Source organism: Oncorhynchus mykiss, chromosome 1, assembly GCF_057628025.1.
Source record: "Oncorhynchus mykiss isolate SJ-2025 chromosome 1, ASM5762802v1, whole genome shotgun sequence".
In the NCBI taxonomy this organism is placed as follows: Eukaryota; Metazoa; Chordata; class Actinopteri; order Salmoniformes; family Salmonidae; genus Oncorhynchus; species Oncorhynchus mykiss.
The window spans coordinates 3,162,029-3,234,117 of NC_143022.1; positions in this window are offsets into that span (position 1 = coordinate 3,162,029).

Genomic DNA, 72,089 nt, shown 5'->3' on the forward strand with positions numbered 1-72,089 from the left:
CCACCACACCGGTTGTAATGCTCCGGGTGTCGTGGGTGTGGAGTCAAATGCAGGAGACAGAGAGTTCAAGGCTGCGTGTCTTTTAATCGCACCAATGCACCACAGGGTGCTCACAAAAACGTTACGTTCCCAAAACACAGGGAAAACAAAATGTACAATGGGAAACAATCCCGACCGGACACTAACACGTGCCTATACCACAGAGCCGAAGGTTTACATAGAAATAATCCCGCACAACAACCAGGCGGGCCGGCTGTCTAATAAAGACAAACTAATCAAACATTCACAGGTGCTACCACTCAACATATAAGGAGGGGAAGGAAAAACAATCAGTGGCAGCTAATAGGCCGGTGACGACGACCGCTGAGCGCCACCTGCCCGGGAAAGGGAAACACCCTCGGTCGGACTCGTGACAGTACCCCCCCCCCTGACGCGTGGCTCCCGCAGCGCGCCGACACCGGCCTCGAGGTCGCCCCGGAGGACGAGGCGCAGGGCGATCCGGATGGAGGCGATGGAAATCCCTCAACATGGAGGGATCCAAGATGTCCCCCACCGGTACCCAGCACCTCTCCTCCGGACCGTACCCCTCCCAGTCCACGAGGTACTGCAGGCCCCTCACCCGGCGTCTTGAGTCCAGAATGGCCCGGATCGTGTACGCCGGGGACCCCTCGATGTCCAGCGGGGGGGGAGGGACCTCCGGTACCTCACTGTCCTGCAGGGGACCAGCTACCACCGGCCTGAGGAGAGACACATGAAACGAGGGGTTAATACGATAATAGGAAGGGAGTTGTAATCGATAACACACCTCGTTTATCCTCCTCAGGACTTTAAAGGGCCCTACACACTGCGGACCCAGCTTCCGGCAGGGCAAGCGGAGAGGTAGGTTTCGGGTCGAGAGCCAGACCCTGTCCCCCGGTACAAACACGGGGGCCTCACTGCGGTGGCGGTCAGCACTCCTCTTCTGCCGTCCACTCGCTTGTCGTAGAGATTCCTGGACGGCCCTCCAGTTCTCCTTGGAGCGCTGTACCCATTCCTCCACCGCAGGAGCCTCGGTCTGGCTCGGATGCCATGGTGCCAGGACCGGCTGGTACCCCAACACACACTGAAAGGGGGACAAGTTAGTAGAGAAGTGGCGTAGTGAGTTCTGAGCCATTTCAGCCCAGGGAATGTATCGTGCCCACTCCCCTGGCCGATCCTGGCAATACGACCGCAGAAACCTACCCACCTCCTGGTTCACTCTCTCCACCTGCCCATTACTCTCGGGGTGATAACCGGAGGTCAGGCTGACAGAGACCCCCAAACGTTCCATGAACGCTCTCCATACCCGGGACGTGAATTGGGGGCCCCGATCAGAAACGATGTCCTCCGGCACCCCGTAGTGCCGGAAGACATGGGTGAATAACGCCTCCGCAGTCTGTAGGGCTGTAGGGATACCGGGCAACGGGAGGAGACGGCAGGACTTAGAGAACCGATCCACAATTACCAGAACCGTGGTGTTCCCCTGAGACGGCGGGAGATCGGTTAGGAAATCTATGGACAGATGTGACCATGGCCGCTGTGGAACAGGGAGGGGTTGTAGCTTCCCTCTAGGAAGGTGCCTAGGAGCCTTACTCTGAGCGCACACTGAACAGGAGGAGACATAACCCTTAACGTCCTTAGCCAACGTAGGCCACCAATACCTCCCCTGAAGGCTCCCCACTGTCCTCGTCACCCCAGGGTGACCCGAGGAGGGTAGGACGTGAGCCCACCGAATCAGTTTGTCCTGAACACCAAGCGGCACGTACCTTCGCCCCACTGGACACTGAGGAGGCGCGGGTTCAGCCCGTAACGCCCGCTCGATGTCCGAGTCCACCTCCCATACCACTGGGGCTACCAGCTTCGAGGCAGGAAGGATGGGAGTAGGTTCGGTGGACCCATCCTCCGTGTCATAAAGGCGGGACAGTGCGTCAGCCTTCACGTTCTGGGAGCCCGGTCTATAAGACAAAGTAAATCGGAACCGGGTGAAGAACATGGCCCACCTTGCCTGACGTGGGTTAAGTCTCCTAGCTGCCCGAATATACTCCAGATTCTGGTGGTCGGTCCAGATGAGAAAGGGGTGTTTAGCCCCCTCAAGCCAGTGTCTCCACACCTTCAGAGCTCTAACCACCGCTAGCAACTCCCGGTCCCCCACATCATAGTTACGCTCCGCTGGGCTGAGCTTCCTTGAGAAGAAAGCGCAGGGTCGGAGTTTTGGTGGCGTACCCGAGCGCTGTGACAGCACGGCACCCACCCCAGCCTCGGACGCGTCCACCTCCACTATGAATGCTAGAGAGGGGTCCGGATGCGCCAACACGGGCGCATCAGTAAACAGCGCCTTCAACTTGTTGAATGCTCCGTCCGCCTCTGCTGACCACTGCAAACGCACCGGGCCCCCCTTCAGCAGTGAGGTGATGGGAGCCGCTACCTGGCCAAAACCCCGGATAAACCTCCGGTAGTAGTTGGCAAAACCCAGAAAACGCTGCACCTCCTTTACCGTGGTCGGAGTCGGCCAATTACGCACGGCCCTAATGCGGTCACCCTCCATCACTACCCCCGAGGTGGAAATGCGATATCCCAGAAAAGAGACGGCTCGTTTAGAGAACACGCATTTCTCAGCCTTGACGTATAGGTCATGCTCCAGCAGTCTACCAAGCACCTTGCGCACCAGAGACACATGCGCGGTGTGAGTGGCCGAGTAGATCAGAATGTCATCGATATAAACCACCACTCCCTGCCCGCACAGGTCCCTGAGAATCTCGTCTACAAAGGATTGGAAAACGGCTGGAGCATTCTTTAACCCATACGGCATGACGAGGTACTCATAGTGGCCTGATGTAGTACTAAATGCGGTTTTCCACTCGTCTCCCTTCCGAATACGCACCAAACTATACGCGCTCCTGAGATCCAGTTTTGTGAAGAACTGCGCTCCGTGGAACGATTCCACCGCCGTAGCGATGAGAGGTAGAGGGTAACTATACCCCACTGTGATGGCGTTTAGACCTCTATAATCGATACACGGACGCAAGCCTCCCTCCTTTTTCCTCACAAAAAAGAAACTTGAGGAGACGGGTGAAATGGAGGACCGAATGTACCCCTGTCCCAGCGCCTCCGTGACATATGTCTCCATTGCCAACGTCTCCTCCTGGGACAGCGGGTACACGTGACTCTTGGGAAGCGCAGCGTCTACCTGGAGATCTATCGTACAATCCCTTCCCGGTCGATAAGGTGGTAATTTAGTCGCTTTCACTTTACTGAAAGCGATTGCCAAATCGGCATACTCGGGGGGAATGCACACCGTGGAACCCTGGTCTGGACTCTCCACCGACGTAGCACCGATGGAAACTCCCAAACACCTTCCAGAACACTCCTCTGACCACCCCTGGAGAACCCCCTGTTTCCACGAAATTTTAGGATTATGCCGGGCCAGCCAGGGAGTCCCCAGCACCACTGGAAACGCAGGCGAGTCAATAATAAAGAAACTGATACGCTCCCTATGATTCCCCTGCGTCACCATGTCCAGTGGGACCGTGGTCTCCCTGACCATCCCTGACCCTAATGGCCGGCTATCTATGGAGTGCACGGGGAAAGGAGAATCTATCGGCACCAGCGGAACCCCTAATTTAAGGGCGAGTCCGCGATCCATAAAGTTCCCAGCTGCGCCTGAATCGACGAGCGCCCTATGCTGGGAAGAGGGAAAAAAGCGAAGGAAAAAAGTTAAGACAAACATGTGGCCAACAGGGGGTTCTGGGTGAGTTTGATGCTGACTCACCTGGGGTGACCGAGAAGCGTTCCGCCTGCCATCTCTACTCCCAGACGGACCCCCCCAGCACCGATCAGACGTGTGTCCTCTCCGACCACAGTTGGTGCAGGGAAGGCCTCCTCCTCCGGTACCCCTCGGCGCAGCCCCTCCCAACTCCATCGGAATGGGAGCGGAGGGGCTGGGTGGTGGAACGCACAGGACCCTCTCTGAACGCCCGCGGGCAGCCAGCAGATTATCCAGTCGAATGGACATGTCAATCAGCTGATCCAGTGACAGAGTGGTGTCCCGACACGCTAACTCCCGGCGGACATCCTCTCGGAGACTACACCTGTAGTGGTCCATGAGGGCCCTGTCATTCCACCCAGATCCGGCTGCCAAGGTCCGGAACTCCAGCGCGTAATCCTGGGCGCTCCTCCTCTCCTGCCTGAGGTGAAATAGTCGTTCTCCCGCCGCTCGGCCGTCTAGAGGGTGATCAAACACGGCGCGGAAGCGACGGGAAAACTCTGGGTAGTGCTCCCGCGCTGAGTCTGGACCATTCCAGACCGCGTTCGCCCATTCCAGGGCACGACCCGTGAGGCAGGAGATGAGGCCACTCACCCTCTCCTCTCCTGAGGGAGTGGGTCTGATGGTGGCCAGGTATAGCTCCAGCTGGAGCAGAAACCCCTGGCAACCCGCCGCCGCTCCATCATAAGCCCTCGGTAGCGTCAGACGGAGGGTGCTGGAGTCGGGAGATGGGGAGTCCGGAACCGTGGGTGCCGAAGGTGGAGAGAGGAGCCCACTCCTCTCCCATCTGTCCATTCTCTCCATCACTTGATCCATCGCGGATCCGATCCGATGAAGGACGGTGGTGTGGTGGAGAACCCGTTCCTCCATCGATGGGAGAGGGTTGGCTGCTGCTCCTGCTGACTCCATCAATTTGATAGGTGCGGGATTCTGTAATGCTCCGGGTGTCGTGGGTGTGGAGTCAAATGCAGGAGACAGAGAGTTCAAGGCTGCGCGTCTTTTAATCGCACCAATGCACCACAGGGTGCTCACAAAAACGTTACGTTCCCAAAACACAGGGAAAACAAAATGTACAATGGGAAACAATCCCGACCGGACACTAACACGTGCCTATACCACAGAGCCGAAGGTTTACATAGAAATAATCCCGCACAACAACCAGGCGGGCCGGCTGTCTAATAAAGACAAACTAATCAAACATTCACAGGTGCTACCACTCAACATACAAGGAGGGGAAGGAAAAACAATCAGTGGCAGCTAATAGGCCGGTGACGACGACCGCCGAGCGCCACCTGCACGGGAAAGGGAAACACCCTCGGTCGGACTCGTGACACCGGTAATGTTACCAGGCGAGCCAAAACTCCACCCATGCAAAACATGCTTATTAAAAAGTCCTGTGTAGATTGTATTTTCAACCAGTAACCATTACATTTCACATTTCACAGTGTTCAGTTCTTCAGCTATTGTATAATATGATACAAAACACAGGGGGAATAATTTTGACGGCACTGTGCCTTTGTAAAAATCTTTTAAGGACAATATAGGAAAGACAATTGGTGTGAAAATGTTTACCCCTTACATTTCAGAGAGCCTTTAAAAACATATACTTTATTTGGGTTGGTTTGCCACCCACAGATTTGGAAAATGGGGTAGGTGCCGGTCAAGCCAATTACAATCCACTGCCAAATAGTGTTCACCCCCTGCCCCACAATGGGCTAAACAAGTCTTACAAATCTTCATGGGAATGAAAGTGTATACCTCACATGGTTCTAGGCAGTGGTGGAAAAATGGTGGAAAAATGGTGGAAAAATAACCCAATTGTCGTCCTTGAGTAAAAGTAAAGATACCGTAATAATAAAAATGACTCACCCAGTAAAATACTGAGTCAGTAGGGATGACCAGGGATATTCTCTGTTTAGTGAGTCCTCCAGATCAGAGGCAGTAGGGATGACCAGGGATGTTCTCTGTTTAGTGAGTCCTCCAGATCAGAGGCAGTAGGGATGACCAGGGATGTTCTCTGTTTTTATGAGTCCTCCAGATCAGAGGCAGTAGAGATGACCAGGGATGTTCTCTTGATAAGTGCGTGAATTGGACCATTTTCTTGTCCTGCCAAGCATTGAGAATGTAACGAGTACTTTTGGGTGTCAGGGAAAATGTATGGAGTAAAAAGTACATTATTTTCTTTAGGAATGTAGTGAAGTAAAAGTACAGATACCCAAAAAACTACTTAAAGTATATTTACTTATTAACTGTTTTGAGTTTGAGTTTCCTAAAATATTATATTATATTTTTACAGTGCACATTAATCAACGGTTTACACCACTTTACACCACCACCATAGGCTCAAATGGAAGAAACCAATACAATGTAAAATACTAAGTTGAAATGTATTTAAGTCACAAGCAGAGTTGTAAGATCCCACGGTAAGATAACCAACGAGGAATACCAAAGGACGATGGTTCTTAATTATGAATTCAGCTTTTAAAACAATGACAATAAACAGTATTAGACACAGATAGATTTAGGCCATAGGTTAAGAATGAACCCCCCCCCACTGTGTCTTTAGTAGTGGTATAGAGTGTTGTATGAGTCCCCCCCCCCCCCACTGTGTCTTTAGTAGTGGTATAGAGTGTTGTATGAGTCCACCCCCCCCCCACTGTGTCTTTAGTAGTGGTATAGAGTGTTGTATGAGTCCACCCCCCCCCACTGTGTCTTTAGTAGTGTTATAGAGTGTTGTATGAGACCCCCCCCCACTGTGTCTTTAGTAGTGTTATAGAGTGTTGTATGAGTCCGCCCCCCCCCCCCCCCCCACTGTGTCTTTAGTAGTGTTATAGAGTGTTGTATGAGTCCCCCCCCCCCCCACTGTGTCTTTAGTAGTGTTATAGAGTGTTGTATGAGTCCCCCCCCACTGTGTCTTTAGTAGTGTTATAGAGTGTTGTATGAGTCCCCCCCCCCACTGTGTCTTTAGTAGTGTTATAGAGTGTTGTATGAGTCCCCCCCCCCCCCACTGTGTCTTTAGTAGTGTTATAGAGTGTTGTATGAGTCCCCCCCCCCCCCCCCACTGTGTCTTTAGTAGTGTTATAGAGTGTTGTATGAGTCCCCCCCCACTGTGTCTTTAGTAGTGTTATAGAGTGTTGTATGAGTCCCCCCCCCACTGTGTCTTTAGTAGTGTTATAGAGTGTTGTATGAGTCCCCCCCCACTGTGTCTTTAGTAGTGTTATAGAGTGTTGTATGAGTCCCCCCCCCACTGTGTCTTTAGTAGTGTTATAGAGTGTTGTATGAGTCCCCCCCCCCACTGTGTCTTTAGTAGTGTTATAGAGTGTTGTATGAGTCCCCCCCCCCACTGTGTCTTTAGTAGTGTTATATAGTGTTGTATGAGTCCCCCCCCCCCACTGTGTCTTTAGTAGTGTTATAGAGTGTTGTATGAGTCCCCCCCCCCCACTGTGTCTTTAGTAGTGTTATAGAGTGTTTTATGAGTCCCCCCCCCCCCCACTGTGTCTTTAGTAGTGTTATAGAGTGTTGTATGAGTCCCCCCCCCCACTGTGTCTTTAGTAGTGTTATAGAGTGTTGTATGAGTCCCCCCCCCCACCCCCCCACTGTGTATTTAGTAGTGTTATAGAGTGTTGTATGAGTCCCCCCCCCACTGTGTCTTTAGTAGTGTTATAGAGTGTTGTATGAGTCCCCCCCCACTGTGTCTTTAGTAGTGTTATAGAGTGTTGTATGAGTCCCCCCCCACTGTGTCTTTAGTAGTGTTATAGAGTGTTGTATGAGTCCCCCCCCCACTGTGTCTTTAGTAGTGTTATAGAGTGTTGTATGAGTCCCCCCCCCCCACTGTGTCTTTAGTAGTGGTATATAGTGTTGTATGAGTCCCCCCCCCCCCCACTGTGTCTTTAGTAGTGTTATAGAGTGTTGTATGAGTCCCCCCCCCCCACTGTGTCTTTAGTAGTGTTATAGAGTGTTTTATGAGTCCCCCCCCCCCACTGTGTCTTTAGTAGTGTTATAGAGTGTTGTATGAGTCCCCCCCCCCCACTGTGTCTTTAGTAGTGTTATAGAGTGTTGTATGAGTCCCCCCCCCCACCCCCCCACTGTGTATTTAGTAGTGTTATAGAGTGTTGTATGAGTCCCCCCCCACTGTGTCTTTAGTAGTGTTATAGAGTGTTGTATGAGTCCCCCCCACTGTGTCTTTAGTAGTGTTATAGAGTGTTGTATGAGTCCCCCCCCCCCCCCCCCCCACTGTGTCTTTAGTAGTGTTATAGAGTGTTGTATGAGTCCCCCCCCCCCACTGTGTCTTTAGTAGTGTTATAGAGTGTTGTATGAGTCCCCCCCCCCCACTGTGTCTTTAGTAGTGTTATAGAGTGTTGTATGAGTCCCCCCCCCCACCCCCCCACTGTGTCTTTAGTAGTGTTATAGAGTGTTGTATGAGTCCCCCCCCACTGTGTCTTTAGTAGTGTTATAGAGTGTTGTATGAGTCCCCCCCACTGTGTCTTTAGTAGTGTTATAGAGTGTTGTATGAGACCCCCCCCCACTGTGTCTTTAGTAGTGTTATAGAGTGTTGTATGAGTCCGCCCCCCCCCCCCCCCCCACTGTGTCTTTAGTAGTGTTATAGAGTGTTGTATGAGTCCCCCCCCTAACACATGTAATTGTTTTAAAGACATGCATCAACACCCTAACACATGTAATTGTTTTAAAGACATGCTCCGGTATTTTGGCGACTAGCAAGTCTTTTTTTTTAAACCTCCCACTTTGTGCTGGATGTGTCAATGTGTAAATGTTTTACCTCAATTAGCCACGAAATCCCTAGTTTGAAAGAGAGTGTTTTTTGGAAGCTGTGTGGTACTGTTTCCCCTACAATTACCCCTATGTGGGCCAGCCCCCTAGCAGTTCGAGTTTCAGCCAATGAGCTTCAGCCCCTCATCGTTTGAGTGACAGCTATTAAGAGCGAATGAGAGAGCAATGATGTGGTGCACATATCTGCAGGTATGTTACCTAGTAGGCAATTTTCGATGATCGCTTTTGGCTCGTGAACTTTACTTTCAGAACTACTGGCTAAAAAATATACAAAAGTACCAGAGAATATCTTTGAGCTAGTAATAACATGGACAATCAAGCTATTTGATTCTATATATTAAGACACCTGGGGGTATCAGAAATAAATTAATTTGCCATTGAATTTGCACAAAGAACACACAAAGAAATGTCAAATCAGGTAGCCCAAATTCTAATATGAAGGACTATGGTTCTCTTTCAAATGCTCGTTTTGATGAATCACCAATACTCTCAGAGTAACCAATCAAAGCGTCTGTTGGAGACACACAGGTAGAGTGGCGAGAATAAGGTGAGCATCATCTTCTTCTTATAAGGAGCCACTCTCCCACTCTCTGGTCGTTCATGCTTCTCTTCCTTAGCAAGAGCGTTACTCAATAAGCTCTCCTGGATCACTGTTTTCCTGCTTAACTGCTCACAGGAGAACCGTGAAGGATATCACTGCTCACAGGAGAACCGTGAAGGATATCACTGCTCACAGGAGAACCGTGAAAGATATCACTGCTCACAGGAGAACCGTGAAGGATATCACTGCTCACAGGAGAACCGTGAAAGAAATCACTGCTCACAGGAGAACCGTGAAGGATATCACTGCTCACAGGAGAACCGTGAAAGATATCACTGCTCACAGGAGAACCGTGAAAGATATCACTGCTCACAGGAGAACCGTGAAGGATATCACTGCTCACAGGAGAACCATGAAAGATATCACTGCTCACAGGAGAACCGTGAAGGATATCACTGCTCACAGGAGAACCGTGAAGGATATCACTGCTCACAGGAGAACCGTGAAAGAAATCACTGCTCACAGGAGAACCGTGAAGGATATCATTGCTCACAGGAGAACCGTGAAGGATATCACTGCTCACAGGAGAACCGTGAAGGATATCACTGCTAAGCGTCTTCAGAACCTGTCGAGAGGTTGAATACATGACTGAAAAGTGTTTGCTTCGTGTAGAAACACCTCACTAACAGGATTCTTACTAGTGGCCCCCCAAAGTCTGGACATGAACAATATGGAGTATTCCGGGTTTGGCAACCCTCACATAGTGGAGCCGTCATTGGCTAACCACCTCAACCCCTCGCGCCATGTTACTAACGACACGGAAACCAACGACACAGAGTGCTTTACTGCCTCCATTTTTCAGAAAACGTCCAAAGCATTGGTCCATTCAATCAATGTGACCTCTTTATTGTTCATTCTTAATCTTTAAAATTATTATAGGCCAATCTCAAAGCTGTCACCCGTGGTGAAAATACTTGAAACTCTTGTGATTGAACAGCTAAATACTATATATACTAACTATATACTAACTATATAACTCTATTTTATCAATGTACCAATTGGGCTTCAGGAAGAAGCATACCACAATTACAGCAGCCATGAAGGTTTTCAATAATATCACTGAAGCCATTGACAAAAAACACCACTGTGTCTCACTTTGTATTGATCTCTCTAATGCTTTTGACAGCGTTGATCATGCTATACTAAGGCAGAGATTGTCGAGAGTAGGTCTTTCGGAGCATGCAGTTGCATGGTTTGCAACCATGCAAGATTACTTATATCTATCTGTCTGATAGAACTCAGTGCACTCAATTTGATGGGATCATGTCTGTTAAATTGTCTATCTGTAATGGTGTGCCCCAAGGCTCTGTACTTGGGCCCCTCTTATTCACTATTTATATAAATAATTTAGACAAAAATGTGCAGAATGCGCAACTTCACTTTTATGCTGATGATACTGTTATTTACTGTTGTGCCTCGTCTCTTACAAAAGCTTTCCAGAACTTGCAAACTGCTTTTTATACTGTTCAACATACCTTGTGTCAATTGAAGCTTATCCTCAATACCGACAAAACTAAACTAATGGTGTTTTCTAATGCAAGAAATAGACCTCTGAACCTTTCACCTATTACTACCTGTCAGGGCAAGGAGATTGAGGTTGTAACCTCATATAAATATCTTGGGATTTTAATTGATGACGGCCTCTCTTTTAAATTGCATATTCAACAATTTACGAAAAAATGTAAGCTGAAGTTGGGATTTTACTTCAGGAATGAGGCCTGTTTTTCTTTAGAAGCCAGAAAGAGGCTAGTATCAGCTACATTTATGACTATACTAGACTATGAGGATATTTTATATATGAATGCTTCCGCTCAGTGTTAAAATCAATTGACACCCTTTACCATGGCACTTTGAGATTTATTTTAAACTGCACTTTTTACGCACCACTGCACTTCGTATACCAGGTTTGGCTGGCCTTCTCTAGTCATTCGTAGGCTCAGTCACTGGTATACTGTTATTTACAAAGTCATTTTGGGTTTACTACCTTTTTATTTGGGCATTTTTATTGTTCAGAAATGTGGCGGGTCGTCTCTTCGTTCGCTGGACTTTATCCTGCTAACTGTTCCAAATGTCCGATCTGAATTTGGTAAAAGGGCTTTTATGTCCTCTGCACCATCGTCTTGGAACACCTTACAATATACTTTTAAACTGGAAGAACTTGTCTCGATTGGTGTTTTTAAATCACTGATGAAGTATTTTGAGGCAGATTCCCTGACCTGTCAATGTTTTTAATTTGCTGTTTTTGATTTTGTTATACTCTTGTGAATTCTATGGTTTTTACTAGATTACTTGTAGTTTTGCATGTTGTCTGTCTGTAATTGTGTAATAACTTGGTGCTGCCTAACTTGGCCAGGACGCTCTTGAAAAAGAGATTTCAAATCTCAATGAGCCCTTCCTGGTTAAATAAAGTTTAAATAAAATAAATAAAAAATTTGTTGGCTTATCAGGCTGAGCTACTGGAGGAGGAGCAACTGGAATTGGACTCTTGACCCAGATGCTTGGCAGGAGACCTGTGTGATTACACACCTGTGACCTCCGTTCCTCCCGTAGTGCCATACAAGGCTGTAGTCGTACCATGAGCCTAATGGTGGTCCTCCAATACCTCCAATGGTCATCAGTCCTCCAGTAACACCAACGGTCATCAGTCCTCCAGTAACCCAAACAGCCATCAGTCCTCCAATACCTCCAACGGTCATCAGTCCTCCAGTAACCCCAACGGTCATCCGTCCTACAGTACTCCCAACAGCCATCAGTCCTCCAGTAACTCCAAAAGCCATCAGTCCTCCAGTACTCCCAACAGCCATCAGTCCTCCAGTAACCCCAATAGCCATCAGTCCTCCATAAACTCCAACGGCCATCAGTCCTCCAGTACTCCCAACAGCCATCAGTCCTCCTGTAACCCCAACGGCCATCAGACATCCAGTACTCCCAACAGCCATCAGTCCTCCAGTAGACCCAACGGTCATCAGTCTTCCAATACCTCCAACGGTCATCAGTCCACCAGCAACCCCAACGGTCATCAGTTCTCCAGTAACCCCAACGGCCATCAGTCCTCCAGTACTCCCAACAGCCATCAGTCCTCCAGTAACCCCAACTGCCATCAGTCCTCCAGTACTCTCAACAGCCATCAGTCCTCCAGTAGTCCCAACAGCCATCAGTCCTCCAGTACTCCCAACAGCCATCAGTCCTCCAGTAGACCCAACGGTCATCAGTCCTCCAATACCTTCAACGGTCATCAGTCATCCAGTAACCCCAATGGTCATCCGTCCTCCAGTAACCCCAACGGTAATCAGTCCTCCAGTACTCCCAACAGCCATCAGTCCTCCAGTAACCCCAACAGCCATCAGTCCTCCAGTACTCCCAACAGCCATCAGTCCTCCAGTAACCCCAACGGTTATCAGTCCTCCATAAACCCCAACGGCCATCAGTCCTCCAGTACTCTCAACAGCCATCAGTCCTCCAGTAGTCCCAACAGCCATCAGACCTCCAGTACTCCCAACAGCCATAAGTCCTCCAGTAGACACAACGGTCATCAGTCCTCCAATAACGCCAACGGTCATCAGTCCTCCAGTAACCCCAACGATCATCATTCATCCAGTAGTCCCAACAGCCATAAGTCCTCCAATACCTCCAACGGTCATCAGTCCTCCAGTAACCCCAACGATCATCATTCCTCCAGTAGTCCCAACAGCCATCAGTCCTCCAATACCTCCAACGGCTATCAGTCCTCCAGTACTCTCAACAGCCATCAGACCTCCAGTACTCCTAACAGCCATCAGTCCTCCATAAACTCCAACGGCCATCAGTCCTCCAGTAACCCAACGGCCATCAGTCCTCCATAAATCCCAACGGCCATCAGTCCTCCAGTACTCTCATCAGCCATCAGTCCTCCAGTAGTCCCAACAGCCATCAGACCTCCAGTACTCCCAACAGCCATCAGTCCTCCAGTAGACCCAACGGTCATCAGTTTCCAATACCTCCAACGGTCATCAGTCGTCCAGTAACCCCAACAGCCATCAGTCCTCCAGTACTCCCAACAGCCATCAGTCTTCCAGTAGACCCAACGGTCATCAGTCTTCCAATACCTCCAACGGTCATCAGTCCTCCAGCAACCCCAACGGTCATCAGTCCTCCAGTAACCCCAACAGCCATCAGTCCTCCAGTACTCCCAACAGCCATCAGTCCTCCAGTAACCCCAACTGCCATCAGTCCTCCATAAATCCCAACGGCCATCAGTCCTCCAGTACTCTCAACAGCCATCAGTCCTCCAGTAGTCCCAACAGCCATCAGACCTCCAGTATTCCCAACAGCCATCAGTCCTCCAGTAGACCCAACGGTCATCAGTCCTCCAGTACTCCCAACAGCCATCGGTACTCCAGTAACCCCAACGGTCATCAGTCCTCCATAAACCCCAACGGCCATCAGTCCTCTAGTACTCTCAACAGCCATCAGACCTCCAGTACTCCCAACAGCCATCAGTCCTCCAGTAGACCCAACGGTCATCAGTTTCCAATACCTCCAACGGTCATCAGTCCTCCAGAGTAACCCCAACAGCAGTCAGTCCTCCAGTACTCCCAACAGCCATCAGTCCTCCAGTAGACCCAACGGTCATTAGTCTTCCAATACCTCCAACGGTCATCAGTCCTCCAGTAACCCCAACAGCCATCAGTCCTCCAGTACTCCCAACAGCCATCAGTCCTCCAGTAACCCCAACGGTCATCAGTCCTCCATAAACTCCAACGGCCATCAGTCCTCCAGTAACCCCAACAGTCATCAGACCTCCATAAACTCCAAAGCCATCAGTCCTCCAGAACTCCGAACAGCCATCAGTCCTCCAGTAACCCCAACGGCCATCAGTCCTCCATAAATCCCAACAGCCATCAGTCCTCCAGTAACCCCAACAGCCATCAGTCCTCCAGTACTCCCAACAGCCATCAGTCCTCCAGTAGACCCAACGGTCATCAGTCTTCCATTACCTCCAACGGTCATCAGTCCTCCAGCAACCCCAACGGTCATCAGTCCTCCAGTAACCCCAACAGCCATCAGTCCTCCAGTACTCCCAACAGCCATCAGTCCTCCAGTAACCCCAACGGCCATCAGTCCTCCATAAAACCCAACGGCCATCAGTCCTCCAGGACTCTCAACAGCCATCAGACCTCCAGTTGTCCCAACAGCCATCAGACCTCCAGTACTCCAAACAGCCATCAGTCCTCCAGTAACCCCAACGGCCATCAGTCCTCCATAAACCACAACGACCATCAGTCCTCCAGTACTCCCAACAGACATCAGTCCTCCAGCAGTCTCAACAGCCATCATTTCTCTAGTACTCCCAACAGCCATCAGTCCTCCAGTACTCCCAACAGCCATCAGTCCTCCAGTATTCCCAACAGCCATCAGTCCTCCAGTATTCCCAACAGCCATCAGTACTCCAGTAGTCTCAACAGCCATCAGTCCTCCAGTAGTCCCAACAGTCATCAGTCCTCCAGTACTCCCAACAGCCATCAGTCCTCCAGTAACCCCAACGGCCATCATTCCTCCATAAACCCCAACAGCCATCAGTCCTCCAGTAGTCTCAACAGCCATTAGTCCTCCAGTACTCCCAACAGCAATCAGTCCTCCAGTACTCCCAACAGCCATCAGTCCTCCAGTACTCCCAACAGCCATCAGTACTCCAGCAGTCTTAACAGCCATCAGTCCTCCAGTAACCCCAACGGTCATCAGTCCTCCATAAACCCCAACGGCCATCAGTCCTCCAGTACTCCCAACAGCCATCAGTCCTCTAGTACTCCCAACAGCCATCAGCCCTCCAGTACTCCCAACAGCCTTCAGTCCTCCAGTAACCCCAACGGCCATCAGTCCTCCATAAACCCCAACAGCCATCAGTCCTCCATAAACACCAACAGCCATCAGTCCTCCAGTAGTCTCAACAGCCATCAGTCCTCCAGTACTCCCAACAGCAATCAGTCCTCCAGTACTCCCAACAGCCATCAGTCCTCCAATACCTCCAACGGTCATCAGTCCTCCAGTAACCCCAACGGTCATCAGTCCTCCAGTAATCCCAACAGCCATCAGTCCTCCAGTGCTCCCAACAGCCATCAGTCCTCCAGTAACCCCAACAGCCATCAGTCCTCCATAAACCCCAACGGCCATCAGTCCTCCAGTACTCCCAACAGCCATCAGTCCTCCAGCAGTCTCAACAGCCATCATTCCTCCAGTACTCCCAACAGCCATCATTCCTCCATAAACCCCAACAGCCATCAGTCCTCCAGTAGTCTCAACAGCCATTAGTCCTCCAGTACTCCCAACAGCAATCAGTCCTCCAGTACTCCCAACAGCCTTCAGTCCTCCAGTACTCCCAACAGCCATCAGTACTCCAGCAGTCTTAACAGCCATCAGTCCTCCAGTAACCCCAACGGTCATCAGTCCTCCATAAACCCCAACGGCCATCAGTCCTCCAGTACTCCCAACAGCCATCAGTCCTCTAGTACTCCCAACAGCCATCAGCCCTCCAGTACTCCCAACAGCCTTCAGTCCTCCAGTAACCCCAACGGCCATCAGTCCTCCATAAACCCCAACAGCCATCAGTCCTCCATTAACACCAACAGCCATCAGTCCTCCAGTAGTCTCAACAGCCATCAGTCCTCCAGTACTCCCAACAGCAATCAGTCCTCCAGTACTCCCAACAGCCATCAGTCCTCCAATACCTCCAACGGTCATCAGTCCTCCAGTAACCCCAACGGTCATCAGTCCTCCAGTAATCCCAACAGCCATCAGTCCTCCAGTGCTCCCAACAGCCATCAGTCCTCCAGTAACCCCAACAGCCATCAGTCCTCCATAAACCCCAACGGCCATCAGTCCTCCAGTACTCCCAACAGCCATCAGTCCTCCAGCAGTCTCAACAGCCATCATTCCTCCAGTACTCCCAACAGCCATCATTCCTCCATAAACCCCAACAGCCATCAGTCCTCCAGTAGTCTCAACAGCCATTAGTCCTCCAGTACTCCCAACAGCAATCAGTCCTCCAGTACTCCCAACAGCCTTCAGTCCTCCAGTACTCCCAACAGCCATCAGTACTCCAGCAGTCTTAACAGCCATCAGTCCTCCAGTAACCCCAACGGTCATCAGTCCTCCATAAACCCCAACGGCCATCAGTCCTCCAGTACTCCCAACAGCCATCAGTCCTCTAGTACTCCCAACAGCCATCAGCCCTCCAGTACTCCCAACAGCCTTCAGTCCTCCAGTAACCCCAACGGCCATCAGTCCTCCATAAACCCCAACAGCCATCAGTCCTCCATTAACACCAACAGCCATCAGTCCTCCAGTAGTCTCAACAGCCATCAGTCCTCCAGTACTCCCAACAGCAATCAGTCCTCCAGTACTCCCAACAGCCATCAGTCCTCCAATACCTCCAACGGTCATCAGTCCTCCAGTAACCCCAACGGTCATCAGTCCTCCAGTAATCCCAACAGCCATCAGTCCTCCAGTGCTCCCAACAGCCATCAGTCCTCCAGTAACCCCAACAGCCATCAGTCCTCCATAAACCCCAACGGCCATCAGTCCTCCAGTACTCCCAACAGCCATCAGTCCTCCAGCAGTCTCAACAGCCATCATTCCTCCAGTACTCCCAACAGCCATCATTCCTCCATAAACCCCAACAGCCATCAGTCCTCCAGTAGTCTCAACAGCCATTAGTCCTCCAGTCCTCCCAACAGCAATCAGTCCTCCAGTACTCCCAACAGCCATCAGTCCTCCAGTACTCCCAACAGCCATCAGTACTCCAGCAGTCTTAACAGCCATCAGTCCTCCAGTAACCCCAACGGTCATCAGTCCTCCATAAACCCCAACGGCCATCAGTCCTCCAGTACTCCCAACAGCCATCAGTCCTCTAGTACTCCCAACAGCCATCAGCCCTCCAGTACTCCCAACAGCCTTCAGTCCTCCAGTAACCCCAACGGCCATCAGTCCTCCATAAACCCCAACAGCCATCAGTCCTCCATAAACACCAACAGCCATCAGTCCTCCAGTAGTCTCAACAGCCATCAGTCCTCCAGTACTCCCAACAGCAATCAGTCCTCCAGTACTCCCAACAGCCATCAGTCCTCCAATACCTCCAACGGTCATCAGTCCTCCAGTAACCCCAACGGTCATCAGTCCTCCAGTAATCCCAACAGCCATCAGTCCTCCAGTGCTCCCAACAGCCATCAGTCCTCCAGTAACCACAACAGCCATCAGTCCTCCATAAACCCCAACGGCCATCAGTCCTCCAGTACTCCCAACAGCCATCAGTCCTCCAGCAGTCTCAACAGCCATCATTCCTCCAGTACTCCCAACAGCCATCAGTCCTCCAGTACTCCCAACAGCCATCAGTCCTCCAATACCTCCAACGGTCATCAGTCCACCAGTAACCCCAACGGTCATCAGTCCTCCAGTAATCCCAACAGCCATCAGTCCTCCAGTGCTCCCAACAGCCATCAGTCCTCCAGTAACCACAACAGCCATCAGTCCTCCATAAACCCCAACGGCCATCAGTCCTCCAGTACTCCCAACAGCCATCAGTCCTCCAGCAGTCTCAACAGCCATCATTCCTCCATAAACCCCAACAGCCATCAGTCCTCCATAAACACCAACAGCCATCAGTCCTCCAGTAGTCTCAACAGCCATCAGTCCTCCAGTACTCCCAACAGCAATCAGTCCTCCAGTACTCCCAACAGCCATCAGTCCTCCAATACCTCCAACGGTCATCAGTCCTCCAGTAACCCCAACGGTCATCAGTCCTCCAGTAATCCCAACAGCCATCAGTCCTCCAGTGCTCCCAACGGTCATCAGTCCTCCAGTACTCCCAACAGCCATCGGTACTCCAGTAACCCCAACGGTCATCAGTCCTCCATAAACCCCAACGGCCATCAGTCCTCTAGTACTCTCAACAGCCATCAGACCTCCAGTACTCCCAACAGCCATCAGTCCTCCAGTAGACCCAACGGTCATCAGTTTCCAATACCTCCAACGGTCATCAGTCCTCCAGAGTAACCCCAACAGCAGTCAGTCCTCCAGTACTCCCAACAGCCATCAGTCCTCCAGTAGACCCAACGGTCATTAGTCTTCCAATACCTCCAACGGTCATCAGTCCTCCAGTAACCCCAACAGCCATCAGTCCTCCAGTACTCCCAACAGCCATCAGTCCTCCAGTAACCCCAACGGTCATCAGTCCTCCATAAACTCCAACGGCCATCAGTCCTCCAGTAACCCCAACAGTCATCAGACCTCCATAAACTCCAAAGCCATCAGTCCTCCAGAACTCCGAACAGCCATCAGTCCTCCAGTAACCCCAACGGCCATCAGTCCTCCATAAATCCCAACAGCCATCAGTCCTCCAGTAACCCCAACAGCCATCAGTCCTCCAGTACTCCCAACAGCCATCAGTCCTCCAGTAGACCCAACGGTCATCAGTCTTCCATTACCTCCAACGGTCATCAGTCCTCCAGCAACCCCAACGGTCATCAGTCCTCCAGTAACCCCAACAGCCATCAGTCCTCCAGTACTCCCAACAGCCATCAGTCCTCCAGTAACCCCAACGGCCATCAGTCCTCCATAAAACCCAACGGCCATCAGTCCTCCAGGACTCTCAACAGCCATCAGACCTCCAGTTGTCCCAACAGCCATCAGACCTCCAGTACTCCAAACAGCCATCAGTCCTCCAGTAACCCCAACGGCCATCAGTCCTCCATAAACCACAACGACCATCAGTCCTCCAGTACTCCCAACAGACATCAGTCCTCCAGCAGTCTCAACAGCCATAATTTCTCTAGTACTCCCAACAGCCATCAGTCCTCCAGTACTCCCAACAGCCATCAGTCCTCCAGTATTCCCAACAGCCATCAGTCCTCCAGTATTCCCAACAGCCATCAGTACTCCAGTAGTCTCAACAGCCATCAGTCCTCCAGTAGTCCCAACAGTCATCAGTCCTCCAGTACTCCCAACAGCCATCAGTCCTCCAGTAACCCCAACGGCCATCATTCCTCCATAAACCCCAACAGCCATCAGTCCTCCAGTAGTCTCAACAGCCATTAGTCCTCCAGTACTCCCAACAGCAATCAGTCCTCCAGTACTCCCAACAACCATCAGTCCTCCAGTACTCCCAACAGCCATCAGTACTCCAGCAGTCTTAACAGCCATCAGTCCTCCAGTAACCCCAACGGTCATCAGTCCTCCATAAACCCCAACGGCCATCAGTCCTCCAGTACTCCCAACAGCCATCAGTCCTCTAGTACTCCCAACAGCCATCAGCCCTCCATAAACCCCAACAGCCATCAGTCCTCCATAAACACCAACAGCCATCAGTCCTCCAGTAGTCTCAACAGCCATCAGTCCTCCAGTACTCCCAACAGCAATCAGTCCTCCAGTACTCCCAACAGCCATCAGTCCTCCAATACCACCAACGGTCATCAGTCCAACAGTAACCCCAACGGTCATCAGTCCTCCAGTAATCCCAACAGCCATCAGTCCTCCAGTGCTCCCAACAGCCATCAGTCCTCCAGTAACCCCAACAGCCATCAGTCCTCCATAAACCCCAACGGCCATCAGTCCTCCAGTACTCCCAACAGCCATCAGTCCTCCAGCAGTCTCAACAGCCATCATTCCTCCAGTACTCCCAACAGCCATCATTCCTCCATAAACCCCAACAGCCATCAGTCCTCCAGTAGTCTCAACAGCCATTAGTCCTCCAGTACTCCCAACAGCAATCAGTCCTCCAGTACTCCCAACAGCCTTCAGTCCTCCAGTACTCCCAACAGCCATCAGTACTCCAGCAGTCTTAACAGCCATCAGTCCTCCAGTAACCCCAACGGTCATCAGTCCTCCATAAACCCCAACGGCCATCAGTCCTCCAGTACTCCCAACAGCCATCAGTCCTCTAGTACTCCCAACAGCCATCAGCCCTCCAGTACTCCCAACAGCCTTCAGTCCTCCAGTAACCCCAACGGCCATCAGTCCTCCATAAACCCCAACAGCCATCAGTCCTCCATTAACACCAACAGCCATCAGTCCTCCAGTAGTCTCAACAGCCATCAGTCCTCCAGTACTCCCAACAGCAATCAGTCCTCCAGTACTCCCAACAGCCATCAGTCCTCCAATACCTCCAACGGTCATCAGTCCTCCAGTAACCCCAACGGTCATCAGTCCTCCAGTAATCCCAACAGCCATCAGTCCTCCAGTGCTCCCAACAGCCATCAGTCCTCCAGTAACCCCAACAGCCATCAGTCCTCCATAAACCCCAACGGCCATCAGTCCTCCAGTACTCCCAACAGCCATCAGTCCTCCAGCAGTCTCAACAGCCATCATTCCTCCAGTACTCCCAACAGCCATCATTCCTCCATAAACCCCAACAGCCATCAGTCCTCCAGTAGTCTCAACAGCCATTAGTCCTCCAGTCCTCCCAACAGCAATCAGTCCTCCAGTACTCCCAACAGCCATCAGTCCTCCAGCACTCCCAACAGCCATCAGTACTCCAGCAGTCTTAACAGCCATCAGTCCTCCAGTAACCCCAACGGTCATCAGTCCTCCATAAACCCCAACGGCCATCAGTCCTCCAGTACTCCCAACAGCTATCAGTCCTCTAGTACTCCCAACAGCCATCAGCCCTCCAGTACTCCCAACAGCCTTCAGTCCTCCAGTAACCCCAACGGCCATCAGTCCTCCATAAACCCCAACAGCCATCAGTCCTCCATAAACACCAACAGCCATCAGTCCTCCAGTAGTCTCAACAGCCATCAGTCCTCCAGTACTCCCAACAGCAATCAGTCCTCCAGTACTCCCAACAGCCATCAGTCCTCCAATACCTCCAACGGTCATCAGTCCTCCAGTAACCCCAACGGTCATCAGTCCTCCAGTAATCCCAACAGCCATCAGTCCTCCAGTGCTCCCAACAGCCATCAGTCCTCCAGTAACCCCAACAGCCATCAGTCCTCCATAAACCCCAACGGCCATCAGTCCTCCAGTACTCCCAACAGCCATCAGTCCTCCAGCAGTCTCAACAGCCATCATTCCTCCAGTACTCCCAACAGCCATCAGTCCTCCAGTACTCCCAACAGCCATCAGTCCTCCAATACCTCCAACGGTCATCAGTCCTCCAGTAACCCCAACGGTCATCAGTCCTCCAGTAATCCCAACAGCCATCAGTCCTCCAGTGCTCCCAACAGCCATCAGTCCTCCAGTAACCACAACAGCCATCAGTCCTCCATAAACCCCAACGGCCATCAGTCCTCCAGTACTCCCAACAGCCATCAGTCCTCCAGCAGTCTCAACAGCCATCATTCCTCCAGTACTCCCAACAGCCATCAGTCCTCCAGTACTCCCAACAGCCATCAGTCCTCCAGTATTCCCAACAGCCATCAGTCCTCCAGTACTCTCAACAGCCATCAGTCCTCCAGTAGTCCCAACAGCCATCAGACCTCCAGTACTCCCAACAGCAATCAGTCCTCCATTACTGTAGAACTGATGTCTGTTGGGGATGGAGGGCCTTCTATCTGAGGTTTCTACTTGAGTTGTAGAAATAAGTGTGTGCGTTTCAGTTTATATTCGGTGTGACAGACATCCAGAATGGATGAGGAAGAAGGAGCCATTCCAGTTGTTGACATGGATGCAGCTTTCCTGGAAGTTTGACAGTTTACCCTTTTCAGTGACTTCAGAAAGTGTTCATACCCTTTGACTTATTCCACATTTAGTAGTGTAGTATAGTGAGTGTATGAGAAACTCCCTATCATTCGATAGAATAAACTAAACCATGGCCATAGACTTGTTCATTGTTTGTCTGTTTCAAAATAGTGAGCCACCTGATCTCACGAGCATACGTGAACGTTCCCTGCAGCGGTAAACGATTCACGCAATGACATGAATACTTTGTATTTCCTGCATGCTTTATGTAAACCGCTATACATTCACCAGTCTATGATATAAACCGTTGAAACTTAACAAACCCCATCCCCATCTCCATGATGCATCACATGACCACATCCGGAGGAGAGAAGCTAGCGAGGATCACGATATATCTAGGCCAAGCAATCAACACACTGCTGCCTGCACTCACAACTGGAAACTTCCCCTGATGCCAAGTTTTTTCCCCTGATGCCAAGTGTGTGTGTGTGTGTGTGTGTATGTGTGTGTGTGTGTGTGTGTGTGTGTGTGTGTGTGTGTGTGTGTGTGTGTGTGTGTGTGTGTGTGTGTGTGTGTGTGTGTGTGTGTGTGTGGTGTGTGTGTGTGTGTGTGTGTGTGTGTGTGTGTGTGTGTCTGTGTGTGTGTGTGTGTGTGTGTGTGTGTGTGTGTGTGTGTGTGTGTGTGTGTGCCCGCGCCTGCGTGTGTCTTTCTGACCTTATAGGCTTGAACGAGCTGAATGCATTTGAACAATCATCTCTGATATACACACTGGACGATGTGCCTGCCATCTGCGATAATATCCATTCCTCAGTATTTACTGCCTTTTCAGGAACTGTCTACGTCAAGAGCAACACATGTGGGCAAACTATAAATCCTTTTGTTAAGCAGAGATACAGTAGGAAGTATATCTAGATAGTACATATATACATTCTACAGCGCATTCGGATAGTGATCAGACCCCTTGACTTTTCCCCCCATTTTGTTACGTTACAGCCTGATTCTAAAAATGGATTCAATTGTTTTTTTTCCCCCTCATCAAACTGCACACAATACCCCATAATGACATCACAATACCCCATAATGACATCACAATACCCCATAATGACAAAGCAAAAACAGTTTTTCCAACATTTTTGATAACAGAAATATCACATTTACATGGGAATTCAGACCTTTAACTCAGTACTTTATTGAAGGACCTTTGGCAGCGATTACAGCATTGAGTCTTCTAAGGGTATGACGCTACAAGCTCGGCACATCTGTATTTGTGGAGATTCTCCCATTCTTCTCTGCAGATCCTTTCAAGCTCTGTCAGGTTGGATGGGGTCAATAGCTGCACAGCTATTTTCAGGTCTCTCCAGAGATGTTAGATTGGGTTCAAGTCCAGGCTACGGCTGGGCCAGTAAAAGACATTCAGAGACTTGTCCTGCATTGTCTTGGCTGTGTGCTTAGGGTCGTTGTCCTGTTGGAAGGTGAACCTTCGCCCCAGTCTGAGGTCCAGGGAGCTCTGGAGCAGGTTTTCATCAAGGATCTCTCTGTACTTTGCTCCGTTCATCTTTGCCCCGATCCTGACTAGTCTCCCAGTACCTGCCGCTGAAAAACATCCCCACAGCATGATGCTGCCACCACCATGCTTCACTGTAGGGGTGGTGCCACCACCATGCTTCACTGTAGGGATGCTGCCACCACCATGCTTCACTCTAGGGATGGTGCCTCCACCTTGCTTCAGTGTAGGGATGGTGCCACCACCATGCTGCACTGTAGGGATGCTGCCACCACCATGCTTCACTGTAGGGATGGTGCCACCACCATGCTTCACTGTAGGGATGGTGCCACCACCATGCTTCACTGTAGGGATGCTGCCACCACCATGCTTCACTCTAGGCATGGTGCCACCACCATGCTTCACTGTAGGGATGGTGCCACCACCATGCTGCACTGTAGGGATGCTGCCACCACCATGCTTCACTGTAGGGATGGTGCCACCACCATGCTTCACTGTAGGGATGGTGCCACCACCATGCTTCACTGTAGGGATGCTGCCACCACCATGCTTCACTGTAGGGATGATGCCAGGTGTCCTGGCTTCCTGGCACCATCCTTATTCAGGCCAAAGTATTCAATCTTGGTTTCATCAGGACAGTAGTCACATACTGTCCTAATAGGAGAACATACTTGGTGAAGTGACATGCTGCAGTCACCTATAAGCTCTACAGTTGACTCATCAGGTCAATAAGGCAGTAGCGTAGCCTAGAGGTTAGAGCGTTGGACTAGTAACCGACAGGTTGCAAAATCTAATCCCTGAGCTGACAAGTTAAAAATCTGTCCTTCTGTCCCTGAACAAAGCAGTTAACCCACTGTTCCTAGGCCGTCATTGTAAATAAGAATTTGTTCTTAACTGACTTGCCTGGTTAAATAAAGGTAAAAAAAAAAAATAGAGGAGTCTCAGGTGTTTGGCAGTCTAAGCTCTACTGTTGACTTGTCAGGTCAATGGATGTATTTAAAGCCGTGTTTCAAGTGACAGGCTGAACTCCTGATTGGTCTTTTGTAGGATAGAGGACTGAAAAAGTGTCAGAAGTTGTAATGTTGCCGCCCGGCAAGTTCACACTCCCCCATTGACCTGACAAGTGTCATGTGTAAACGTTCTATGTAAAGAGAACCAACCTCTGCTGAGAGGGAGATGGAGATGGTAGTTCTTGCTTCAACCACTAGGGGTCAGTATAGTCTCAGTGTTAATGTGTGTCCATCACAGCCTGACGGACCACGGGAAGCAGAGACATGTTAAACATGTTATTTTGCTGCTATTCGGACATACCTGCAAAGTTACTGTAACTAATATCAGACTATACTTACAGTAACTAATATCAGACTATAGCTACTGTAACTAATATCAGACTATACTTCAACTAATATCAGACTATGGTTACTGTAACTAATATCAGACTATAGCTACTGTAACTAATATCAGACTATACTTACTTTAACTAATATCAGACTATAGCTACTGTAACTAATATCAGACTATACTTACTTTAACTAATATCAGACTATAGTTACTGTAACTAATATCAGACTATAGTTACTGTAACTAATATCAGACTATACTTCAACTAATATCAGACTATGGTTACTGTAACTAATATCAGACTATACTTACTTTAACTAATATCAGACTATAGTTACTGTAACTAATATCAGACTATAGTTACTGTAACTAATATCAGACTATACTTCAACTAATATCAGACTATGGTTACTGTAACTAATATCAGACTATAGTTACTGTAACTAATATCAGACTATACTTCAACTAATATCAGACTATGGTTACTGTAACTAATATCAGACTATAGTTACTGTAACTAATATCAGACTATAGTTACTGTAACTAATATCAGACTATAGTTACTATAACTACCATCAAACTATTTACTGTACTGTAAAGCCCAGTTAGTTTAGTATAGTCCTCTGGGGCAGTTAGTTTAGTTTAGTCCTCTGGGGCAGTTAGTTTAGTCCTCTGGGGCAGTTAGTTTAGTTTAATCCTCTGGGGCAGTTAGTTTAGTTTAGCCTTCTGGGGCAGTTAGTTTAGTTTAGCCCTCTGGGGCAGTTAGTTTAGTTTAGCCCTCTGGGGCAGTTAGTTTAGTTTAATCCTCTGGGGCAGTTAGTTTAATCCTCTGGGGCAGTTAGTTTAGTTCAGCCCTCTGGGGCAGTTAGTTTAGCCCTCTGGGGCAGTTAGTTTAGTTTAATCCTCTGGGGCAGTTAGTTTAGTTTAGCCTTCTGGGGCAGTTAGTTTAGTTTAGCCCTCTGGGGCAGTTAGTTTAGTTTAGCCCTCTGGGGCAGTTAGTTTAGTCCTCTGGGGCAGTTAGTTTAGCCCTCTGGGGCAGTTAGTTTAGTTTAGCCCTCTGGGGCAGTTAGTTTAGTTTAGCCCTCTGGGGCAGTTAGTTTAGTTTAATCCTCTGGGGCAGTTAGTTTAGTTCATCCCTCTGGGGCGGTTAGTTTAGTTTAGTCCTCTGGGGCAGTTAGTTTAGTTTAATCCTCTGGGGCAGTTAGTTTAATCCTCTGGGGCAGTTAGTTTAGTTCAGCCCTCTGGGGCAGTTAGTTTAGTTTAATCCTCTGGGGCAGTTAGTTTAGTCGTCTGGGGCAGTTAGTTTAGTTTAGTCCTCTGGGGCAGATAGTTTAGTTTAGTCCTCTGAGGCAGTTAGTTTAGTCCTCTGGGGCAGTTAGGTTAGTTTAGTCCTCTGGTGCAGTTAGTTTAGTTTAGCCCTCTGGGGCAGTTAGATTAGTTTAGTCCTCTGGGGCAGTTAGTTTAGTCCTCTGGGGCAGCTAGTTTAGTCCTCAGGGGCAGTTGGGTTAGTTTAGTCTTCTGGGGCAGTTAGTTTAGTTTAGCCCTCTGGGGCAGTTAGTTTAGTTTAGCCCTCTGGGGCAGTTAGTTTAAGTTAATCCTCTCGGGCAGTTAGTTTAGTTTAGCCCTCTGGGGCAGTTAGTTTAATCCTCTGGGGCATTTAATTTAATCTTGTGGGTAGTTAGTTTAGTCATCTGGGGCAGTTAGTTTAGTCATCTGGGCAGTTAGTTTAGTTTAGCTTTCTGGGGCAGTTAGTTTAATCCTTTGGGGCAGTTAGTTGAATCTTCTGGAGCAGTTTGTTTAGCCTTCTGGGGCAGTTAGTTGAGCCTTCTGGAGCAGTTAGTTGAGCCTTCTGGGGCAGTTAGTTTACTTCAGTCCTCTGGGGCAGTTAGTTTTGCCTTCTGGGCAGTTAGTTTAGCCTTCTGGGGCAGTTAGCTTAGTTTAGTCCTCTTGTGAAGTTATTTAGTTTAGTCCTCTGGGGCAGTTAGTTTAATCCTCTGGGGCAGTTAGTTTAGTTTAGCTCTCTGGGGCAGTTAGTTGAGCCTTCTGGGGCAGTTAGTTGAGCCTTCTGGGGCAGTTAGTTGAGCCTTCTGGGGCAGTTAGTTTAGTCCTCTTGGGCAGTCAGTTTAGTCCTCTGGGGCAGTTAGTTTAATCGTCTGGGGCAGTTAGTTTAGGTCTCTGGAGCAGTTAGTTGAGCCTTCTCAAGCAGTTAGTTTAGCTCTCTGTGGCTGTTAGTTGAGCCTTCTGGGGCAGTTAGTTTAGTCCTCTGGGGCAGTTAGTTTAGTCCTCTGGGGCAGTTAGTTTAGTTCTCTCAGGCAGTTAGTTTAGCTTTCTAGGGCAGTTAGTTTAACCCTCTGGGGCAGTTAGTTTAGTCCTCTGGGGCAGTTAGTTTAGTTCTCTCGGGTAGTTAGTTTAGCTCTCTGGGGCAGTTAGTTTAGCTCTCTGGGGCAGTTAGTTTAGTCCTCTGAGGCAGTTAGTTTAGTTTTCTCAGGCACTTAGTTTAGCCTTCTGGGGCAGTTAGTTTAACCCTCTGGGGCAGTTAGTTTAGTCCTCTGGGGCAGTTAGTTTGGTTCTCTCGTGCATTTAGTTTAACCCTCTGGGGCAGTTAGTTTAGTTCTCTCGGGCAGTTAGCTTAACCATCTGGGGCAGTTATTTTAGCACTCTGGGGCGGTTAGTTTAGTCCTCTGGGGCAGTTAGTTTAGCCCTCTGTGGCAGTTAGTTTAGTCCTCTGGGGCAGTTAGTTTAGCCCTCTGTGGCAGTTAGTTTAGTCCTCTGGGGCAGTTAGAGTAGTCCTCTGTGGCAGTTAGTTTAGTCCTCTGGGGCAGTTAGTTTTGTCCTCTGGGGCAGTTAGTTTAGTCCTCTGTGGCAGTTAGTTTAGTCCTCTGGGGCAGTTAGTTTTGTCCTCTGGGGCAGTTAGTTTAGTCCTCTGTGGCAGTTAGTTTAGTCCTCTGGGGCAGTTAGTTTAACCCTCTGGGGCAGTTAGTCTAGTCCTCTGTGGTAGTTAGTTTAGTCCTCTGTGGCGGTTAGTTGAGCCTTCTGGGGCAGTTAACTTAGGTCTCTGGTGCAGTTAGTTTAGTCCTCTGGGGCAGTTAGTTTACCCCTCTGGGGAGATGAGAGCACTGACCCTCTTTCTGTCTCAGATGGTTAGACAAACCTGTCCCCGGTGTTGAGCTGTCTCCAGGGTGTGAGTGTATGTGTGCAGCAGGGGCGGCTACATTCTGCTATAAATACAAATAACAGGTTTGATGGATCGGGTCAATGTATATATAATTGATATTTTTCAGAGGTTGCGTTAATGCAGGATTCTGTGGCGTTTTTTTGCGCAGAAAAAAATGAAAGATAAAACACAGAAAAAATATCTTGTGTTAAAAAAGGTTCAGATGAAGGCCATTGACAGCACAGTTCCAGTTGTATGAAAGCACTCCAGCCTGAGGCCATAGAACTACGCATTCTACTTAATCTACGCAGACGATACCATTCTGTTTACTTCCGGCCCTTATTCGGACACTGTGTTAACTAACCTCCAGACGAACTTCAATGCCATACAACTCTCCTTCCGTGGCCTCCAACTGCTCTTAAATGGAAGTAAATCTAAATGCATGCTCTTCAACCGATCGCTGCCTGCACCCGCCCGCCCGTCCAGCATCACTACTCTGGACGGTTCTGATTTAGAATATGTGGACAACTACAAATACCCAGGTGTCTGGTTAGACTGTAAACTCTCCTTCCAAACTCACATTAAGCATCTCCAATCCCAAATGAAATCTAGAATCGGCTTCCTATTTCGCAACAAAGCCTCCTTCACTCATGCTGCCAAACATACCCTTGTAAAACTGACTATCCTACTGATCCTTGATTTCGACGATGTAATTTATAAAATAGCCTCCAACACTCTACTCAACAAATTGGATGCAGTCTATCACAGTGCCGTCCGTTTTGTCACCAAAGCCCCATATACTTCCCACCACTGCGACCTGTACACGCTCTCGTTGACTGGCCTTCGCTTCATACCCGTCGCCAAACCCACTGGCTCTAGGTCATCTACAAGTCTCTGTTAGTTAAAGCCCCGCCTTATCTCAGCTCACTGGTTAGCATAGCAGCACCCACTCGTAGCAGGCACTCCAGCAGGTGTATCTCACTGGTCACCCCCAAAGCCAATTCCTCGTTTGGCCGCCTCTCCTTCCAGTTCTCTGCTGCCAATGACTGGAACGAACTGCAAAAATCACTGAAGCTGGAGATTCATATCTCCCTCACTAACGTTAAGCACCAGCTGTCAGAGCAGCTCACAGATCACTGCACCTGTACATAGCCCATCTGTAAACAGCGCATCCAACTACTTCATCCCCATATTGTATTTATTTATTTATCTTGCTCCTTTGCACCCCAGTATCTCTACTTGCACAGTCATCTTCTGCACATCTACCATTCCAATGTTTAATTGCTATATTGTAATTACTTTACCACCATGGTCTATTTATTGCCTTACCTCCCTTATCTTACCTCATTTGCACTCACTGTAAATATACTTTTTCTTTATTTTATTCTACTGTGTTATTGACTGTATGTTTGTTTATTCCATGTGTAACTCTATGTTGTTGTATGTGTCGAACTGCTTTGCTTTATCTTGGCCAGGTCACAGTTGTAAATGAGAACTTGTTCTCAACTGGCCTAAATGTTACGCTTAACGGCAGGTATTACAAACATACCTGCTACTGAACCACATCTCTGATCATAAGCCATTAAGAATGATTAATGCTTTTCATTTGTTATGTGGCTTCAGCTAGTAAAGCACAGCAGCCTGACTCCATGATGATTCACAGAAAGGTAAAGCACAGCAGCCTGACTCCATGATGATTCACAGAAAGGTAATATGTTGTTCTCGTGTGTTACCTTGTCTTGGTCTGCAGTCTAGAGTTAACAAGCACGTTCCTAACCACACTCTCTAATCAGGTGACATTTATCTGGCTAATGTTAGCATGTATTTCTCGCTGTAAGACAACAACGTAATACCTCTAGAATTATCTGGAGTTATCTAGAATTATCTAGAGTTATCTGGAGTTATCTAGAATTATCTAGTGTTATCTGGAGTTATCTAGAATCATCTAGTGTTATCTGGAGTTATCTAGAATTATCTAGAGTTATCTGGAGTTATCTAGAATTATCTAGTGTTATCTGGAGTTATCTAGAATTATCTAGAGTTTATCTAGAGTTTATCTAGAGTTATCTAGAATTATTAATGTTAGCATGTATTTATCGCTGTAAGACCACAACGTAATACGTCTAGAATTATCTAGAGTTATCTGGAGTTATCTAGAATTATCTAGAGTTATCTGGAGTTATCTGGAGTTATCTAGAGTTATCTGGAGATATCTAGAATTATCTAGTTTATCTAGAGTTTATATAGAGTTATCTAGAATTATTAATGTTAGCATGTATTTCTCGCTGTAAGACAACAACGTAATACGTCTAGAATTATCTAGAGTTATCTGGAGTTATCTAGAATTATCTAGAGTTATCTGGAGTTATCTAGAATTATCTAGAGTTTATCTAGAATTTATCTAGAATTATCTAGAGTTATCTGGAGTTATCTGGAGTTATCTAGAGTTATCTGGAGATATCTAGAATTATCTAGAGTTTATCTAGAGTTTATCTAGAGTTATCTGGAGTTATCTCGAATTATCTAGAGTTTATCTAGAGTTATCTAGAATTATCTGGAGTTATCTAGAATTATCTAGAGTTATCTGGAGTTATCTAGAATTATCTAGTGTTATCTGGAGTTATCTAGAATTATCTAGAGTTTATCTAGAGTTTATCTAGAGTTATCTAGAATTATTAATGTTAGCGTGTATTTCTCGCTGTAAGACAACAACGTAATACGTCTAGAATTATCTAGAGTTATCTGGAGTTATCTAGAATTATCTAGAGTTTATCTAGAATTTATCTAGAATTATCTAGAGTTCATCAAGAATTTATCTAGAATTATCTAGAGTTATCTAGAGTTATCTGGAGTTATCTGGAGTTATCTGGAGTTATCTAGAGTTATCTGGAGATATCTAGAATTATCTAGAGTTTATCTAGAGTTTATCTAGAATTATCTAGAGTTTATCAAGAATTTATCTAGAATTATCTAGAGTTATCTAGAGTTATCTGGAGTTATCTGGAGTTATCTGGAGTTATCTAGAGTTATCTGGAGATATCTAGAATTATCTAGAGTTTATCTAGAGTTTATCTAGAGTTATCTGGAGTTATCTCGAATTATCTAGAGTTTATCTAGAATTTATCTAGAATTATCTAGAGTTATCTGGAGTTATCTGGAGTTATCTAGAGTTATCTGGAGATATCTAGAATTATCTAGAGTTTATCTAGAGTTTATCTAGAGTTATCTGGAGTTATCTAGAATTATCTAGAGTTATCTGGAGTTATCTAGAATTATCTAGTGTTATCTGGAGTTATCTAGAATTATCTAGAGTTTATCTAGAGTTTATCTAGAGTTATCTAGAATTATTAATGTTAGCATGTATTTCTCGCTGTAAGACAACAACGTAATACGTCTAGAATTATCTAGAGTTATCTGGAGTTATCTAGAATTATCTAGAGTTTATCTAGAATTTATCTAGAATTATCTAGAGTTATCTGGAGTTATCTGGAGTTATCTAGAGTCATCTAAAGTTATCTGGAGTTATCTAGAGTTATCTGGAGTTATGTAGAATTATCTAGAGTTTATCTAGAGTTTATCTAGAGATATCTAGAGTTATCTGGAGTTATCTAGAATTATCTAGTGTTATCTGGAGTTATCTAGAATTATCTAGAATTATCTAGAGTTTATCTAGAGTTTATATAGAGTTATCCAGAATTTTTAATGTTAGCATGTATTTCTCGCTGTAAGACAACAACGTAATACGTCTAGAATTATCTAGAGTTATCTGGAGTTATCTGGAGTTATCTAGAATTATCTAGAGTTTATCTAGAATTTATCTAGAATTATCTAGAGTTATCTGGAGTTATCTGGAGTTATCTAGAGTTATCTGGGGATATCTAGAATTATCTAGAGTTTATCTAGAGTGTATCTAGAGTTATCTAGAGATATCTGGAGTTATCTAGAATTATCTAGAGTTTATCTAGAGTTATCTAGAATTATCTAGAGTTATCTGGAGTTATCTAGAATTATCTAGTGTTATCTGGAGTTATCTAGAATTATCTAGTGTTATCTGGAGTTATCTAGAGTTATCTAGAGTTATCTGGAGTTATCTAGAATTATCTAGAGTTATCTGGAGTTATCTAGAATTATCTAGAGTTATCTGGAGTTATCTAGAATTATCTAGTTATCTGGAGTTATCTGGAGTTATCTAGAATTATCTAGAGTTTATGTAGAATTTATCTAGAATTATCTAGAGTTATCTGGAGTTATCTAGAGTTATCTGGAGATATCTAGAATTATCTAGAGTTTATCTAGAGTTTATCTAGAGTTATCTAGAGTTATCTGGAGTTATCTAGAATTATCTAGAGTTTATCTAGAGTTATCTAGAATTATCTAGAGTTATCTGGAGTTATCTAGAATTATCTAGTGTTATCTGGAGTTATCTAGAATTATCTAGTGTTATCTGGAGTTATCTAGAATTATCTAGAGTTATCTGGAGTTATCTAGAATTATCTAGTGTTATCTGGAGTTATCTAGAATTATCTAGAGTTATCTGGAGTTATCTAGAATTATCTAGTTATCTGGAGTTATCTGGAGTTATCTAGACTTATCTAGTTTATCTAGAATTTATCTAGAATTATCTAGAGTTATCTGGAGTTATCTGGAGTTATCTAGAGTTATCTGGAGATATCTAGAATTATCTAGAGTTTATCTAGAGTTTATCTAGAGTTATCTAGAGTTATCTGGAGTTATCTAGAATTATCTAGAGTTTATCTAGAGTTATCTAGAATTATCTAGAGTTATCTGGAGTTATCTAGAATTATCTAGTGTTATTGTCATGTTGTGTCTTGTCTCTGTCCTTTCCCTTCACCCTGTCTCCCTCTGCTGGTCGTTGTTAGGTTACCTTTTCTCCCCCTCTTTCCCCCAGCTGTGCCTTGTCTCCTCCTAACCACCTCGTCACCCCTTTACCCACCTGTTCCCTTTTTCCCTCTGATTAGGTCCCTATATCTCTCTCTGTTCCTGCTCCTGTCCTTGTCGGATTCTTGTTTGTTGTGTTTCATGCCTGAACCAGACTGTCGTCATGTTTGCTGTAACCTTGTCTTGTCCTGTCGGAATCTGCCGGTCCGTCTGAGCCTACCTATGTTTGGTAATTAAAGAAGCTCTGTTTAAGTTAATTCGCTTTTGGGTCCTCATTCACGCACCGTAACAGAAGAATCCGACCAAGAATGGACCCAGCGACTTCGGATCCTCTCCACTCAGCCGTCGGGATCCAGGGAGCGATGCTAGGCAGACACGAGCAGGAATTGTCTGCTGCTCGACATGCCGTTGAGACCCTGGCCACCCAAGTCTCCAACCTCACAGAACAGGTTCACCATCTCCGCCTCGATCCACCGGCCACTTCCAGGGCTTTCGAATCTCCGGAGCCCAGAATCAATAACCCGCCGTGTTACTCTGGGGAGCCCACTGAATGCCGCTCGTTCCTCACCCAGTGTGATATTGTGTTTTCTCTCCAGCCCTACACTTTCTCCAGGAGCACTGCTCGTGTCGCCTACGTCATATCTCTCCTTATTGGACGGGCTCGTGAGTGGGGCACGGCAATCTGGGAGGCAAGGGCTGAGTGTACTAACCAGTATCAGGACTTTAAGGAGGAGATGATACGGGTTTTTGATCGATCTGTTTTTGGGGAGGAGGCTTCCAGGGCCCTGTCTTCCCTATGTCAAGGTAATCGATCCATAACAGACTACTCTATTGAGTTTCGCACTCTTGCTGCCTCCAGTGGCTGGAACGAGCCGGCTTTGCTCGCTCGTTTTCTGGAGGGTCTCCGCGCAGAGGTAAAGGATGAGATTCTCTCCCGGGAGGTTCCTTCCAGCGTGGATTCCTTGATTGAACTCGCTATTCGCATTGAGCGACGGGTTGATCTTCGTCACCGAGCTCGTGGAAAGGAGCTCGCGTTCTCCGTTGCCCCCCTCTCCGCATCACTACCATCTTCCTCTGCCGGCTCGGGTGCTGAGCCCATGCAGCTGGGAGGTATCCGCATCTCGACTAAGGAGAGGGAACGGAGAATCACCAACCGCCTCTGTCTCTATTGCGGTTCCGCTGGTCATTTTGTCACTTCATGTCCAGTAAAAGGCCAGAGCTCATCAGTAAGCGGAGGGCTACTGGTGAGCGCTACTACTCCTGTCTCTCCTTCAAGATCCTGCACTACCTTGTCGGTCCATCTACGCTGGACCGGTTCGTCAGCTTCCTGCAGTGCCTTAATAGACTCTGGGGCGGAGGGCTGTTTTATGGACGAGACCTGGGCTCGGGAACATGACATTCCTCTCAGACAGTTAAAGGAGCCCACGGCCTTGTTCGCCCTGGATGGTAGTCCTCTCCCCAGGATTCAGCGTGAGACGCTACCTTTAACCCTCACTGTTTCTGGTAATCATAGTGAAACCATTTCTTTTTTAATTTTTCGTTCACCTTTTACACCTGTTGTTTTGGGCCATCCCTGGCTAGTTTGTCATAATCCTTCCATTAATTGGTCTAGTAATTCTATCCTCTCCTGGAACGTCTCTTGTCATGTGAAATGTTTAATGTCTGCTATCCCTCCTGTTTCCTCTGTCTCTTCTTCACAGGAGGAGCCTGGTGATTTGACAGGGGTGCCGGAGGAATATCACGATCTGCGCACGGTGTTCAGTCGGTCCAGGGCCACCTCTCTTCCTCCACACCGGTCGTATGATTGTAGTATTGATCTCCTTCCGGGAACCACCCCCCCCCCGGGGTAGACTATACTCTCTGTCGGCTCCCGAACGTAAGGCTCTCGAAGATTATTTGTCTGTAGCTCTTGACGCCGGTACCATAGTCCCCTCCTCCTCTCCCGCCGGAGCGGGGTTTTTTTTTGTCAAGAAGAAGGACGGGTCTCTGCGCCCCTGCATAGATTATCGAGGGCTGAATGACATAACAGTGAAGAATCGTTATCCGCTTCCTCTTATGTCTTCAGCCTTCGAGATCCTGCAGGGAGCCAGGTTTTTCACTAAGTTGGACCTTCGTAACGCTTACCATCTCGTGCGCATCAGGGAGGGGGACGAGTGGAAGACGGCGTTTAACACTCCGTTAGGGCACTTTGAATACCAGGTTCTTCCTTTCGGCCTCGCTAACGCTCCAGCTGTCTTTCAGGCATTAGTCAATGATGTCCTGAGAGACATGCTGAACATCTTTGTTTTCGTTTACCTTGACGATATCCTGATTTTTTCACCGTCACTCCAGATTCATGTTCAGCACGTTCGACGTGTCCTCCAGCGCCTTTTAGAGAATTGTCTTTTTGTGAAGGCTGAGAAGTGCACTTTTCATGCCTCCTCCGTCACATTTCTCGGTTCTGTTATTTCCGCTGAAGGCATTAAGATGGATCCCGCTAAGGTCCAAGCTGTCATTGATTGGCCCGTCCCTAAGTCACGCGTCGAGCTGCAGCGCTTTCTCGGCTTCGCGAACTTCTATCGTCGTTTCATCCGTAATTTCGGTCAGGTGGCAGCTCCTCTCACAGCCCTTACTTCTGTCAAGACGTGCTTTAAGTGGTCTGTTTCTGCCCAGGGAGCTTTTGATCTCCTCAAGAATCGTTTTACATCCGCTCCTATCCTTGTTACACCTGACGTCTCTAGACAGTTCGTTGTCGAGGTTGACGCGTCAGAGGTGGGCGTGGGAGCCATTCTTTCTCAGCGCTCCCTCTCTGACGACAAGGTCCACCCATGCGCGTATTTTTCTCATCGCCTGTCGCCGTCGGAACATAACTATGATGTGGGTAACCGCGAACTGCTCGCCATCCGGTTAGCCCTAGGCGAATGGCGACAGTGGTTGGAGGGGCGACCGTTCCTTTTGTCGTTTGGACTGACCATAGGAACCTTGAGTACATCCGTTCTGCCAAACGACTTAATGCGCGTCAGGCGCGTTGGGCGCTGTTTTTCGCTCGTTTCGAGTTCGTGATTTATTATCGTCCGGGCTCTAAGAACACCAAGCCTGATGCTTTGTCTCGTCTCTTCAGTTCTTCAGTAGCCTCCACTGACCCCGAGGGGATTCTCCCTGAGGGGCGTGTTGTCGGGATGACTGTCTGGGGAATTGAGAGGCAGGTAAAGCAAGCGCTCACTCACACTCCGTCGCCGCGCGCTTGTCCTAGGAACCTTCTTTTCGTTCCCGTTCCTACTCGTCTGGCCGTTCTTCAGTGGGCTCACTCTGCCAAGTTAGCCGGCCACCCTGGCGTTCGGGGTACGCTTGCTTCCATTCGCCAGCGTTTTTGGTGGCCCACCCGGGAGCATGACACGCGTCGTTTCGTGGCTGCTTGTTCGGTCTGCGCGCAGACTAAGTCCGGTAACTCTCCTCCTGCCGGCCGTCTCAGGCCGCTTCCTATTCCCTCTCGACCGTGGTCTCACATCGCCTTAGATTTTGTCACCGGACTGCCTTCGTCAGCGGGGAAGACTGTTATTCTTACGGTTGTCGATAGGTTCTCTAAGGCGGCTCATTTCATTCCCCTTGCTAAGCTTCCTTCTGCTAAAGAGACGGCACAAATCATCATCGAGAATGTTTTCAGAATTCATGGCCTTCCGTCAGACGTCGTTTCGGACAGAGGTCCGCAATTCACGTCTCAATTTTGGAGGGAGTTTTGCCGTTTGATTGGGGCTTCCGTCAGTCTCTCTTCCGGCTTTCACCCCCAGTCTAACGGTCAAGCAGAACGGGCCAATCAGACTATTGGTCGCATCTTACGCAGTCTTTCTTTTCGCAACCCTACGTCTTGGTCAGAACAGCTCCCCTGGGCAGAATACGCCCACAACTCGCTTCCTTCGTCTGCGACCGGGCTATCTCCTTTTCAGAGTAGCCTCGGGTACCAGCCTCCGCTGTTCTCATCTCAGTTCGCCGAGTCCAGCGTCCCCTCCGCTCAGGCTTTTGTCCAACGTTGCGAGCGCACCTGGAAGAGGGTCAGGTCTGCACTTTGCCGTTATAGGACGCAGACTGTGAGGGCTGCTAATAAGCGTAGAACTAAGAGTCCTAGATATTGTCGCGGTCAGAGAGTTTGGCTCTCCACTCAGAACCTTCCCCTTAAGACGGCTTCTCGCAAGTTGACCCCGCGGTTCATTGGTCCGTTCCGTATTTCTCGGGTCATTAATCCTGTCGCAGTTCGACTTCTTCTTCCGCGATACCTTCGTCGCGTCCACCCGGTCTTCCATGTCTCCTGCATCAAGCCCGTCCTTCGCGCCCCCGCTCGTCTTCCCCCCCCCCCCCCATCCTTGTCGAGGGCGCACCCATCTACAGGGTCCGTAGAATTTTGGACATGCGTCCTCGGGGCCGTGGTCACCAGTACCTCGTTGATTGGGAGGGGTACGGTCCTGAGGAGAGGAGTTGGGTTCCCTCTCGGGACGTGCTGGACCGTGCGCTGATCGAGGATTTCCTCCGTTGCCGCCAGGTTTCCTCCTCGAGTGCGCCAGGAGGCGCTCGGTGAGTGGGGGGGTACTGTCATGTTGTGTCTTGTCTCTGTCCTTTCCCTTCACCCTGTCTCCCTCTGCTGGTCGTTGTTAGGTTACCTTTTCTCCCCCTCTTTCCCCCAGCTGTGCCTTGTCTCCTCCTAACCACCTCGTCACCCCTTTTCCCACCTGTTCCCTTTTTCCCTCTGATTAGGTCCCTATATCTCTCTCTGTTCCTGCTCCTGTCCTTGTCGGATTCTTGTTTGTTGTGTTTCATGCCTGAACCAGACTGTCGTCATGTTTGCTGTAACCTTGTCTTGTCCTGTCGGAATCTGCCGGTCCGTCTGAGCCTACCTATGTTTGGTAATTAAAGAAGCTCTGTTTAAGTTAATTCGCTTTTGGGTCCTCATTCACGCACCGTAACAGTTATCTGGAGTTATCGAGAATTATCTAGTGTTATCTGGAGTTATCTAGAGTTATCTAGAGTTTATCTAGAGTTTATATAGAGTTATCCAGAATTTTTAATGCTAGCATGTATTTCTCGCTGTAAGACAACAACGTAATACGTCTAGAATTATCTAGAGTTATCTGGAGTTATCTGGAGTTATCTGGAATTATCTAGAGTTTATCTAGAATTTATCTAGAATTATCTAGAGTTCTCTGGAGTTATCTGGAGTTATCTAGAGTTATCTGGAGATATCTAGAATTATCTAGAGTTTATCTAGAGTTTATCTAGAGTTATCTAGAGATATCTGGAGTTATCTAGAATTATCTAGAGTTTATCTAGAGTTATCTAGAATTATCTAGAGTTATCTGGAGTTATCTAGAATTATCTAGTGTTATCTGGAGTTATCTAGAATTATCTAGTGTTATCTGGAGTTATCTAGAGTTATCTAGAGTTATCTGGAGTTATCTAGAATTATCTAGTGTTATCTGGAGTTATCTAGAATTATCTAGTTATCTGGAGTTATCTGGAGTTATCTAGAATTATCTAGAGTTTATCTAGAACTTATCTAGAATTATCTAGAGTTATCTGGAGTTATCTGGAGTTATCTAGAGTTATCTGGAGATATCTAGAATTATCTAGAGTTTATCTAGAGTTTATCTAGAGTTATCTAGAGTTATCTGGAGTTATCTAGAATTATCTAGAGTTTATCTAGAGTTATCTAGAATTATCTAGAGTTATCTGGAGTTATCTAGAATTATATAGTGTTATCTGGAGTTATCTAGAATTATCTAGTGTTATCTGGTGTTATCTAGAATTATCTAGAGTTATCTGGAGTTATCTAGAATTATCTAGTGTTATCTGGAGTTATCTAGAATTATCTAGAGTTTATCTAGAGTTTATCTAGAGTTATCTAGAATTATTAATGTTAGCATGTTTTTCTCGCTGTAAGACAACAACGTAATACGTCTACAATTATCTAGAGTTATTTGGAGTTATCTAGAATTATCTAGAGTTTATATAGAATTTATCTAGAGTTATCTGGAGTTATCTGGAGTTATCTGGAGTTATCTGGAGTTATCTGGAGTTATCTGGAGTTATCTAGAGTTATCTAGAGTTATCTAGAGTTATCTAGAGTTTATCTAGAGTTTATCTAGAGTTTATCTAGAGTTTATCTAGAGTTTATCTAGAGTTTATCTAGAGTTATCTAGAGTTATCCAAGGACATGACTGCTGCTGCTGAAGAATTTCCCAGACATGTTTAGTCATCCAATGCCTGTAGGAGTACAGTACAGTTCATTTTCTGCTCAACAGCCAATCCCCTTCTGCTCCAGCTACACTTCGCAGCACAGCTCTGTGGTTTGTGCAGTCGTCCCTACCACAGAAAGTGTGCCCCAAATGGCACCCTATTTCATAGAACTCTATGGGCCATTGTCAAAAGCAGTGCACTTTATAGAGAATCGGGTCCCATTTGGGATGCTGCTGGGCCTCTTGTGATTTATAGTTTGATTAGTAGTAGCTCACTCAAGCAACCATTAAAATGTGTCTATTGGTAAACAGAGAAGAGTCTGTATTTCGTTTCTCTGTTCATTGCCTTCAGTGCAGTGTGTGGATCGGCATACTGAATTGGCTCAGTTTGGAGCTAGGGAGATACCTGACTGGCACCTATGGAGATACCTGACTGGCACCTAGGGAGATACCTGACTGGCACCTAGGGAGATATCTGACTGGCACCTAGGGAGATACCTGACTGGCACCTAGGGAGATACCTGATTGGCACCTAGGGAGATACCTGACTGGCACCTAGGGAGATACCTGACTGGCACCTAGGGAGATATCTGACTGGCACCTAGGCAGATACCTGACTGGCACCTAGGGAGATACCTGATTGGCACCTAGGGAGATACCTGACTGGCACCTAGGGAGATACCTGATTGGCACCTAGGGAGATACCTGACTGGCATCTAGGGAGATACCTGACTGGCACCTAGGGATATACCTGACTGGCACCTAGGGAGATACCTGACTGGCACCTAGGGAGATACCTGACTGGCACCTAGGGAGATACCTGACTGGCACCTAGGGAGATACCTGACTGGCACCTAGGGAGATACCTGACTGGCATCTAGGGAGATACCTGATTGGCACCTAGGGAGATACCTGATTGGCACCTAGGAAGATATGTGACTGGCACCTAGGGAGATACCTGATTGGCACCTAGGGAGATACCTGACTGGCACCTAGGGAGATACCTGATTGGCACCTAGGGAGATACCTGACTGGCACCTATGGAGATACCTGACTGGCACCTATGGAGATACCTGACTGGCACCTAGGGAGATACCTGACTGGCACCTATGGAGATACCTGACTGGCACCTAGGAAGATACCTGATTGGCACCTAGGGAGATACCTGACTGGCACCTAGGGAGATACCTGATTGGCACCTAGGAAGATACCTGATTGGCACCTAGGGAGATACCTGACTGGCACCTAGGGAGATACCTGACTGGCACCTAGGGAGATACCTGACTGGCATCTAGGGAGATACCTGACTGGCACCTAGGGAGATACCTGACTGGCACCTAGGGAGATACCTGACTGGCACCTAGGGAGATACCTGACTGGCACCTAGGGAGAGGAGAGGTGGAGGCAGGAGAGGAGACGATTCACCACTTTCAGGTTACTTTTTTAACCTCAAGGATTTTTCCTGATTAAATAAAGAGTCAATTAATATTTGAGCATCAATTAACTCTTTCCATTCATATTAAGTTGATGGCAACTAAGATATCTGATTCTGTAAATTAACTTCATCTCCGCCTAACCGTTTTATCCATAGAATCCCTGTGAGCTGTGTTAACCCAGGTGGTAGTTAATCCTACCATGTCCCTCTAGTCTATGTGAGCTGTGTTAACCCAGGTGGTAGTTAATACTGCCATGTCCCTCTAGTCCCTGTGAGCTGTGTTAACCCAGGTGGTTGTAAATACTGCCATGTCCCTCTAGTCTCTGTGAGCTGTGTTAACCCAGGTGGTAGTTAATACTACCATGTCCCTCTAGTCTCTGTGAGCTGTGTTAACCCAGGTGGTAGTTAATACTGCCATGTCCCTCTAGTCCCTGTGAGCTGTGTTAACCCAGGTGGTTGTAAATACTGCCATGTCCCTCTAGTCTCTGTGAGCTGTGTTAACCCAGGTGGTAGTTAATACTACCATGTCCCTCTAGTCTCTGTGAGCTGTGTTAACTCAGGCGGTAGTTAATACTGCCATGTCCCTCTGGTCTCTGTGAGCTGTGTTAACTCAGGTGGTAGTTAATACTGCCATGTCCCTCTGGTCTCTGTGAGCTGTGTTAACTCAGGTGGTAGTTAATACTGCCATGTCCCTCTAGTCTCTGTGAGCTGTGTTAACCCAGGTGGTAGTTAATACTGCCATGTCCCTCTAGTCCCTGTGAGCTGTGTTAACCCAGGTGGTTGTAAATACTGCCATGTCCCTCTAGTCTCTGTGAGCTGTGTTAACCCAGGTGGTAGTTAATACTACCATGTCCCTCTAGTCTCTGTGAGCTGTGTTAACCCAGGTGGTAGTTAATACTGCCATGTCCCTCTAGTCTCTGTGAGCTGTGTTAACCCAGGTGGTAGTTAATACTGCCATGTCCCTCTAGTCTCTGTGAGCTGTGTTAACCCAGGTGGTAGTTAATACTGCCATGTCCCTCTAGTCTCTGTGAGCTGTGTTAACCCAGGTGGTTGTAAATACTGCCATGTCCCTCTAGTCTCTGTGAGCTGTGTTAACCCAGGTGGTAGTTAATACTACCATGTCCCTCTAGTCTCTGTGAGCTGTGTTAACCCAGGTGGTAGTTAATACTGCCATGTCCCTCTAGTCTCTGTGAGCTGTGTTAACTCAGGTGGTAGTTAATACTGCCATGTCCCTCTAGTCTCTGTGAGCTGTGTTAACTCAGGTGGTAGTTAATACTGCCATGTCCCTCTAGTCTCTGTGAGCTGTGTTAACCCAGGTGGTAGTTAATACTGCCATGTCCCTCTGGTCTCTGTGAGCTGTGTTAACCCAGGTGGTAGTTAATACTGCCATGTCCCTCTAGTCTCTGTGAGCTGTGTTAACCCAGGTGAAGTCTAATCAAATCAAATCAAATTTATTTATATAGCCCTTCGCTCATCAGCTGATATTTCAATGTGTTCTACAGAAACCCATCCTAAAACCCCAAACTGCAAGCAATGCAGGTGTAGAAGCACGGTGGCTAGGAAAAACTCCCTAGAAAGGCCAAAACCTAGGAAGAAACCTAGAGAGGAACCAGGCTATGAGGGGTGGCCAGTCCTCTTCTGGCTGTGCCGGGTGGAGATTATAACAGAACATGGCCAAGATGTTCAAATGTTCATAGATGACCAGCATGGTCTAATAATAGTAATCACAGTTAGAACAGTTGAAACTGGAGCTGCAGCACGGCCAGGTGGACTGGGGACAGCAAGGAGTCATCATGTCAGGTAGTCCTGGGGCATGGTCCTAGAGCTCAGGTCCTCCGAGAGAGAGAAAGAAAGAGAGAAAGAGAGAATTAGAGAGAGCACACTTAAATTCACACAGGACACCGAATTGGACAGGAGAAGTACTCCAGATATAACAAACTGACCCTAGCCCCCCAACACATAAACTACTGCAGCATAAATACTGGAGGCTGAGACAGGAGGGGTCAGGAGACACTGTGGCCCCATCCGATGACACCGGATAGTAAATACTGCCACGTCCCTAGAGTCTCTGTGAGCTGTGTTAACCCAGGTGGTAGTTAATACTGCCATGTCCCTCTAGTCTCTGTGAGCTGTGTTAACCCAGGCGCTAGTGTCAAAATACTGCCACGTCACGGCACGTCAGCGTGCAGCCGCCATGAGCCACGACCCCACAGAGACGTGAGGCATGTCTCGTACAGTTCCTACATCAACCTATGAAGCCCGGAGGACCATGACAACGCAGATCAGCCGGTTTGAAGCTCCACGCTACACCGGCTGCAGATGTCAGCGCTGCATGTAATGTCATGTGGAGCCCTTTCCTGCTGTCAAATTACCTGGTGGCCTCATGGGTGGATTGTTAATCATAGTTTCCTAATTAATCAAAAAAATATATATATTATTACACCGAAAGTTCAATGTTTCTATGTCAAACAATTTTGTTATATTTCAGTCTTCTGTGATGTCTACAAAGTGTAATATTGGGACGTAAACTCAAAATATAATACATTTCAACTCCATATCTGACATGGTAAAGGTGTCTTCTGTTTTTAAAGCCCATAACAATATGTGAGGTGTAATACTTCTGTTTCAAAGTAGATTTTGTTTCAGAAAGAAACACTCTTTGTGACCCTGATTTAACCCACTGCAGTAAAAGGTTAATTAATGCTGTGTCAAACATCGCTAGAGGAGGACAATTAGTAACAAGGTTAGTTAGTTAAGAGTTCCTGGAAGTGAGGACGTTCCAAGTGGAACCCTATTCCCTATATAGTGCACTTCTTTTTGATCAAGGCCCACAGAGAATAGGATGCCATTTGGGACAGGCAACCTGGAGGTCTCAGAGCCATCTGGAGTCAGTGAGCCAGGCAGAGACTGTGTGAGAGCAAGGATGATTGTCCTGTCATCTCTCATCATGTGAGGTAACCTGATTGTCCGATTCAACTTGACCAAACATGTCAAGTTAAGGATATCACCTCAGGCTACGATACACACGTCTCTTTCCTGTTCTGCTCTGTCCTGCTCTGCTCTGTTCTGCTCTGTTCTACTCCTCTCTGTTTTGCTCTATACTCTGTCCTGCTCTGTTCTGTTCTACTCTGCTCTGCTCTACTCTGCTCTACTCTGTTCTGCTCTACTCTGTTCTGCTCTGCTCTACTCTGTTCTGCTCTGCTCTACTCTGTTCTGCTCTACTCTACTCTGTTCTGCTCTGCTCTGTTCTGCTCTGTTCTGCTCTGTTCTGTTCTGCTCTGCTTTGCTCTGCTCTGCTCTACTCTGTTCTGCTCTGCTCTACTCTGTTCTGCTCTGCTCTACTCTGTTCTGCTCTGCTCTACTCTGTTCTGCTCTACTCTACTCTGTTCTGCTCTGCTCTGTTCTGCTCTGTTCTGTTCTGCTCTGCTTTGCTCTGCTCTGCTCTACTCTGTTCTGCTCTGCTCTACTCTACTCTGCTCTGCTCTACTCTGCTCTGTTCTGCTCTGCTCTGCTCTGCTCTGCTCTGCTCTACTCTGTTCTGATCTGCTCTACTCTACTCTGTTCTGCTCTACTCTGTTCTGCTCTGCTCTACTCTACTCTGTTCTGCTCTGCTCTGCTCTGTTCTGCTCTATTCTGTTCAGCTCTGCTCTGCTCCACTCTGTCCTGCTCTGTCCTGCTCAGTCTCAGGGTCAGGGTCAGGACAGGCAGTCTCGGGGTCAGGGCAGGCAGTCTCAGGGTCAGGGTCAGGATCAGAGTCAGGGTCAGGGCAGGCAGTCTCGGGGTCAGGGTCAGGGTCAGGGCAGGCAGTCTCGGGGTCAGGGCAGGCACAACGGTCAAATCCAGGATGGACTAGAAAACAGGAGCAGAGAAACAGGCAGGAGCAGGAGAACAAAAGCTGGTAGGTTTTACGAACAAAACGAACTGGCAACAGACAAACAGAGAACGCAAATATAAACACACAGGGGATAATGGGGAAGATGGGCGACAGCTGGAGGGGGTGGAGACAATCCCAAAGACAAGTGAAACAGATCATGGCGTGACACATCCATAGAACAATTATTTACAATTATTGACAGGCTATATTTCCTCTGTTATATTGTCTTTTCAGTGTCCATGTATTTCATTGGCATTGGCTAATTGTATCATTACTTCCTAGGAACAAACAGTTACTTGGGGACAATAGAGTCTAAATTGTACTCTGAGGAGGTGGAAAGAATATTGTCTGAAATTATGATAAAACTGGGCTCTCTTTCAACTGGAAAGGTTTCCAACAGCCTGTTCAGCGCGTCATCGGCGCTTGTGAACTTCGTTCTCTGTGTTCACTTCGTTGCCCACAGCACTGCCGGGAATCGGAGTTGAGACTTGATTCCTTTTTCCTCTAGTGAATGTCTGATCCGAATGGTTTGCTTGCGTTCTTTTTCCCCCTCAGCTTAGCAGACAGGTCCTGGATGAATTGAATGGACTGGCTGCTCCGATATAAGCTTGATCACTTAGCTGGAAAGGTCTCCTTGTTTTCCTCGTCTTCCTGTAGGGACAATACTCATGTTGTTTTGTCATGCGTCCTGTTGGTAGAAAAATAAATATAGTATTACTAAGGCATATAGTATTACTAAAGCATATAGTATTACTAAAGCATATAGTATTACTAAAGCATATAGTATTACTAAAGCATATAGTATTACTAAGGTATATAGTATTACTAAGGCATATAGTATTACTAAGGCATATAGTATTACTAAGGCATATAGTATTACTAAAGCATATAGTATTACTAAGGTATATAGTATTACTAAGGCATATAGTATTACTAAGGCATATAGTATTACTAAGGCATATAGTATTACTAAAGCATATAGTATTACTAAGGTATATAGTATTACTAAGGCATATAGTATTACTAAGGCATATAGTATTACTAAAGCATATAGTATTACTAAGGCATATAGTATTACTAAGGCATATAGTATTACTAAAGCATATAGTATTACTAAAGCATATAGTATTACTAAAGCATATAGTATTACTAAGGCATATAGTATTACTAAGGCATATAGTATTACTAAGGCATATAGTATTACTAAGGCATATAGTATTACTAAAGCATATAATATTACTAAAGCATTAAGGCATATAGTATTACTAAGGCATATAGTATTACTAAGGCATATAGTATTACTAAGGCATATCGTATCACTAAAGCATTAAGGCATATAGTATTACTAAGGTAAATAGTATTCCTCAAGCATATAGTATTACTAAGGCATATAGTATTACTAATGCATATAGTATTACTAAGGTATATAGTATTACTAAAGCATATAGTATTACTAGGGCATATAGTATTACTAAGGCATATAGTATTACTAAGGCATATAGTATTACTAAAGCATTAAGGCATATAGTATTACTAAGGCATATAGTATTACTAAGGCATATAGTATTACTCAAGCATATAGTATTACTAAGGCATATAGTATTACTAAGGCATATAGTATTACTAAGGCATATAGTATTACTAAGGCATATAGTATTACTAAAGCATTAAGGCATATAGTATTACTAAGGCATATAGTATTACTAAGGCATATAGTATTACTAAGGCATATAGTATTACTAAGGTATATAGTATTACTAAAGCATTAAGGCATATAGTATTACTAAGGCATATATTATTACTAAGGCATATAGTATTACTAAGGCATATAGTATTACTAAAGCATATAGTATTACTAAGGCATATAGTATTACTCAAGCATATAGTATTACTAAGACATATAGTATTACTAAGGCATATAGTATTACTAAAGCATATAGTATTACTAAGGCATATAGTTTTACTAAGGCATATAGCATTACTAAGGCATATAGTATTACTAAGGCACATAGTATTACTAAGGCATATAGTATTACTAAGGTATATAGTATTACTAAGGCATATAGTATTACTAAGGCATATAGTATTACTAAGGCATATGGTAGGAGGAGAGGAGAGGGGAGGAGAGAGGAGGGGGAGGAGAGGAGGAGAGGAGGGTGGTAGAGAGTTGAGTCAATTCGAGGAGTGGAGAGCAGGGGAGCAGAGGGGAGAGGAGAGGAGAGGAGGAGAACAGAGGGGAGAGGAGAAGAGAGGGGAAGAGGAGGAGGGGAGCAGAGCAGAGGGGAGAGGAGAGGATATCCCACTGGACACAAACATCAGTTCAACTTCTAGTTTTGAGTCACGTGAATTCAACGTGAAATCAACAAAACATTTCACCATGCCATTGGATTTAGGGCAAAAGACGAAACGCCCTTACGAAAATCCACTCCGTTTTCCATGTCTGTTCAACATCGTCAACGTTGATTCAACCAGTTTTTTTGCCACGTGGAATGAAGGGCAAGTTAGTTCTATTCTACAATCCAAGAGGAAAGAAACAAGCTCCCTGCTCCCATGGCAACTAGAAACACAGTTAAATGTGAACCTCCTGCCTGAAAAACACAACCTTTCACACATCCATCAGTTCGGCAACGTGATGGCTGGCAGCGCAGCGCCTAACTGGGTCACGGCTGGGGATAATTGTATTAACTCTCGCTGCGTATTGAACTTAAGAATCAAACCGCCAAAAAAAATAAGGAAAAACATGGACCGTTTCAGTCTCTCAAAACCCACTATTCATAAAAGTTGATAGCTCGAATTCACGGGGGAAACTTTGTGAGTGATGCCCTGTCTTCTAATGAGCATTTTGTCAAACTGTACACTGATTTATGAACACATTTAGATGTAGAGAGAGTGGAAAAGGTGCCGCTTTTCTCAAGCCTAATTTACATAAAAAAACATATGATGACTTGACAGTATCAGAGATAGTTTGAAATTTGAGTTTCTTGGGAATAACGATAATTGAATGTTTCCTTAATTCACAATGTTTCAAGTTGTGGATAATCTCACGGTGTAAGGCAGGCCTAGCGAGCCGCGAAAGGGAAATCCAGAACAGTTCCCTTGTGTTGAGACAAGAGGGGAAAGAGGATGTGAGGGGGGAAAGGAGAGAGGAGGAGTAGGGAGGAGCAGGGAGGAGTAGGGACGATCAGGAGAGAGGAGGAAGAGGGAGGAGCAGGGAGGAGTAGGGACGATCAGGGGAAAGGAGAGAGGAGGAAGAGGGAGGAGCAGGGGAAAGGAAAGAGGAGGAGCAGGGAGGAGCAGGGAGGAGTAGGGACGATCAGGAGAGAGGAGGAAGAGGGAGGAGCAGGGAAGAATAGGGACGATCAGGGGAAAGGAGAGAGGAGGAAGAGGGAGGAGCAGGGAGGAGTAGGGATGATCAGGGGAAAGTAGAGAGGAGGAAGAGGGAGGGGCAGGGAGGAGTAGGGAAGATCAGTGGAAAGGAGAGAAGAGGAAGAGGAAGGAGCAGGGAGGAGTAGGGACGATCAGGGGAAAGGAGAGAGGAGGAAGAGGGTTGGTTGCTTCTCTCTGATCCTACCTGCTCCTCCCTATTCCTCCCTGATCCTCCTCCTCCCCGATCATCCCTCCCTCCTTCCTGGTCCTCCCTCATGCTCCCTGATCCTTACCCCTCTTCCATCCTCCTAGCTGCTTCTTCCTGATCCTCCCTCCTCTTCCCTCATCCTCCCTCGATCTCCCTGATCCTCCCACGTCTTCCTCCGTCCTCCTTGATCCTCCCTCCTCTTCCCTGATCCTCCCCCCTGTTCCCTCCTCCCTCGTCCTCCCTGATCCTCCCACCTCTTCTCTGATCCTCCCCCTGTTCCTTTCTCCCTCGTCCTCCCTGATCCTCCCCCCTCTTCTCTGATCCTCCCCCCTGTTCCCTCCTCCCTCGTCCTCCCTGATCCTCCCTTGTCATCCCTGATCCTCCCTGCTTCTCCCTGATTCTCCGTGATACTCCCCACTCCTCCTTGATCCTCCCTGATCCTCCCTCCTACTCAATCCTCCTCCCTGATCCTCTCTCCAAATCATTCCTTGACAGGATGCTAGCGAGCCCAGCTGGATTTAATTAACATACAGGATGCTCTCATTCACACACGGGGTATTTGGTGCAATGACACAGCAGCAGTGTAATCCTGCCAAGCTCACAGGGAACATTTGACCCAATGACCATGTAATGCAATCTGATGAACCTTAACCACTAATCTGTTGAACTTTTCAAGACATACCTTGTTCTACTAGCTCTTCTGTTAGTTCTTAACCTTCTCATATTAGGGGCCAGATTTACGAGACAGCGCATTCCCAACATGGATGTCATAGTTCACCTCTCCACTGCTCTCCACTCCCCTCCTATCCTCCCCTCTCCACTGCTCTCCACTCCCCTCCTATCCTCCCCTCTCCACCTCTCATATCCTCCCCTCTCCACCTCTCATTTCCTCCCCTCTCCACCTCTCATATCCTCCCCTCTCTACCTCTCATATCCTCCCCTCTCCACTCCTCTCATATCCTCCCCTCTCCACCTCTCATATCCTCCCCTCTCCACTCCTCTCATATCCTCCCCTCTCTACCTCTCATATCCTCCCCTCTCCACTCCTCTCATATCCTCCCCTCTCCACTCCTCTCATATCCTCCCCTCTCCACCTCTCATATCCTCCCCTCTCCACTCCTCTCATATCCTCCCCTCTCCACCTCTCATATCCTCCCCTCTCCACCTCTCATTTCCTCCCCTCTCCACCTCTCATTTCCTCCCCTCTCTACCTCTCATATCCTCCCCTCTCTACCTCTCATATCCTCCCCTCTCCACACCTCGCATATCCTCCCCTCTCCACCTCTCATATCCTCCCCTCTCCACCTCTCATATCCTCCCCTCTCCACTCCTCTCCTGTCCTCCCCTCTCCACCTCTCATATCCTCCCCTCTCCACCTCTCATATCCTCCCCTCTCCACTCCTCTCATATCCTCCCCTCTCCACCTCTCACATCCTCCCCTCTCCACCTCTCATATCCTCCCCTCTCCACCTCTCATATCCTCCCATCTCCACCTCTCATATCCTCCCCTCTCCACTCCTCTCATATCCTCCCCTCTCCCTCTCATATCCTCCCCTCTCCACCTATCATATCCTCCCCTCTCCACCTCTCATATCCTCCCCTCTCTACCTCTCATATCCTCCTCTCTCCACCTCTCATATCCTCCCCTCTCCACCTCTCATATCCTCCCCTCTCCACTCCTCTCCTATCCTCCCCTCTCCACCTCTCATATCCTCCCCTCTCCACCTCTCATATCCTCCCCTCTCCACCTCTCATATCCTCCCCTCTCCACTCCTCTCATATCCTCCCCTCTCCCGTTCACCAGACAGTAGGGATGGGGGTGTGACCATTCAGACAGTAGGGATGGGGGTGTGACCATTCAGACAGTAGGGATGGGGGTGTGACCATTCAGACAGTAGGGATGGGGGTGTGACCATTCAGACAGTAGGGATAAGGGGTGTGGCCATTCAGACAGTAGGGATAAGGGGTGTGGCCATTCAGACAGTAGGGATGGGGGTGTGACCATTCAGACAGTAGGGATAAGGGGTGTGACAATTCAGACAGTAGGGATAAGGGGTGTGGCCATTCAGACAGTAGGGATAAGGGGTGTGGCCATTCAGACAGTAGGGCTGGGGGTGTGACCATTCAGACAGTAGGGATGGGGGTGTGACCATTCAGACAGTAGGGATGGGGGTGTGACCATTCAGACAGTAGGGATAAGGGGTGTGACCATTCAGACAGTAGGGATGGGGGTGTGAGCAAGTAGGTCTGGGCAGGTGAGAGCATGCTGGCACTAGGATGGGGGTGTGACCATTCAGACAGTAGGGATGGGGGTGTGACCATTCAGACAGTAGGGATGGGGGTGTGAGCAGGTAGGTCTGGGCAGGTGAGAGCATGCTGGCACTAGGATGGGGGTGTGACCATTCAGATAGTAGGGATGGGGGTCTTATATGGGGCATGCTTATCTGCAACAGAGTTAAACGGAGAAGATCCACATTGAAATTACGTGGAAACTAATTTTATTCAACCAGTGTGTGCCCAATGGGAACTTTGATTGATGTCAATGGAAGAGGATAGAGGATAGAGGATAGAGGGTAGAGGATAGAGGATAGAGGGTAGAGGATAGACCATTCAGACAGTAGGGATAGGGGTGTGACCATTCAGACAGTAGGGATGGGGGTGTGACCATTCAGACAGTAGGGATGGGGGTGTGACCATTCAGACAGTAGGGATGGGGGTGTGACCATTCAGACAGTAGGGATAAGGGGTGTGGCCATTCAGACAGTAGGGATGGGGGTGTGACCATTCAGACAGTAGGGATGGGGGTGTGACCATTCAGACAGTAGGGATAGGGGTGTGACCATTCAGACAGTAGGGATAAGGGGTGTAACCATTCAGACAGTAGGGATAAGGGGTGTAACCATTCAGACAGTAGGGATAAGGGGTGTAACCATTCAGACAGTAGGGATGGGGGTGTAACCATTCAGACAGTAGGGATAAGGGGTGTAACCATTCAGACAGTAGGGATAAGGGGTGTGACCATTCAGACAGTAGGGATAAGGGGTGTAACCATTCAGACAGTAGGGATAAGGGGTGTAACCATTCAGACAGTAGGGATAAGGGGTGTAACCATTCAGACAGTAGGGATAAGGGGTGTGGCCATTCAGACAGTAGGGATGGGGGTGTAACCATTCAGACAGTAGGGATAAGGGGTGTAACCATTCAGACAGTAGGGATAAGGGGTGTGACCATTCAGACAGTAGGGATAAGGGGTGTGACCATTCAGACAGTAGGGATGGGGGTGTGACCATTCAGACAGTAGGGATAAGGGGTGTAACCATTCAGACAGTAGGGATAAGGGGTGTAACCATTCAGACAGTAGGGATAAGGGGTGTAACCATTCAGACAGTAGGGATAAGGGGTGTAACCATTCAGACAGTAGGGATGGGGGTGTAACCATTCAGACAGTAGGGATGGGGGTGTGACCATTCAGACAGTAGGGATAAGGGGTGTAACCATTCAGACAGTAGGGATAAGGGGTGTAACCATTCAGACAGTAGGGATAAGGGGTGTAACCATTCAGACAGTAGGGATAAGGGGTGTAACCATTCAGACAGTAGGGATAAGGGGTGTAACCATTCAGACAGTAGGGATAAGGGGTGTAACCATTCAGACAGTAGGGATAAGGGGTGTGGCCATTCAGACAGTAGGGATGGGGGTGTAACCATTCAGACAGTAGGGATAAGGGGTGTAACCATTCAGACAGTAGGGATAAGGGGTGTAACCATTCAGACAGTAGGGATAAGGGGTGTAACCATTCAGACAGTAGGGATGGGGGTGTGACCATTCAGACAGTAGGGATAAGGGGTGTGGCCATTCAGACAGTAGGGATAAGGGGTGTAACCATTCAGACAGTAGGGATAAGGGGTGTAACCATTCAGACAGTAGGGATAAGGGGTGTAACCATTCAGACAGTAGGGATAAGGGGTGTAACCATTCAGACAGTAGGGATAAGGGGTGTGACCATTCAGACAGTAGGGATAAGGGGTGTAACCATTCAGACAGTAGGGATAAGGGGTGTAACCATTCAGACAGTAGGGATAAGGGGTGTAACCATTCAGACAGTAGGGATAAGGGGTGTGACCATTCAGACAGTAGGGATGGGGGTGTAACCATTCAGACAGTAGGGATGGGGGTGTAACCATTCAGACAGTAGGGATAAGGGGTGTGACCATTCAGACAGTAGGGATAAGGGGTGTAACCATTCAGACAGTAGGGATAAGGGGTGTAACCATTCAGACAGTAGGGATGGGGGTGTGACCATTCAGACAGTAGGGATAAGGGGTGTGGCCATTCAGACAGTAGGGATAAGGGGTGTAACCATTCAGACAGTAGGGACAAGGGGTGTAACCATTCAGACAGTAGGGATGGGGGTGTGACCATTCAGACAGTAGGGATAAGGGGTGTGGCCATTCAGACAGTAGGGATAAGGGGTGTGGCCATTCAGACAGTAGGGATAAGGGGTGTAACCATTCAGACAGTAGGGATAAGGGGTGTAACCATTCAGACAGTAGGGATAAGGGGTGTAACCATTCAGACAGTAGGGATAAGGGGTGTGGCCATTCAGACAGTAGGGATAAGGGGTGTAACCATTCAGACAGTAGGGATAAGGGGTGTAACCATTCAGACAGTAGGGATAAGGGGTGTAACCATTCAGACAGTAGGGATAAGGGGTGTAACCATTCAGACAGTAGGGATAAGGGGTGTAACCATTCAGACAGTAGGGATAAGGGGTGTAACCATTCAGACAGTAGGGATAAGGGGTGTAACCATTCAGACAGTAGGGATGGGGGTGTAACCATTCAGACAGTAGGGATGGGGGTGTGACCATTCAGACAGTAGGGATGGGGGTGTGACCATTCAGACAGTAGGGATGGGAGTGTGACCATTCAGACAGTAGGGATGGGGGTGTGACCATTCAGACAGTAGGGATGGGGGTGTGACCATTCAGACAGTAGGGATGGGGGTGTGACCATTCAGACAGTAGGGATGGGGGTGTGAACATTCAGACAGTAGGGATGGGGGTGTGACCATTCAGACAGTAGGGATGGGGGTGTGACCATTCAGACAGTAGGGATGGGGGTGTGACCATTCAGACAGTAGGGATAAGGGGTGTGGCCATTCAGACAGTAGGGATAAGGGGTGTGACAATTCAGACAGTAGGGATAAGGGGTGTGGCCATTCAGACAGTAGGGATGGGGGTGTGACCATTCAGACAGTAGGGATGGGGGTGTGACCATTCAGACAGTAGGGATAAGGGGTGTGGCCATTCAGAGAGTAGGGATAAGGGGTGTGGCCATTCAGACAGTAGGGATGGGGGTGTGACCATTCAGACAGTAGGGATAAGGGGTGTGACAATTCAGACAGTAGGGATAAGGGGTGTGGCCATTCAGACAGTAGGGATAAGGGGTGTGACCATTCAGACAGTAGGGATGGGGGTGTGACCATTCAGACAGTAGGGATGGGGGTGTGGCCATTCAGACAGTAGGGATAAGGGGTGTGGCCATTCAGACAGTAGGGATAAGGGGTGTGGCCATTCAGACAGTAGGGATGGGGGTGTGACCATTCAGAAAGTAGGGATAAGGGGTGTGACAATTCAGACAGTAGGGATAAGGGGTGTGGCCATTCAGACAGTAGGGATAAGGGGTGTGGCCATTCAGACAGTAGGGATGGGGGTGTGACCATTCAGACAGTAGGGATGGGGGTGTGACCATTCAGACAGTAGGGATAGGGGTGTGACCATTCAGACAGTAGGGATGGGGGTGTGACCATTCAGACAGTAGGGATGGGGGTGTGACCATTCAGACAGTAGGGATGGGGGTGTGACCATTCAGACAGTAGGGATAAGGGGTGTGACCATTCAGACAGTAGGGATGGGGGTGTGAGCAAGTAGGTCTGGGCAGGTGAGAGCATGCTGGCACTAGGATGGGGGTGTGACCATTCAGACAGTAGGGATAGGGGTGTGACCATTCAGACAGTAGGGATGCGGGTGTGAGCAGGTAGGTCTGGGCAGGTGAGAGCATGCTGGCACTAGGATGGGGGTGTGACCATTCAGACAGTAGGGATGGGGGTCTTATATGGGGCATGCTTATCTGCAACAGAGTTAAACGGAGAAGATCCACATTGAAATTACGTGGAAACTAATTTTATTCAACCAGTGTGTGCCCAATGGGAACTTTGATTGATGTCAATGGAAGAGGATAGAGGATAGAGGATAGAGGATAGAGGGTAGAGGATAGAGGGTAGAGGATAGAGGATAGAGGATAGAGGATAGAGGATAGAGAATAGAGGATAGAGGGTAGAGGGTAGAGGATAGAGGATAGAGGATAGAGGATAGAGGATAGAGGGTAGAGGATAGAGGATAGAGGATAGAGGGTAGAGGATAGAGGATAGAGGGTAGAGGATAGAGGATAGAGGGTAGAGGATAGAGGATAGAGGATAGAAGGTAGAGGGTAGAGGGTAGAGGGTAGAGGATAGAGGGTAGAGGGTAGAGGATAGAGGGTAGAGGATAGAGGGAAGAGGATAGAGGATAGAGGATAGAGGATAGAGGATAGAGTTGAGCACATTATATCACTCATCTCACAGTCAGGTCTGATTAGTAATGTTGGTTCTGGTCATCTCACAGTCAGGTCTGATTAGTAATGCTGGTTCTGGTCATCTCACAGTCAGGTCTGATTAGTAATGTTGGTTCTGATAATCTCACAGTCAGGTCTGATTAGTAATGTTGGTTCTGATAATCTCACAGTCAGGTCTGATTAGTAATGTTGGTTCTGATAATCTCACAGTCAGGTCTGATTAGTAATGTTGGTTCTGGTCATCTCACAGTCAGGTCTGTTCGGTAATGTTGGTTCTGGTCATCTCACAGTGAGGTCTGTTAGGTAATGTTGGTTCTGGCATGCACAGTGGTTCAGCCACGTCACGCTGTTGACGGTGGTTGATTTAGGCTTCAGCTCCACACATACACACACACACACACACACACACACACACACACACACACACGCACACGCACACGCACGCGCACGCATACGCATGCGCATATACACACACACACACACATACGAACACACACACACACACACACACACACACACACATACGAACACACACACACACACACACACACACACACACACACAAACACAGATCTGAGTATCGTCCTATGCTTCCAGAGCTGCATCATTACAGGCCCTTTGAAGATGAGCATATTGCTGTGTAGAGGAGAGGAGAGGAGAGGAGAGGAGAGGAGAGGAGAGGAGAGGAGAGGAGAGGAGAGGAGAGGAGAGGAGAGGAGAGGAGGGTACCATTCATCCCAAATGGCACCCTATTCCCTACAGACCCCGATCAAAAGTAGAGCACTAAAAAGGGAATAGGGTGCCATTTGAGAGGCAGTTTGGGGCTAAGAAGGAAGGTCTGTCCCAAGAAAGAAAACACATTCTGGGGCTAAAGAGGAAGGTCTGTCCTAGGAGAGTCAACACAGTTTGGGGCAAAACAGGAAGGTCTGTCCTAGGAGAGTAAACACAGTCTGGGTCTAAGGAGGAAGACCTGTCCTAGGAGAGTAAACACAGTCTGGGTCTAAGGAGGAATACCTGTCCTAGGAGAGTAAACACAGTCTGGGTCTAAGGAGGAAGACCCTGTTCTAGGTGAGTAAACACAGTCTGGGTCTAAGGAGGAACACCTGTCCTAGGAGAGTAAACACAGTCTATGGCTAAAGAGGAAGACCTGTCCTAGGAGAGTCAACGCAGTTTGGGGCAAAAGAGGAAGGTCTGTCCTAGGAGAGTCAACACAGTATGGGTCTAAGGAGGAATACCTGTCCTAGGAGAGTAAACACAGTATGGGTCTAAGGAGGAAGACCTGTCCTAGGAGAGTAAACACAGTCTGGGTCTAAGAAGGAAGACCTGTCCTAGGAGAGTAAACACAGTCTGGGTCTAAGGAGGAAGACCTGTCCTAGGAGAGTAAACACAGTCTGGGTCTAAGGAGGAAGACCTGTCCTAGGAGAGTAAACACAGTGTCACGTTCTGACCATCGTTCTTGTGTGTTTTCCTTGCTTTAGTGTTGGTCAGGACGTGAGCTGGGTGGGCATTCTATGTTGTGCGTCTGGTTGGTCTATTTCTATGTTTGGCCTGATATGGTTCTCAATCAGAGGCAGGTGTTAGTCATTGTCTCTGATTGGGAACCATATTTAGGTAGCCTGTTTTGTGTTGGGTTTTGTGAGTAATTGTTCCTGTCTCTGTGTTTGTGGCACCAGATAGGGCTGTTTTGGTTTTTCACATTTCTTGTTTTTGTAGATTGTTGTATTTTCATCTTTATTAAAGATGTACAAAAATAACCATGCTGCATTTTGGTCCGCCTCTCTTTCACCAGAAGAAAAACGTTACAGAATCACCCAACCCAATAGGACCAAGCAGCGTGGCAAACAGAGGCAGCAGCAAGAGCAGCAGCAGGAGAAGCAACAGGTGCAGCAGGAGAAACAGCAACAGCGATGTCAGGATTTCGGGACATGGGAGCAGAATCTGGACTACACAACTTGGGAAGAGATAGACAGGTGGGCGGTCGACCCAGGGAGAGTTTTGGAGCCCGCTTGGGATTCGATGGAGCAGTGCGCGGAAGGTTACAGGAGAATGAGGTTGGCATAGCGAACACGGCTGGCAAGGAAGCTCAAGAGTCAGCCCCAAAAATTTGTGGGGGGGGGCACAGGGAGAGTGTGGCAGAGTCAGGAGTCAGACCTGAGCCAACTCCCCTTATTTATCGTAAGGAGCCAAGGAGGAGACCAGAATCAGAGCCGGTGTTGGAGGTGAGCAAAGCAGAGACTGTGAAGGAGTTAATGGGGAGATTGGAGGAGAGAGATATGAGGGAGTTGCTGTGTTGGTGCATGAGACACGGAATTCGCCCGACGGAGCATATCGGGGATTTGATGACACCTGGGTCAGCTCTCCATACTCGTCCTGAGGTGCGTGCTAGTCGGCTGGTGAAGATGGTGCCAGCCTCACGCACCAGGCCTCCTGTGCACCTTCCTAGCCTTGCACGTCCTGTGCCAGCTCAGCGCTACAGTGCGCCTAGCAGTGCTAACCGTGGCGGGTGTGGTACTGGTCAGGCACCGTGTTATGCGGTGGAACGCACGGTGTCCCCTGTACGCGTGCTTAGCCTGGTACGCTACATCTCAGCTCCTCACATCTGCCGGGCTAGGGTGAAGATCCAGCCAGGGCGGTTGGTGCCAGCCCTGCTCTCAAGAGCTCCAGTGCCTCTGCATGGTCCGGTCTATCCGGTACCACCTCCACTCACCAGCCCTCCGGTGGCAGCCCCCCGCACCAGGCTGTCTCTCCGTCTCATCCCTACTGGTGCTCCCGCCTGTTCGGCGCTGCCAGAGCTCCCGCCCCTCAGTCCAGAGGCGCCAGAGCCCCTCATTCCAGAGGCGCCAGAGCTCCTCAGTCCAGGCCTGCCAGAGCCTTCCTCTCCAGCGTTGCCGGAGCTTCCCGTCTGCCCAGCGCCATCAGAGTCGCCAGGATCCGCCAGTCAGCCAGGATCTGCCAGAACTGCCAGTCAGCCAGGATCTGCCAGAACTGCCAGTCAGCCAGGATCTGCCAGAACCGTCAGTCTGCCAGGAACCGCCAGTCTGCCAGGATCCGCCATTCAGCCAGGATCCGCCAGTCAGCCAGGATCTGTCGGAACCACCAGTCAGCCAGGATCTGTCGGAACCACCAGTCAGCCAGGATCTGCCAGAACCACCAGCCAGCCAGGATCTGCCAGATCCATCAACCTGCCTGAGCTTCCTCTCAGTCCTGAGCTTCCTCTCAGTCCTGAGCTCCTCCTCAGTCCCGAGCTACCCCTCAGTCCCGAGCTACCCCTCAGTCCCGAGCTACCCCTCAGTCCTGAGCTACCTCAGTCCCGAGCTGTCCCTCAGTCCGGAGCTGCCCCTCAGTCCAGTGGGGCCCGTTGTTAGGGTTCCTAGGCCAAGGTCAGCGGCGAGGGTCGCCACTCAAGGGACGCTAAGGAGGTGGACTAAGACAATTATGGAGTGGGGTCCACGTCCAGCGCCAGAGCCGCCACCGCGGACAGATGCCCACCCAGACCCTCCCCTATAGGTTTAGGTTGTGCGGTCGGAGTCCGCACCTTGGGGGGGGGGGGGATACTGTCACGTTCTGACCATCGTTCTTGTGTGTTTTCCTTGTTTTAGTGTTGGTCAGGACGTGAGCTGGGTGGGCATTCTATGGTGTGTGTCTGGTTTGTCTATTTCTATGTATGGCCTGATATGGTTCACAATCAGAGGCAGGTGTTAGTCATTGTCTCTGATTGGGAACCATATTTAGGTAGCCTGTTTTGTGTTGGGTTTTGTGGGTGATTGTTCCTGTCTCTGTGTTTGCACCAGATAGGGCTGTTTTGGTTTTTCACATTTCTTGTTTTTGTAGATTGTTATATTTTCATCTTTATTAAAGATGTACAAAAATAACCATGCTGCATTTTGGTCCGCCTCTCTTTCACCAGAAGAAAACCGTTACACACAGTATGGGTCTAAGGAGGAAGACCTGTCCTAGGAGAGTAAACACAGTATGGGTCTAAGGAGGAAGACCTGTCCTAGGAGAGTAAACACAGTCTGGGTCTAAGGAGGAAGACCTGTCCTAGGAGAGTAAACACAGTCTGGGTATAAGGAGGAATACCTGTCCTAGGAGAGTAAACACAGTATGGGTCTAAGGAGGAAGACCTGTCCTAGGAGAGTAAACACAGTCTGGGTCTAAGGAGGAAGACCTGTCCTAGGAGAGTAAACACAGTCTGGGTATAAGGAGGAATACCTGTCCTAGGAGAGTAAACACAGTATGGGTCTAAGGAGGAAGACCTGTCCTAGGGAAGTAAACACAGTGAGTGAAGACCTGACCTGAGTGGATGTGAAGGGTGGTACTGTATGAATAAATCATGAGGATGAGAGAGAGAGAATAACGAAGGGAGGATGAGGAAGCAGAGATTAGGGAGGGATAAGGGAAATGAGGGATGAGGAAGAGAGGATGATAAAGGGAGGGATGGAAAGAAAGGCATGATGATGAGAGGGATGAGAGAGGAGAGATGAGGAAGAAAATGATGAGAGAGGAGAGATGAGGGATGAGGAAGAGAAGAATGAGAGGAGAGATAAGAAAGAGAGGGATGAGAGAGGAGAGACGAGGGATGAGGAAGAAAAGGATGAGAGAGGAGAGATGAGGGACGAGGAAGAGAAGATTGAGAGGAGAGATAAGGAAGAGAGGGAAGAGAGAGGAGAGACGAGGGATGAGGAAGAGAAGATTGAGAGGAGAGATAAGGAAGAGAGGGATGAGAGAGGAGAGACGAGGGATGAGGAAGAGAAGAATGAGAGGAGAGATAAGGAAGAGAGGGATGAGAGAGGAGAGATGAGGGATGAGGAAGAAAATGATGAGAGAGGAGAGATGAGGAAGAGAAGAATGAGAGGAGAGGTAAGGAAGAGAGGGATGAGAGAGGAGAGATGAGGGATGAGGAAGAGAGGGATGAGAAAGGAGAGACGAGGGATGAGGAAGAAAATGATGAGAGAGGAGAGATGAGGAATGTGATGAAAGGTGAACAGCCTCCCCCTGAGAGCACTTAACCCTTGCTGTCTGGATCAAATGTATGACCTCATAACTGTCTCTAGTTTCCGCAGTTGAATGACCAAAGCGCCCACTAGTGGCCTCATGGGTGGAATGTTATTCATATTTTTCATAATTAATGAACATTTTATTTGTTACGCTTCTTTAGGTCAAACGGTTTGGTTGTATTTCACTCTTCTGTGATGTATATAAAGTGTAATATTGGGATGCAAACTCAAAATATAATACATTTCAATTCTATATCTGACATGGCACAGGTGTCTTCTTTATTTTAAGCCCATAACCATGTATGTGAGGTGGATACTTTTTGTTTCAAAATAGATGTGTTTAAGGACTACCAAGAAACACTCTGTGTGATTTAGCCCACTGCAGTAAAAGGTACAAGCTAGAATGACTTAATTGAAACAAAGGTAAATATGTGCCCCTGTTTTGGTAATAAACTGGGGGATGTGGCGAGACGATGGGTCTGGTGGTCGAGAAATGGATGCTAGACCATCCATGATATCAAATGTATAGTTTTAAATCCATGTTTCGAGGCTATACAATGTTTGTTTACATTTACATGGTTTACAAACATAGGAGAAAAACAGGTTTATCTGTTTTCAACAGTTGAACGTATTTCTCATCTGGTTGTAGACTATCTCTGTGGAAGGAGTCCGTGGGACTAAAGCAAGTATGTCACAACAGAGAACTAGATCAGACTCACTGTGTGCTCCGTCTTTGTCCCTGTCCGTTCTTCTTCTTAGGCTGACTTCACCTAAACGTTTTGGGAACAATCAGAGAAACATCTCCGTGGCCAAAGTAGTCACTAAGGAGACACATGAAGGTCCCTCACGAGAACATAAACAGCTACATAGCTTTCCACCACTAATTTATGAAACCATGCAACAACAAGTTGGGTGGAAAAAATGGCTATGACCAAAGTAGTTGACATGGTGTTACGGTGAGTGAATGAGGACCCAAAAGCGAATTAACTTAAACAGAGCTTCTTTAATAACCAAACATAGGTAGGCTCAGGTAGACCGGCAGATTCCGACAGGACAGGACAAGGTTACAGCAAACATGACGATAGTCTGGTTCCGGCATGAACAACACAACAAACAAGAATCCGACAAGGACAGGAGCAGGAACAGAGAGAGATATAGGGACCTAATCAGAGGGAAAAAGGGAACAGGTGGGAAAAGGGGTGACGAGGTGGTTAGGAGGAGACAAGGCACAGCTGGGGGAAAGAGGGGGAGAAAAGGTAACCTAACAACGACCAGCAGAGGGAGACAGGGTGAAGGGAAAGGACAGAGACAAGACACAACATGACAGTACCCCCCCACTCACCGAGCGCCTCCTGGCGCACTCGAGGAGGAAACCTGGCGGCAACGGAGGAAATCCTCGATCAGCGCACGGTCCAGCACGTCCCGAGAGGGAACCCAACTCCTCTCCTCAGGACCGTACCCCTCCCAATCTACGAGGTACTGGTGACCACGGCCCCGAGGACGCATGTCCAAAATTCTACGGACCCTGTAGATGGGTGCGCCCTCGACAAGGATGGGGGGGGGGGGGGGAAGACGAGCGGGGGCGCGAAGGACGGGCTTGATGCAGGAGACATGGAAGACCGGGTGGACGCGACGAAGGTATCGCGGAAGAAGAAGTCGAACTGCGACAGGATTAATGACCCGAGAAATACGGAACGGACCAATGAACCGCGGGGTCAACTTGCGAGAAGCCGTCTTAAGGGGAAGGTTCTGAGTGGAGAGCCAAACTCTCTGACCGCGACAATATCTAGGACTCTTAGTTCTACGCTTATTAGCAGCCCTCACAGTCTGCGTCCTATAACGGCAAAGTGCAGACCTGACCCTCTTCCAGGTGCGCTCGCAACGTTGGACAAAAGCCTGAGCGGAGGGGACGCTGGACTCGGCGAACTGAGATGAGAACAGCGGAGGCTGGTACCCGAGGCTACTCTGAAAAGGAGATAGCCCGGTCGCAGACGAAGGAAGCGAGTTGTGGGCGTATTCTGCCCAGGGGAGCTGTTCTGACCAAGACGCAGGGTTGCGAAAAGAAAGACTGCGTAAGATGCGACCAATAGTCTGATTGGCCCGTTCTGCTTGACCGTTAGACTGGGGGTGAAAGCCGGAAGAGAGACTGACGGAAGCCCCAATCAAACGGCAAAACTCCCTCCAAAATTGAGACGTGAATTGCGGACCTCTGTCCGAAACGACGTCTGACGGAAGGCCATGAATTCTGAAAACATTCTCGATGATGATTTGTGCCGTCTCTTTAGCAGAAGGAAGCTTAGCAAGGGGAATGAAATGAGCCGCCTTAGAGAACCTATCGACAACCGTAAGAATAACAGTCTTCCCCGCTGACGAAGGCAGTCCGGTGACAAAATCTAAGGCGATGTGAGACCACGGTCGAGAGGGAATAGGAAGCGGCCTGAGACGGCCGGCAGGAGGAGAGTTACCGGACTTAGTCTGCGCGCAGACCGAACAAGCAGCCACGAAACGACGCGTGTCATGCTCCCGGGTGGGCCACCAAAAACGCTGGCGAATGGAAGCAAGCGTACCCCGAACGCCAGGGTGGCCGGCTAACTTGGCAGAGTGAGCCCACTGAAGAACGGCCAGACGAGTAGGAACGGGAACGAAAAGAAGGTTCCTAGGACAAGCGCGCGGCGACGGAGTGTGAGTGAGCGCTTGCTTTACCTGCCTCTCAATTCCCCAGACAGTCAACCCGACAACACGCCCCTCAGGGAGAATCCCCTCGGGGTCAGTGGAGGCTACTGAAGAACTGAAGAGACGAGACAAAGCATCAGGCTTGGTGTTCTTAGAGCCCGGACGATAAGAAATCACGAACTCGAAACGAGCGAAAAACAGCGCCCAACGCGCCTGACGCGCATTAAGTCGTTTGGCAGAACGGATGTACTCAAGGTTCCTATGGTCAGTCCAAACGACAAAAGGAACGGTCGCCCCCTCCAACCACTGTCGCCATTCGCCTAGGGCTAACCGGATGGCGAGCAGTTCGCGGTTACCCACATCATAGTTACGTTCCGACGGCGACAGGCGATGAGAAAAATACGCGCATGGGTGGACCTTGTCGTCAGAGAGGGAGCGCTGAGAAAGAATGGCTCCCACGCCCACCTCTGACGCGTCAACCTCGACAACGAACTATCTAGAGACGTCAGGTGTAACAAGGATAGGAGCGGATGTAAAACGATTCTTGAGGAGATCAAAAGCTCCCTGGGCGGAAACGGACCACTTAAAGCACGTCTTGACAGAAGTAAGGGCTGTGAGAGGAGCTGCCACCTGACCGAAATTACGGATGAAACGACGATAGAAGTTCGCGAAGCCGAGAAAGCGCTGCAGCTCGACGCGTGACTTAGGGACGGGCCAATCAATGACAGCTTGGACCTTAGCGGGATCCATCTTAATGCCTTCAGCGGAAATAACAGAACCGAGAAATGTGATGGAGGAGGCATGAAAAGTGCACTTCTCAGCCTTCACAAAAAGACAATTCTCTAAAAGGCGCTGGAGGACACGTCGAACGTGCTGAACATGAATCTGGAGTGACGGTGAAAAAATCAGGATATCGTCAAGGTAAACGAAAACAAAGATGTTCAGCATGTCTCTCAGGACATCATTGACTAATGCCTGAAAGACAGCTGGAGCGTTAGCGAGGCCGAAAGGAAGAACCCGGTATTCAAAGTGCCCTAACGGAGTGTTAAACGCCGTCTTCCACTCGTCCCCCTCCCTGATGCGCACGAGATGGTAAGCGTTACGAAGGTCCAACTTAGTGAAAAACCTGGCTCCCTGCAGGATCTCGAAGGCTGAAGACATAAGAGGAAGCGGATAACGATTCTTCACTGTTATGTCATTCAGCCCTCGATAATCTATGCAGGGGCGCAGAGACCCGTCCTTCTTCTTGACAAAAAAAAACCCCGCTCCGGCGGGAGAGGAGGAGGGGACTATGGTACCGGCGTCAAGAGCTACAGACAAATAATCTTCGAGAGCCTTACGTTCGGGAGCCGACAGAGAGTATAGTCTACCCCGGGGGGGGGGGTGGTTCCCGGAAGGAGATCAATACTACAATCATACGACCGGTGTGGAGGAAGAGAGGTGGCCCTGGACCGACTGAACACCGTGCGCAGATCGTGATATTCCTCCGGCACCCCTGTCAAATCACCAGGCTCCTCCTGTGAAGAAGAGACAGAGGAAACAGGAGGGATAGCAGACATTAAACATTTCACATGACAAGAGACGTTCCAGGAGAGGATAGAATTACTAGACCAATTAATGGAAGGATTATGACAAACTAGCCAGGGATGGCCCAAAACAACAGGTGTAAAAGGTGAACGAAAAATTAAAAAAGAAATGGTTTCACTATGATTACCAGAAACAGTGAGGGTTAAAGGTAGCGTCTCACGCTGAATCCTGGGGAGAGGACTTCCATCCAGGGCGAACAAGGCCGTGGGCTCCTTTAACTGTCTGAGAGGAATGTCATGTTCCCGAGCCCAGGTCTCGTCCATAAAACAGCCCTCCGCCCCAGAGTCTATTAAGGCACTGCAGGAAGCTGACGAACCGGTCCAGCGTAGATGGACCGACAAGGTAGTGCAGGATCTTGAAGGAGAGACAGGAGTAGTAGCGCTCACCAGTAGCCCTCCGCTTACTGATGAGCTCTGGCCTTTTACTGGACATGAAGTGACAAAATGACCAGCGGAACCGCAATAGAGACAGAGGCGGTTGGTGATTCTCCGTTCCCTCTCCTTAGTCGAGATGCGGATACCTCCCAGCTGCATGGGCTCAGCACCCGAGCCGGCAGAGGAAGATGGTAGTGATGCGGAGAGGGGGGCAACGGAGAACGCGAGCTCCTTTCCACGAGCTCGGTGACGAAGATCAACCCGTCGCTCAATGCGAATAGCGAGTTCAATCAAGGAATCCACGCTGGAAGGAACCTCCCGGGAGAGAATCTCATCCTTTACCTCTGCGCGGAGACCCTCCAGAAAACGAGCGAGCAAAGCCGGCTCGTTCCAGCCACTGGAGGCAGCAAGAGTGCGAAACTCAATAGAGTAGTCTGTTATGGATCGATTACCTTGACATAGGGAAGACAGGGCCCTGGAAGCCTCCTCCCCAAAAACAGATCGATCAAAAACCCGTATCATCTCCTCCTTAAAGTCCTGATACTGGTTAGTACACTCAGCCCTTGCCTCCCAGATTGCCGTGCCCCACTCACGAGCCCGTCCAATAAGGAGAGATATGACGTAGGCGACACGAGCAGTGCTCCTGGAGAAAGTGTAGGGCTGGAGAGAAAACACAATATCACACTGGGTGAGGAACGAGCGGCATTCAGTGGGCTCCCCAGAGTAACACGGCGGGTTATTGATTCTGGGCTCCGGAGATTCGAAAGCCCTGGAAGTGGCCGGTGGATCGAGGCGGAGATGGTGAACCTGTTCTGTGAGGTTGGAGACTTGGGTGGCCAGGGTCTCAACGGCATGTCGAGCAGCAGACAATTCCTGCTCGTGTCTGCCTAGCATCGCTCCCTGGATCCCGACGGCTGAGTGGAGAGGATCCGAAGTCGCTGGGTCCATTCTTGGTCGGATTCTTCTGTTACGGTGAGTGAATGAGGACCCAAAAGCGAATTAACTTAAACAGAGCTTCTTTAATAACCAAACATAGGTAGGCTCAGGTAGACCGGCAGATTCCGACAGGACAGGACAAGGTTACAGCAAACATGACGATAGTCTGGTTCCGGCATGAACAACACAACAAACAAGAATCCGACAAGGACAGGAGCAGGAACAGAGAGATATAGGGACCTAATCAGAGGGAAAAAGGGAACAGGTGGGAAAAGGGGTGACGAGGTGGTTAGGAGGAGACAAGGCACAGCTGGGGGAAAGAGGGGGAGAAAAGGTAACCTAACAACGACCAGCAGAGGGAGACAGGGTGAAGGGAAAGGACAGAGACAAGACACAACATGACACATGGAGGGCCCACACGAGAACACAGGCTTTTCCTCTACTACAGATGTAGGCTCTTAATTTGACCCAGGTTGCAGCCACAGGAAATGTTCATTATTATGTGGATTATAATTCATGGGTATTCTGTTGTAGGGGTTGATAAAAAACGTTGTTACGGCAAATCAAGTCTAACATTTTAAAGTGGAAATAACAAACTTCCGAAGCCTTTTTAAACCTTGACTACACTACAAGTTTGCATTTCCTGCAACATTAGGGTGACCAAATAAAGATCCTACATCTGTAATTTATGAACATCATGCAACAGCTTCCAAGGACAGAGGTTGTGTGTGTGTGTGCGTGTGTGTGTGTGCGTGTGCGTGTGTTAAACACAGTGTTGAAATCCCGTGTTAAACTCCTCTTCACTCAGCAGCACTAAGAACAGAGATATGACGGATACATAGACCAACACATTCCCATTTCAACCATCCACGTTTCCGTGCCGCACTGAAACCCTTCTCAGTTATTCGTTATCTCAATTCTTAATGGTTTCTTCAAAGGCTGGTGTTGTTCTCCCGCTCTTCCTTCACCTGGATGGATACCACATTCCAAGAGGTACATTTGTGGTTCCTTATCAACTTATCTTGTGTCCCAAAGGGCATCCTATTCGGTATTTAGTGAACTACTGTTGACCAGAGCCTATTGGGCACAATATAGTCAATAGGGTGCCATTCGGGACATCAGTCTGCATGGATAGAGACAGGAAGGAGAGTGAGGGGAGCGTGCCCTGACTACCGTGCCAACCCATGAACCACATAGTACTTCTTCAGAGGACTTTGATCATGTAGCTCTGAATCATTTAACCAGCAACACGGAAGCATGAGGAACACGCATGGCCACGATGAGCCAAGAACACGGAAACCTAGATGGCCCCCAGGAGAGGCCATTAAACATTTAAAGGAGGGTAGAGAGGGGTGAGCTGGAGCTGGTTTTTATTAGGGCTAACACAGATAAAGCTGTCAGGAAGGGTACATAGTATATCATATTCCCTACGTTGTGTTAAACAATTGAAAAGGACACTGGAAGGTATACTGGCAGTAGGTACATTTGTCCTTTGTCTGTCGTTTCCACATGGAAGGCTTTGACAGGGAAGTTGAGAGTGTGACTATACGATCTTGTGAAAGACAACTGTCACAAAGTTTACGGAGGAGAGAGAAAGAATAGTTATTGTAAGACGACTGTGAAAATCCTTCTGAAGACATAAACACGTGTTTACATTCAATGATGAGTTACCGGCAACTCTCTCTATCATCTGGACAACATGCCGATGTGTTTCAGCCTCTCAGAGACGAAATAGCCCATATAAAACAGACATATAGCCTCCCTCCTTAAAAGGTGTTTCAGCCTCTCAGAGACGAAATAGCCCATATAAAACAGACATATAGCCTCCCTCCTTAAAAGGTGTTTCAGCCTCTCAGAGACGAAATAGCCCATATAAAACAGACATATAGCCTCCCTCCTTAAAAGGTGTTTCAGCCTCTCAGAGACGAAATAGCCCATATAAAACAGACATTTAGCCTCCCTCCTTAATAGGTGTTTCAGCCTCTCAGAGACGAAATAGCCTTTATAAAACAGACATATAGCCTCCCTCCTTAAAAGGTGTTTCAGCCTCTCAGAGACGAAATAGCCCATATAAAACAGACATATAGCCTCCCTCCTTAAAAGGTGTTTCAGCCTCTCAGAGACGAAATAGCCCATATAAAACAGACATATAGCCTCCCTCCTTAAAAGGTGTTTCAGCCTCTCAGAGACGAAATAGCCTTTATAAAACAGACATATAGCCTCCCTCCTTAAAAGTTGGACCCACTCCTCAGAAATCAAAAGATGTGAGACTGAGTTGTGCACACGTACACAGACATAATCACACAGCAATTTACAGACAGACACTATTTCAGTCAGAAGACCACCAGAAGGTTACGTTTTTACCGCCTTGGCAGATGACAAACAACTTGTCAATAAGGAGGGCCCAGGAAGCAGAGGTTGCTAGGAGATGGTTGTTTGAGCTAATCACCTTCTTTGCCCGCTTTGAAAACAATACACAGTGCCACTGTCGTGGCCCGCTAACAAGGACTGTGCCCCCCCTCCTTCTCTGTGGCCGACGTGAGTAAAACATTTAAACGTGTTAACCCTCGCAAGGTTGCTGGGCCATACGGCATCCCCAGCCGCGCCCTCAGAGCTGGCTGGTGTGTTTACGGACATATTTAATCACTCCCTGTTCCAGTCTGCTGTCCCCACATGCTTCAATATGGCCACCATTGTTGGTTCCTGTACCCAAGAAGGCAACTAAATGACTACCGCCCCGTAGCCCTCACTTCTGTCATCATGAAGTGCTTTGAGAGACTAGTCAAGGATCATATCACCTCCACCTTACCGGCCACCCTAGACCCACTTCAGTTTGCATACAGCCGCAACAGGTCCACAGACGATGCAATCCACATCAAACTGCCCTATCCCATCTGGACAAGAGGAATACCCATGTAAGAATGCTGTTCATTGACTACAGCTCAGCATTCAACACCATAGTACCCTCCAAGCTCATCATCAAGCTGGAGGCCCTGAGTCTCAACCCCGCCCTGTGCAATTGGGTCGTGGACTTCTTGCCCTCGGGTGGTGAAGGTAGGAATCAACATCTCCATTCCGCTGATCCTCAACGTTGGGGTCCCACAAGGGTGCGTGCTCAGCCCCCTCTGTTCACCCACGACTGCATGGCCAAGCACACCTTCAACTCAATCATCAAGTTTGCAGACGACACAACAGTGGTAGGCGTGATTACCAACAACAACGAGACGGCCTACAGGGAGGATGTGAGGGCCCTCCGAGTGTGGTGTCAGGAAAACAACCTCTCACTCAACGTCAACAAAACAAAGGAGATGATAATGGACTTCAGGAAACAGCAGAGGGAGCAACCCACTATCAACATCAAAGGGACTGCAGTGGAGAAGGTGGAAAGTTTTAGATTCCTCTGCGTATACATCACAGACAAACTGAAATGGTCCATCCACGCTCAATCGAGAGCATCCTGTCGGACTGTATCACAGCCTGGTACGGCAACTGCTCCGTCCTCAACCGCAAAGGTCTCCAGAGGGTGCACCACACATCACCGGGCACAAATGACCTGCCCTCCATGACACCTACAGCACCCGATGTCACAGGAAGGCCAAAAAGATCATCAAGGACAACAACCACCCGAGCCACTGCCTGTTCACACAGCTACCATCCAGAAGTCGAGGTCAGTACAGGAGCATCAAAGCTGGGACCGAGAGACTGAAGAACAGCTTCAATCTCAAGGCTATCAGACTGGTAAACAGCTATCACTAACTCAGAGAGGCTGCTGCGTACATTGAGACCTAATCACTGGCCACTTGTCACTTTAAATAATGCCACTTTAATAATGTTTACATATCTTACATTACTCATATCACATGTATATACTGTATTTTATACCCTCTACTGCACCTTGCCGATGCCGCTCGGCCATCACTCATCCATATATATATATGTACATATTCTTATTCCATCCCTTTATATTTGTGTGTATTAGGTAGTTGTTGTGGAATTGTTAGATTACTTGTTATATATTACTGCACTGTCGGAAACTAGAAGCACAAGCATTTCATTACCCTCGCATTAACATCTGCTAACCATGTGTATGTGACCACTACAATTTGATTTGAACATGTGCTTAACAGACATTAGCATGCTGTGTCAGGAAACAACATCGGTTCTCACAAGTAGAACAAGTCTTTGTTCATATGACATATGCTCTAGGGGCCATGTCGTATATTAGGAGTCAACAGAACAGTTAGGTATTTCTGGAAGAACACTGGTAGTTGTCATGGCTACACATCTCAGTTAATGATAAACCCCACAGCAGTAGAAAGGTCAGGGTAATTTTCTTCAGAGATGTTTTGAAGTCATTTCCTTTCTGATAAAAGGCGTTATAAAGGCTTTATATATATATAGTACCAGTATATATATATATAGTACACAGCATCACTTTTTAACAAGGTAGAAGAATCATTGCTACTATGGAAAATACAATCATGATGCTCCTATTATAATGATTTATAATGATGTTTTCTTGTTTTTATATATATATATAGTACCAGTCAAAAGTTACTCATTCAAGGGTTTTCTTTATTTCACTATTTTCACTATTTTCTTTCTATATTGTAGAATAATAGTGAAGACGTCAAAACTATGAAATAACACATATGGAATCAAGTAGTAACCAACAAAGTGTTAAACCAATCCAAATATGTTTTAGATTGTAGATTCTTCAAAGTAGCCACCCTTTGCTTTGATAACAGCTTTGCGCACTCTTGGCATTCTCTCAACCAGATTCATAAAGTAGTCACCAGGAATACATTTCAATTAACAGGTTGTCCTTGTTAAAAGTAAATTAATGGCATAGATTTTCTTCTTAATGCATTTGAGCCAATCAGTTGTGTTGTGACAAGGTAGGGGTGGTATACAGAAGATAGCCCTATTTGGTAAAAGACCAAGTCCATATTATATCAAGAACAGCTCAAATAAGCAAAGAAAAATGACAGTCCATCATTACTTTATGTCAATAACTTTAAAAGTTTCTTCCAGTGCACTCGCAAAAACCATCAAGCGCTATAATGAAACTGGCTCTCAGGAGGACCGCCACAGAACGGAAGACCCAGAGTTCCCTCTGCTGCAGAGGATAACTTCATTTGAGATACCAACCTCAGAATAATAATAATAAGAGACTTGCTTGGGCCAAGAAACACAAGCAATGGGCATCTGTCCTTTGGTCTGATGAGTCCAAATCTGAGCATGTGTGGTTCCCACTGTGAAGCATGGATGAGGAGGTGTGATGGTTCTTTGCTGGTGACACTGACAGTGATTTATTTAGAATTTAAGGCACACTTAACCACCATGGCTACCACAGCATTCTGCAGCAATACGATAAGTTCATTAGTTACCAGCCTCAGAAATTGCAGCCCAAATATATGCTTCACAGAGTTCAGGGAAACAGACACATCTCAACATCAACTGTTCAGAGGAGACTGTGTAAATTGGGTCTTCATGGTCAAATTGCTGTAAAGAAACAACGACTAAAGGACACCAATAATAAGAAGAGACTTGCTTAGGCCAAGAAACACGAGCAATGGACATTAGACTGGTGGAAATCTGTCCTTTGGTCTGAAGAGTCCGAATTTGAGATTTTTGGCTCCAACTGTCATGTCTTTGAGAGACGCAGAGTAGGTGAACGGAAGATCTCCGCATGTGTAGTTCCTACCGTGAAACATGGAGGAGTAGGTGTTATGGTGTGGGGGTGCTTTGCTGGTGACGCTGTCAGTGATATACACTGCTCAAAAAAAGAAAGGGAACACTAAAATAACACATCCTAGATCTGAATGAATGAAATATTCTTATTAAAAACTTTTTTCTTTACATAGTTGAATGTGCTGACAACAAAATCACACAAAAATGATCAATGGAATTCAAATTTATCAACCTATGGAGGTCTGGATTTGGAGTCACACTCAAAATTAAAGTGGAAAACCACACTACAGGCTGATCCAACTTTGATGTAATGTCCTTAAAACAACTCAAAATGAGGCTCAGTAGTGTGCGTGGCCTCCACGTGCCTGTATGACCTCCCTACAACACCTGGGCATGCTCCTGATGAGTTGGCGGATGGTCTCCTGAGGGATCTCCTCCCAGACCTGGACTAAAGCATCCGCCAACTCCTGGACAGTCTGTGGTGCAACGTGGCGTTGGTGGATGGAGCGAGACATGATGTCCCAGATGTGCTCAATTGGATTCAGGTCTGGGGAACGGGCGGGCCAGTCCATAGCATCAATGCCTTACTCTTGCAGGAACTGCTGACACACTCCAGCCACATGAGGTCTAGCATTGTCTTGCATTAGGAGGAACCCAGGGCCACCGCAGCATATGGTCTCACAAGGGGTCTGAGGATCTCATCTGAGTACCTAATGGCAGTCCGGCTACCTCTGGCGAGCACATGGAGGGCTGTGCGGCCCCCCAAAGAAATGCCACCCCATACCATGACTGACCCACCGCCAAACCGGTCATGCTGGAGGATGTTGCAGGCAGCAGAACGTTCTCCACGGCGTCTCCAGACTCTGTCACGTCTGTCACGTGTGCTCAGTGTGAACCTGCTTTCATCTGTGAAGAGGCACAGGGCGCCAGTGGAGAATTTGCCAATCTTGGTGTTCTCTGGCAAATGCCAAACGTCCTGCGCGGTGTTGGGCTGTAAGCACAACCCCCACCTGTGGACGTCGGGCCCTGGTATTGCATCCAGCCCAGGCAGGTTTTCCCTGACTTAAAGGCTTTAATTGCATCAAGAAGTTCCTCCTCTGTAATTTGGTCTTCACTTGAGTCTTTCTGCAGATGTTAATTTGACATTATTAATAGAAAAAACATCCATAAAAGTAACTTCAGTTAGTGGAGATGAAAACATATGCTTAAAATACTTAGCTTCCTCTTTCAAAATATTGTTTTGTCATTTGTAACAAGTTTCAGTTTCTGTCACGCCCTGACCATAGAGAGCTGTTTATTCTCTATGTTGGTTGGGGCATGACAGTGACTAGGGTGGGTTATCTAGGTGATTAATGATCTATGTTGGCCTGGTATGGTTCCCAATCAGAGGCAGCTGTTTATCGTTGTCTCTG